The following is a 51,164-nucleotide window of genomic DNA, read 5'->3' on the forward strand; positions in this document are numbered from 1 at the left end:
GATTTTAGTGGCTACTAGATATGTTGGAACTAAATCAATGTGATGGTGATACTACTATGTGGGATTAGATTACCCATTTGTTAACAAAATATTGATGCATGATCTGATGTGATATTATTCATGTAAATGTGACTATTAAGCCATGATTAAATTAAAATGAGTTTGTTGATGTATATGTAACTAGTGAGTCATGATTATTAAGGCACTTAAAACTTTAATGAGCTTATTGACAAATGAAACTCAATAAATGTGATTGTTACTATGTTGAGCATATGGAAAGATAGAAACATCATGATCTCATCATGGAATTATGTTCCATCCGAGGAATGAATTCCGAACGTTGATTTAATTTGAGGTTAAGTGAATCATGTTACACTGTAATTATATGCGTGCATGCAGGAATGGTGGTAAACAAGGGTTATGGTTTAGTCTCGCTTGTGATTCCCATTTGTAGTGCTGTAATGCCATTCTTTGGGAGATTACTCCGGATGATGCCATCGACAAGAGATTACTTCGGGTGATGTCGATCGTCCAAAGATTACTCTGATCGATGATATGATTTTTCGTTAGTTGTTTCAGCGTTATTCTTGATTTGATTTTTCGTTGGTTGCTGTGCGTAATTTGTTATTTGCTAGTAGCTTTGTCCAATGCGTGATTTGGTTCTCCGTTGGCTGGTCATCGTGTGTGATTTGACTATGTCTAAGGAAAATCACTCGCTAATTTGGTATGATGTGTGATGATGTTTGAAGAAGTTGGGTGTCACGACCCAAATTTTGGGCCATGACAGGCGCATGGGCCCAATGGACGTAGTTCATTAAGCCCAAGTAAGCCTACTATTTATCCTGCTCATTACTCCATCAAATATTGCTAAGTCACATTTTAGAACTTTGGATCAAAATGGTGATAGACATTGCCAACTCGTACTGGCGCTACTCGTTTAAAATATACATACATTGTCTACAGTATGTATTATAATAATTAACATCAGATTTGTCTATACATGTCAAAATGAGACTCGATGTCCAACGAAAAAACTCGACGAACATATAGCTACTAAATAACGAGACACCTACCAATAATTGAGTCTGCAAAGGCACCTCGACCTAGTTACCAACTGCCTCATAATTTGAAAACATGAAGTTGAAAATGGTAAGTATAAACCCAGTGAGTGAACAAGGAAGGGAACAAGCAATTTATAAGGAAGAATTTGGAAATCATGATGCACTTGTTTTGAAAACAATGCAATTTCGTATAATTTCTTTCCCAAACCCCTTTGTTTTGGTCATTAATTAGTGGACTCTTAGTATTGCAAAGACCCATGCTCAATCATGAAGATAAGGGAGTAGAGGAAATTATATCAAAACCCGAGCAAGGTAGCAACGTGACAATACGTTTCTCACTGCAGAAAAAGGCATTCTCGGTTTGTATATGGTTCTGTTTTTCAAGCATATCTTCCACTACATGGGTCCAATTGATATGCTTGTTGGGTCGTTAGAAAGATAAGAGGCAGGACTACGACTTTACTGTTTACCACTTTACCTAGTTCTAATCGAAAGGTAGTCAAAATCACTGTCAAAATGATAGTACTGTACCACCATTGAAAATTTTTGATGGCAACGAGAATCCATTTTGCTGCAACCAAATTCCTTGTTGCAATGAACACCAATTTGACAATACTTAGCAACTTTCAATGTTCAACATGCAAGATTCACATATGCAAAACCATATACCATACTCATGAACTTTGATTTCATAAACATAGATGTATATATATAAATGCATAGATAAACACCAATATCAGTATAATCACACCGGGCTCATGTACATCCCCCCACATCGTGCACATAGCTAGCGCCATCATGTGCATCCCCCCATATTGTGCACAATCAGTGCCATCGTGTACATTCCCCCACATCATGCACACGAGCACTATCATTATCCATCTCTCACACCGCCATCATCACAGGCATGTGCATCCCCCCACATCGTGCACACACACGGTTATAGTCATCATACACAATGTCAATTATCATGCACAATACACACACACACACATTGTCCTAACGTGCGAGTCTGGGAACCTGACCGACAGACGCGGTGTGAAAATTCTAAAACTATGTTAAAATTAGGAGTCGCCACCAATCTTTTTTTTTTCTGGGTGCGATTGGCTACCTATTGACTCAATTCTAATCAATGAAGCCTTAAATTAATTTTAAACCCACCGAAAAAAATCTTCAACTGGTCTACGATTTTCTAGATCTAGGCTCGGGAGTACGGTTACGCTCGGGGAAGGATTAGCACCCCCGAAACGCCCGTTCCATGAACGGTACCATTTTTATATTATCCTATTACGCTTTAATTTTTAATTTCACTATACTTCCTTAGTTATTATTCACTTATTTTTATCTCCTATTCAACCTAAAATGGAATGCAAATGTGAGGCAATATGAAATGCATGGCGTGAGATAAAAAATACCAGACGAATAACTTTTTTATCAAGGATATTTTCTCAAATCCGCCCATCATACTGGTGGGACTCGAGGTATTCTCTCACCTAAGGAATTATTCGAGAAATTCGCCTTCGCAAATTTGACGAATAATTCCCATCATCGGAGTTATCGTACGTTTTTCTTTAAAAATAATGTTTTCGTGCATAATGAACCTAATTCGGGCAAAAGCCTTTTATTAAAGATTTTTCTCGAACCCTCCCATCATGCTGGTGGGATTCGGGGACACCTTTTTACCTAGGGAACTATCCGAGAAATATTCGTCTTCGCAAGATCCTCGGAAGATCCCATCATCGGGGCTTAAACTCGAAAATAAAAATATTTATATGCAATGATATGATGCAATATATATATGCTATGCTAATACAATTATCTATTTTTTGGTCATTTATTAATATTTAATTATATTTATTTATTTATTTATTTATTATTTTTATTATTTTTTTATTTTATTTCTAATTATTATTTTTTTATACTTTATATTTTTTATTTTAAGTTACTCTTATATTTTCTTTTTATGATTAGATAAATTGTTTATGATTCCATGTTACTTTAGTGACAACAATTTTATATTTTTTTATTTTATTTTATATTTTTATATTTTGTATATATATATATTTTATATTTTTATTTATTTCACGTCATGTATATTTCATTTTTACAAATTAATTATTTACTATATATTCTAATTTTTATTTTTATTATTTATTTTATCTATTGTTATTTATTTATTATTTTTATTGAGTAATTTTCGTATAGTCAAATTCTTTATTTATTAAAAATTTCGGGATCTTGAAATCGAGGCCCTCCCATCGTATTGGTGGAGCCTTGATTCGAATTCCGAGCCTAGGGAACATAAGCTCGAGATTACGACTTCTCGCGTCCCGACCGATCATCCCATCATCGGCATATTACACTTGTAGTTAATACCATAGTATTTTGTATTTTTTCTTTATTTATTTTTTCTTTATATATATATTTTTAAGATTTAATTTTTCAATATTGATTCCCATATCTATTTATTATAATTATTTTAATACTTAATCAAATAATTTCCAAATTTTTAGTTAATCTATATGTAAATCTTTACCCTACCCTTTATTTCCTTCATTTATATGTTATTTTCTCTTTTTATATTTATTATTCATCTCCATAACTCCATCATTGTAAACATATTCCACTTAACAATCTATATTTTTTTTTTGCACATGAACTTCATTTACCTAAGTTTAAATACTTTTAATAAGTATTCTCTACATTTAAAATTTCCTTAATTAAATATACAAGTTTTTATTTTTATATTATATATATTTATATATATATTTGCATACCATTTATGTATTATTCTCTTTATCCGAAAAATAACATCTAAAAATCTTTAAACATTATATTAAAATAATCCAATCCTAACCCTAAATAATTAAATAACAAATATGAAAACTAACAAAATGAGCAAGCCCAAATCACTGCAGATTTTAATAGCATGACCAAGAATTTACCTTTATGGGCCAAATACCCACTCAGCTTAATCCACCTGCTTCTCCACGGCCCGAATCCTATCGAAGGTCCATTGGGATCAAACCCACAATCACTAAAGCCCACAAGAAGAATTGGGTCCGTGTTGGTCTAAGAATCCAGCAACAACGGCCCAAACCTTCTTCCACCTATGTGTAACTTCACCAAACGTAACATGTGGTGTGCTACACCGAATTCCTCTCCTTATAATACCAAAACGACGCCGTTTCGTGTCCACTAACCTAGGTATAAAAACTTATTTTTCACCATTTTTCTCCATTTTTTTTCTTTCATTTTCTCTCTCTACCGCCAGACTCTCTCCCTTCTCTCTACCACTGGCCAACTCCCTCTCTATCCTGCGTTGGCGTCATTTCTTCCTTCTTTACCTTCTCTACCGTCGGCCAACTCCCTCTCTATCCTGAGCCTGCGTCATTTCTTCCCTCTCTACCTTCTCTACCGCCGGCCAACTCCCTATCTATCCTGCGCTGACGTCTTTCTTTTCCTTCTCTACCACTGGTCGGCTCTCCCTTCAGCGCTAGCGTTCTTATCTTTTCCCTCTCATACCGGTAACCAAACGTGCCACCAGATCTGGCCCTCTTAACATCGCTCGGTCCGATCTTCAAATCTCTCTTAATCACCAATCGGTCGGCTCTCTCTCTTTCCCTAGGATCGACGACCGTTCAGATCTCCCCTAAACAGCCTTCTTCTATACCCACCAGTAACCCGAATCTCACACACTCTCTCTCTACCGATCGGCTTTCCCCTCTTCCTATTACGCATTTCTTTTGATTTTTTTTTGTATCTCTTTTCTGATTTTTTTGATTGTGGATTGTTGTGGCTGCTAGAAACTTAGGAATTTTTTGTTGTGCTGGTTTTCTTTTGCTTGCAGGATCTTTAGGAATTTTTTACAGGTTGTGGTTCCTCTCTCGGTTGGGTGCTACAGTGCCCCTTTATACTGGGTTGAAGGGGGCACGCTCCCACTACCCTGCCAAACGCGAATTTTTTGCGTCTGGCAGGGTGAGGGAGGTGCCTGGCAGGGTGCGTCTGCACCCTTCTAGTCGTACATTTCTCTACCCTTTTTTTTTTCATTCATCATCATTCATTTTTTCTTTTTTTTTTAAATCTTTTATTTTTATTTTTTGTTTCTCATTTTGTTATAATTTTAGTGTCTACACACACACACGCACACACACACACACACACATATATATATATCATCATAATGAAATAATGCATGAATCCATAACAACCACATTTCATAACTTAAAACCATTTAGCAAAAACTTGTTCCCAAGGCACTTGTTTTAAGAAAAAAGTTTTATAAAATCATTAAAGTTCTTTGTACAAAACAGTTACGATCCCAAAATGATTTTGAGATACAGTTCACTCACCGGTAGTAGTTAAGCCTTTAGCTAGCCCTAACCTCCTTAATGATCCATTTGGGATAATGGGGCTTCATTGGAACCTACCATCAAATTAACATCATCATAATGTCAATTCATACTTATAAACCCTAAAAGCTACCCATTAGCTAGCTTTCAATTGCCATTTTAAATGGCTATCTATTCCCACTATCCTAGTCACAATAGAGTCAACACACAATCTCAACAATAAACCCACAATTCAATCACTAAACATTATCAACACTTAAAACCCAATGCTAATTTACTACTCACTTTGATAGTTTAGTAACTTTGAATTTCTTTCAAACAATTCCCAAGCTATTATAGGGCTTTTTTTATTTCTTTCTCTCTCTAAACACCTAGCTGGTGAGAGAAAGTATGGAAACAAAATTTTTCAAGGATTTTAAAGAGACAGAGTGGAAGAGCATAAAGATTTATGAAAGGGTGCACCAAAAGCATAAAAATTGGAGCTAGAGAGAGAAAGTTATGAAGTTTTCATACCATGCTTCCATGGAGGAGAAACCAACGTGAGATGAGAGGAGAAGAATAAGATAAGCTGCTGGAAATTCAAGAAGTTGCAGGAAGAATAAGAGATTTATAGCTAAACTTATCCAATTATCTTTGAAATTACGAAAATACTCTTTAGCAAGTTAACTTGTTCTTCTCAAATCCTTTGTGCAATCTTTTTATTCTTTTGACACTGGGATAAGGTCCACGATGGTCTAAACTACTCGGGTTTACGAAAACTTAAAATTTTGACTCGGGGTGCAAAATGACCATTTTGCTTCTGTTGTTTTTTTCTATTTTAATTTAGTTTTCTCAACACTCATTTAACTCTAATTTCCTTTTATTACCTTCTTCTACACATGTACAAACAAAGTATGAAGTTTGTACTCTAACGCGATGTTCTCATAATATTTAAAATATTTATTTATCTGCGCTATTTTTACTTAATAAAGACACGAGACCCCATTAACGTCGTTTTTCTCCAAAATTCTTTCATTCTTCTTCTCCCCCACTTAGATTGACCATATACTCCTTCTTCATGAAAATTTTTGACACTAAATAAAATATTAATATTTTAATATTATTTTATTAAAAAATTATTTTATTCTAAAAATTTTCTTTTGTCTCCTTGGCACCCAAAATATCTTATTATGCCTACTTAGACTTTAAAATACCATAAAACCTTCTTCAGTGAGCTTTTTAGAAGAAATAACGAAACTATCCCTGACTTGTGTTATTACATTTATACTTAATTATGAGCCGATAGGGGTTGAGGTCTCACATTGGGAATGATGATATGCCCCAATATGAGAGATTTAGGGATAATAATATGCCTCATACTTGAAGATGTTTGCTAGATTATGTTGATGCACTGGGAGTGCAACATTTATTATAAGTTCAATGTATGTATATAATTATGATTATGTGCACCACTCACTCACTCATTTTGTATCATGTGCAGATAAATAGGCCACTGGACAGAGCGTGGTAAGAGTCGTATATTGATAGACCAATTTTTGCATCTGGTTGGTCCTCTATTTTGGTCACTCTGCTGAGTCAGGTTCACATTAGCTTTCGCACTCGAATTTTAAGTTTAGAAAGTAATGTATTCTAGATACTGTAAGCACTGAGTGTCATGTAATATTGTGTACTAATGGTTGTTATGTACAAACCCATCTTGAATAGTTAATGTATGACCTTATGATAATTGTATGAATTATATGTCAAGGATGGTGTAATATGTTGAACTTGAATTTTATTTATGAATATGACATATGAAATCTCTTGACTATGTGTTATTTGTTTTTAAACTTTAAAACTTGTTCAGATTTAGTGAACTTGTCTACTAAACTCGTACGTGGACCACAAACCCCGAATTTGGGTCCTGATACTTTCCATTGACATTCTTGCTTGCATGTGCCAAAAGAGTAATTAAATTTAATTGAGCTTACTTGCTTATGCCTTAGTTGACAATTAAAATACTTTATGAATATAGATAATCACATCAAACATATATGACTCAAGCAAGTTATGCTAGCGCATAAGAATGTACTAATGTGTATTATTATAGAATCATTCTACCACATAATTCGCATATTCTTATTATTTTTTTTCTTTTTGGAATGGTGCTTGTTCTTTTAGTTTTAGTAATTGGTTAAACTAAATTAATGTGTATAAGCTTATTTGGTTAAAGGGAAATACTATATTTAACATACTAATTTGTACACTTACAAAAGTCAGCCGAATAGATTTGTTAATGGTAGATATTGCATTCTAATGATGTAAAGTAAGTTTATTTACATATGAAAATGTCCAAAAGATTTTGGTTTTCAAGTTAATTGGTTAGTCTTAATTAATTGTTGCGGTAAACTCGCCAACATAATCCTTTTCCTTTTGGTTAATGGTATGCTAAACTACCTTCATATAACTTTTTTTTCCCCATAAGAAACTTTATAGAATTTATATGTTGTAATTATCAATTTAGTAGTATTAAAAAGTTAAAATTAGAAGTTTGAGATTAAATTAATAGTAGCATTGTTTTATAAGATGAGGTTAAATTAATACTAAAACCATCAAATTTAACACATACTGCACTGTAAACATTATACTAAGGAATTTAAGAAATTCTTCCTAAAGAACTCGACCTAATTTTCTTATATATAATAATACATGAATCTTAATTATATGTAATCTAAAAAATAAAAAAGTTGGTCTAGGGATGAGGATAGGCAGTGTGTCGAGTATTCGACATTATATGACTTATTTAAATAAGATTAAAGTACTTTACAAATGAGTTTAGGTAGATTACGGATAATAACTTTAAAGTATCAATTACTAGATCTCAATTATAAATATTATAAATAATGAATTATTATAGTTTCTATATTAGTTTGAATATATTTATTACTTATAATAGATAAATTATTTATTTTATTTATAAATTATCTAAATATAAAATTCATTCTAATTTTATTAATTTAATTTTGACTAATAAAATATATAAAAATAATGAAATTTTATTTATTATTATTAAATTCAAGTTAAGTCGAGTTTTGTAGTAGATATCTACAATATTTTAAATTAAATGAGTTTGAACTTTAATTGGATTTTAATAGTGTAATTATCAATCGGGTGTGGATAAATATGAGTATTAAATTTTATAATCAGATTTAGATACAAATACCCTATTAATTATTATTGTGGATTGTTATTTAATGACTCTATATAAGATGGAAGATAGAGTTGTTTTAATGGCTCTTTTATCTTGTAGGATGTCAATTATGTTATCTTAACATCCTTTTTTTACTTCCAAGTTAAGTTTCCATTTTAAATTGATATAAATAAATAGCATTTATCAGTAGCAATTAATTAAATAAGATTAAAAAAATAAATCATTTTCCATTTCTTTACTCCAACAACTTTAGACGCCAATATCCACAGGCAAACTTTTTTTTAAAGGAAAAAGGTACAGTACAAAGTATTACCATACTCAATCTCAAGATTAAAAGAGAGACAAAGATTCACTGCCGGTACAAATTTTATCTTACAGCTGCCACCCATCTCTGCCGCTGTCAAACTGTAAAAAATCACAGTCACGGAAGTTCAATAGACAGAACTCTGCTCCACAATCTAGTAATTTACGGTCCAAAGTACAATCCACGAACCTGTAAGGAAAAAAACAGGTCCAACACTTTAAAAGTCTGCACACACACACACGAAATCAAAAAAGACAATAAATTTGGGGGCAAAAATACAAATAAAAGTAAATATAGGGGAACAAAACAAAAAAAGGGGAAAGAAAACCGTTCTTTATTTTTCTTTCGGGCTTTTAACTCTGTTCTCGTTCTCCTCTCTCTCTCTCTCTCTCTCTCTGTGGTTCGGAGTGAGTAGGGCATTTGATTTCTAATCCGCGCGGCTCACGTTAGCTTCCGCCGTCTCTATCCTACGCCCCGGAGGTAAGGCCTTATCCTACACTCCATTTTCTTCCGAATATTTTTTCTTTCTAAAAATGAAAATAAAAATTAACATCTAAATAGAAACCCTAGTTAGAAACTAAAATAACACACTCTCTCGAGCTATTTTTCTTTTCCTTCTTGTTTTGTAGCGCCACTAATTAATAAAAAAACTTATAGATTGATCTAGTTTATTAATATATTAAAATTTTGGGGTTTTTTAAATTTATTTGGATCAGGGAGTTGTGAGGGTTTTGATTGATTTATTATCTGATCATCAATTTTGCTACGAGAGATCTGTTGAGGGAAGTAAAATCTAGGGTTAGGGTTTTGATGCCTTGGCGGGGATCATCGGAATCCGTCAAAGGGGTTAAAAGTTCGGGTTGGACCCTCAGATGGCAAATCCCGGAGTGGGAAATAAGTTTGTTTCAGTCAATCTGAACAAGTCCTATGGCCAACAATCATCTAAATATCACTACCACTCACATCATCCGGGTTCTTATGGGTCAAATCGGGCACGACCCGGTGCTAGCGGTGGAGGAGGGGGAGGAATGGTGGTCCTGTCGCGGCCTCGTAGCTCCCAAAAGGCTGGGCCCAAGTTATCGGTTCCACCCCCCTTGAATTTGCCATCCTTGCGAAAGGAGCATGAGCGGTTTGATTCGTTGGGCCCCGGTGGTGTGCCTGCCAGTGGAGGTATTCCTGGTAGTGGGCCAAGGCCGTCTTCGTCCGGCATGGGATGGACAAAGCCCGGTACAGTTGCTTTGCAGGAGAAAGAAGGGTTGGTTGGTGGTGGTGATCATGTGGATGATGGGGTCGATCAGGGTTTGAATACTGGTGATGGGGTTAGTAGGGGAAGTAGTGGTGTTTATATGCCGCCTTCGGCTAGGCCAGGTGTGGGAGGGTCGACTTCTTCGATGTCTGTTTCAGCACAAGGTTTTCCACCTTTGGATAAAGCTACAGTGCTGAGGGGAGAGGATTTTCCTTCGTTGCAGGCAGCTTTGCCTATTGTATCGGGGAATGAAAAGAAACAGAAGGATGGTTTGAATCAGAAACAGAAGCAATTAGCAGTTGAGGAGTTGTCTAATGAGAATCGGGATGGTTCTCGATTGAGTTCAGTTATTGATATGCGTCCTCAATTGCAACCGGGAAGAATTGCTGTTGGCAATGAATTGAGTGAGAATGGCAGCGAAGGTTACGGTGTAAGCGGTTCTCGTTTAGTAGAGCAAGACAGGAAGCAGGATGAATACTTCCCTGGGCCACTTCCATTGGTGCGCTTGAACCCAAGATCTGATTGGGCTGATGATGAACGCGATACAGGTCAGGGTTTTACAGACCGTGGGAGGGATCATGGGTATTCAAAAAGTGAAGCTTACCGGGATAGAGATTTGGAAATGCCAAGGGCTGGTGGGCCGCTACACAAACCAGCTCATAGTCTTTTTGACAGGTGGGGACAGCGTGACAATGAAACTAGACGAACTCCTTCCAGTGAAGTCCTTAAATTGGACCCTTATGGCAGAGATGCAAAAACACCAAGTAGAGAAGGGCGGGAAGGGAATGGATGGAGAGCTTCTTCCCCTCTTCCTAAAGAGGGAGCTGGTGCTCAAGAGATTGCAAGTGACAGAAATGGTTTTGGTACAAGGCCTTCAAGTATGAACAGAGAAAAGGAGAATAAGTACATTCCATCGCCTTTCCGGGACAATGCTCAGGATGATATTAGGAGGGATGTGGGTTATGGACATGGAGGAAGACAAGCTTGGAACAGCACAACAGATTCATTTAGCAGTAGAGGGTCTGAGAGGAATACAAGAGAGCGTTATGGCAATGACCAATACAATAGATACAAAGGTGATGCTTTCCAGAATAGCTCCTTATCAAAGTCATCTTTTTCTTTGGGTGGTAAAGGACTTCCTGTTAATGATCCAATACTAAATTTTGGTAGAGAGAAGCGTCCATTGTCTAAGAATGAAAAACCTTATATAGAAGACCCTTTCATGAAGGACTTTGTGGCTGCTGGGTTTGATGGACGGGATTCTTTTCCTGGAAATCTTGTTGGGGTGGTCAAGAGGAAGAAAGATATGTTTAAACAAACTGATTTTCATGACCCTGTCAGGGAATCTTTTGAGGCTGAACTTGAGAGAGTGCAGAAGTTGCAAGAACAGGAGCGGCGGCGGATTATTGAAGAACAGGAAAGAGCTTTGGAGCAAGCCCGTAGAGAAGAAGAGGAGAGATTGCGGTTGGCAAGGGAACAAGAGGAGCAGCTGAGAAGGTTAGAAGAAGAAGCTAGGGAAGCTGCATGGAGAGCTGAACAAGAGCGATTGGAAGCCTTGCAAAGGGCAGAAGAACAGAGGATAGCTAGAGAGGAGGAAAAATGCAGGATTCTTATGGAGGAGGAAAGGAGGAAACAGGCTGCTAAACAAAAACTCTTAGAGTTGGAGGAAAGGATTGCCAAGAGGCAGGCTGAAGCAGCAAAGGGTGGTAGTCATTTTTCTGCTGGAGTGGATGAGAAAATTTCAGGGATGGTGAAAGAAAGAGATGTATCAAAAGCAACAGATGTGGGTGATTGGGAAGATGGTGAAAGGATGGTGGAAAGAATCACAACTTCAGCTTCTTCTGATTCTTCTGGTCTAAATAGACCCTTTGAGATGACTTCTAGGCCTCACTTCTCTAATGCTTCTTCTGCATTTTCAGATAGAGGTAAGCCCTTTAATTCATGGAGGAGAGATGTATTTGAGAATGGAAACAGCTCAGCCTTCACTGGGCAAGAGACAGAGAATGGTCACCATAGCCCCAGGCGAGATGGATCTGTTGGGGTAAGACCATTTCCAAAGAAAGAGTCATATGGAGGTGCTGCATACGTGTCTTCCAGGCCTTACTATAGAGCAGAGGTTCCAGAACCCCACATGGATGATTTTGGTCAGCCAAAGGGTCAGAGGTGGAATGTTTCTAGGGATGGTGATCAGTATGGCAGAAATGCTGAGATTGAATCTGAATATCATGAGAATCTAGCTGAGAATTATGGTGATGTCACATGGGGGCAGCAATCTCGTGGTAATATTTATCCTCCTTACCCTGAAAGATTCTATCACAACCCTGAGGGTGATGGGCTTTATTCCCTTGGGAGGTCAAGATATTCTGTGAGGCAGCCTCGTGTTTTACCTCCTCCATCTTTGTCTTCAATGCAAAAAACCTCATATAGAGGTGAGCCGGAGCATCCTGGTCCCTCAACATTCTTAGAAAATGCGATACAGTACAATCATGCCACAAGAGGTGGATCTGCCATGGAGAGAGTTTATGATAGTGGTCATCAAGACGATCTTGTACAGCATGGAATTATAGATACTCAGCCTGAGAATACTGAGAATGAGGTGCAGAAAGTGGATGGGAATGCAGCGGGGTGTGACTCACAGTCATCCCTCTCAGTTTCAAGCCCCCCAGATTCTCCGGTTCATCTTTCTCATGATGACTTGGATGAGTCTGGAGATTCTGCAGTGTTATTAGCTGAAGAGGGTAAAGAGGTTGACCTGCCAAGGCAGGGATTTGAACCCCTTGTCTTACCTACTGAAGCTGGGAAAGAGAATGTTCGGACTGCCTCAAGTTCTATTTCAGCTAGTAATGATGAGGAATGGACTGTTGATAACAATGAACAGTTGCAGGAGCAAGAAGAATATGATGAGGATGAAGATGCATTCCAGGAAGAAGATGAAGTGCATGAAGGAGATGATGGCAATATTGACCTGGCTCAAGAGTTTGATGAAATGCGTCTAGAGGTTAAGGAGTCACCTGACATGATGGACAACTTGGTCTTAGGCTTCAATGAGGGGGTTGAGGTTGGCATGCCTAATGATGAGTTTGAAAGAAGTTCAAGGAATGAGGACTCTACTTATGCAATAAAACAGATACCTGTAGAAGAAACCATATCTTTTGATGCGATGCATGGTGATAGAAATACCCTTCAGTCTATGGATGCTCCGTCCCAAGGGAGTTTAGATAGTTCTTCTAGAATCTTCCAGGAAACTGAGAAGGCAATGCAAGATCTGGTTGTTCAGCCTAATACTGCTCCTCAAGCGTTGATAGCATCTGATTTAATGGATCATCTTAATGCTACTGGAAGCACTGGTGTGTTGGCTGAAAATTCTCTCCCCTCTTCTGTCAGCATGTCTTCCCATTCATCTTCTGGTCAGAGTGGCATGCCTTCTGCTGCTTCTGTTCCTAGTCAGGCTGAAATACCTCTTAAGCTTCAATTTGGGCTGTTTTCAGGTCCTTCTTTAATACCATCTCCAGTTCCAGCCATACAGATTGGTTCTATACAGATGCCTCTTCATCTGCATCCTCAGGTTGGCCCATCCCTCACCCAAATGCACCCGTCACAGCCCCCTATCTTTCAATTTGGCCAGCTAAGGTATACATCTCCTATTTCCCAGGGAGTGCTGCCATTGGCTCCTCAAGCTGTGTCTTTTGTCCAGCCAAATGTTCCAGTCAACTTCTCCTTGAACCAGAACCCTGGAGTCTGTCTGCCTGTTCAGCCCAGTCAAGACACCTCTGCAAATAGTCTGATGAAAAACGAAGTTTCATCTCTTTTGGATAACCAGTCAGGTCTTCCAAGGTCATTGGATTTATCACAGGGGAATGTGTTGAAAGAGGAAATTTCCATACCAGCCAGGAAAAATGTTATGAAACAGCATGGTCATGTGGAGAGATCAAATATTGGTGATAACACAGCTAGGTCCGGGTCAGGTTTCCCTTCAGAAGACCAAGGGCAACAGAATTCAGTTTGTAGAAACTTCAAAGGGCTGTCTAGTAAACAATTAGAAGGTGAAGTTCAAACTGTTCTCACATCGTCCCAGTCAGTTTCAAAAGAGAGAGAGTTAAGTGGATTAAGGGGCCAAACTTATAGTAATAGGGGGAAAAAGTATGTCTTTACAGTTAAAGGATCTAACCCAAGATCAGCTTCTCTTGCTTCTGAGGCCTCTCGTCAAGAGTCTAGTGGATATCAAAGGAGGGCTCGACGTCCTCGAACAGAGTTTAGAATTAGGGAAAATTCTGATAAGAAGCAGTCTACTGGAATGGTTTCTTCAAACCACCCCAATGAACTAGGGCTGGATGAAAAATCAAATGCCAATGGAAGGAGTACTGGATTTTCCACAAGAAATGGGGTGAGGAAAGTTGTTGTGGTGAATAAATCAAAACAGACAATTGAATCAGAATGCTCCAATTCAGCTCTGGGCAGTTCCCAGGAGATAGATTCTGGGAACAGGAATGAAAAGGGATTGGGAAAAGAATCATTGATGAGGAGTCAGAATATCTCACGCTTTGAGGAAGGTAATCTTAAGAGGAATATTGAAGAGGATGTAGATGCTCCTTTGCAAAGCGGCATTGTGCGTGTTTTTGAGCAACCTGGAATAGAAGCTCCCAGTGATGAAGATGACTTCATCGAGGTCAGATCAAAGAGGCAAATGCTTAATGACAGACGTGAGCAGAGAGAAAAAGAATTCAAAGCAAAGTCTCGGGTTGCAAAGGTTCTAATGCACTTTGAACTAAAACTATTTTTGTCACTTACTTTACAATAAGATGTTTTCTCCCGTTCTTTTTGCTGGTTCCGTGCAATAAGTCCATGCTGATTAACATCATTTACTTAATTTTTAATGACAGCCACCACGAAAACCTCGTGCAACCCCACAAAGTACCACGGTCTCAGCCAGCTCAAATAGAAATTCTTCTTCAGCAAGTGGAGTAGTTAACAATGTGCGCTCTGATTTTGTATCAGCAGGATTTGGGGCAACTGTAGTGTCCCAACCCTTGGCTCCAATTGGTACTCCTGCCATTAAAACTGATGCACAGGCGGATCTAAGAACGCAGGGAGTGAAGTATATACACTCTCCAAACGAATTTAATGTACATCTAAAAAATATGCATACAGATTGCTAATGTGATGATTTTCTACAGGTCGCTCCAGACAACCTCTCTTCCAGCCACCTCAGGTGGTGGACCAAACCTAGTATCAGGCTTCATGTTTGAGAGCAAGAGTAAGGTTCTTGATAATGTTCAGACATCTTTGGGTTCGTGGGGTAATTCACGCATTAATCAACAGGTATGAATAATTGCATTTACTGACTTACTAACTTTGATAGCAGTTTAACACTGTGCTCTGTTTCTAATATATCTGCAAGACTCATGGAATTCTGATGATTACTCAATTTGCCTTTTGTGCATCTTTTCATGGGTTTCATGGAATTCTTTTCTCTCCCCTTGTTTTATATTCTGACTGATCTGACTATGTAGCTCCTAGCACCTGTGTTATTTTTGTCGCTACTTTGGAATCTGATAATTTATATACATGCCTATCAGCATGCTCAGGCCTTACTTTCTGGGTTGCTTTCTTCTGGACTTTTCTTCAACATCTTCAAGTTGGGTTGGGGTTCAGTATGTGTAATGCATTCATTCGTCCTCTTATACAATTTTTGTGCACATCTGCATGCACTTGTGTCTGTGCATTTCTGCACTTTGTTGTGTTGTGTTTCCAGGATGCCTTTAGTCATACTTTAGACTATGGTACTGCAAACTTTAATCCGTTGCTGACTTTTGTTGTACCGTTTTTCCTTATAACTTCAGGCTGGTATATTCTGCATTCTTATTATGAGTGAACTTGTCATGTGAAGGTTGATTAACTGTCATGTATTTTCAGGTTATTTTTTTATGCATTTAGTCTGAGTTTATTCTAGATTATTAAGCTTGTACATGCTGGTATTCTCTCTTCTAATTATTTGGACTATACGTTGGAGGAAGTCTGGAACTTATTTGGTTTTTATTTCCTAGGTAATGACACTGACACAGACCCAACTTGATGATGCTATGAAGCCTGTTCAATTTGATACTCGTGCATCTATTGGAGATCGCACTAGCTCAGTTACTGAGCCCAGCATGCCATCCTCATCCATCGTATTGAAGGACAAGTCATTTTCTTCTGCTGCCAGTCCAATAAATTCTTTGCTTGCTGGGGAGAAAATACAATTTGGTGAGTGTATTCTTTCTTTCTGATATTATATAGATTCTTGGGTTTACTGTTGCCCCGTATCTGAAGGATATCATTACTTTATACAGGAGCAGTTACATCTCCAACAGTTCTCACTCCTAGCAACCGTGCTGTTTCACATGGGATTGGCCCTCCAGGTCCATCTCGATCAGAAATTCAGATCTCCCGCAATCTTTCTGCAGCCGAGAATGATTGCACCCTTTTCTTTGAAAAAGAGAAGCACTCAAATGAATCTTGTGTTGATTTGGAAGACTGTGAAGCTGAAGCTGAAGCAGCTGCTTCAGCTGTTGCTGTTGCAGCGATAACTAGTGATGAGATTGTTGGGAATGGGATGGGTACCTGCACCGTTTCTGCTTCTGATAATAAAAGTTTTGGGGGTGCAGACATTGAAGTTATCACTACAGGTGGGTAACAAAATAGTCTGCAGTCACGGCAGGAGCCTTGTATGTTTTTGCTTGTATGGATGCTAATATCCAAGTTGGCTTTTCTTTTTTTTGTCCATTTTGCAGGTGATGGTGATCAGCAATTAGCAAGTCAATCAAAGGCTGAAGAGTCTCTAAGTGTTTCTCTTCCTGCAGATCTTTCTGTTGAGAACCCACCAATTTCTTTATGGCCACCTTTACCTAGTCCACAAAATTCTTCAAGCCAGATGATTTCACATTTTCCAGGAGGCCCTCCTTCGCATTTCCCCTTCTATGAAATGAATCCCATGTTGGGGGGTCCAATCTTTGCCTTTGGACCACATGAGGAATCTTCATCTACGCAATCACAGTCCCAGAAGAGTAGCACACCAGCTTCAGGTCCCTTGGGGACCTGGCAACAATGCCATTCTGGAGTAGATTCATTCTATGGTCCTCCAGCGGGGTTCACTGGCCATTTTATCAGCCCACCTGGAGGCATCCCTGGGGTTCAAGGCCCACCGCATATGGTTGTGTACAATCATTTTGCTCCAGTTGGACAGTTTGGACTAAGTTTCATGGGTACAACCTACATCCCATCGGGAAAGCAACCTGACTGGAAGCACAACCCTGCTTCTTCTGCAATGGGTGGTGGTGAAGGGGATTTGAACAATATGAATATGGCATCTTCTCAGCGTAATTCTACCAACATACCTGCTCAAATCCAGCATCTTGCCCCTGGCCCTGGGTCGCCTCTTCTGCCCATGGCATCTCCACTTGCTATGTTTGATGTTTCTCCTTTCCAGGTACAAGTTTTAGCAAACCTCAAGCTATTAAACTGTCAGCATCACTAATGGTCATCTGGGTTGCTTTTTTTTTGAGTCTTAGTCTCCATTTTTTCAAATTAATTTGTATCTAGAACATTAATTTTTTGTTTTGTTATCAACAAATTAAGTACGGAAAGAGTTCTTTCTTTCTCATTTTCTTTTTCTTAAGATTCTTAATTATATTGCAATTCAAAAGTTAGAGGTCTATATGGATGTTCTAGATGTAGTCATCAATGATTTTAAGCTAGATTTTATTGAATAGGTGCACTTATAATGCTGGATGATTAGAATTATTGAAGATCTTGTTTGACATGTGTTATTTGATCTGATCTGACTAATGCTTATTTTAAAACTTCTACTTCAGTCCACTCCAGACATGTCGGTCCAAGCACGGTGGTCTCATCATGTTCCTGCTTCACCTCTTCAGTCTGTTCCACCATCAATGCCATTACAACAACAGGCAGAAGGTGTACTAGCTTCTCAGTTCAGCCAGGGGCCTCCTGTTGACCAGTCATTGACTAGCAACAGGTTCCCTGAGTCTAGAACATCAACACCGTCTGATAGCAGTCGGAAATTCCCTGTGGCAACAGATGCAACTGTCACACAGTTACCTGATGAACTAGGGTTGGTGGAACCATCTAGCTCCAGCATTGCTGTAACTTCAGGTCAGAATGTTGCTAAGAGCTTGGCAATTACCACAGTTGCAGATGCTGGCAAGACTGATATTCAAAATAGTGGTGGTATTAAAAGTAGTGGCCAGAGCACAAATTCTGCATATAAGGCTCAGTCTTCCCAGCAAAAGAATATATCTTCCCAGCATTACAGTAACTCCTCGGGGTATAGTCATCAGAGAGGAAGTGGGTTTTCACAAAAGAACGGCTCTGGTGAATGGATCCATCGCAGAATGGGTTTCCATGGAAGAAACCAATCCATGGGTGGAGACAAGAACTTTCCCACTTCAAAGATGAAGCAGATTTATGTGGCTAAACAGACCACTAATGGCACGACAACATCATCATGATAATAGGAACATAAGCTTCTTGGACTGGGTCGAAAAGAACTAATGGCATTTCTTTTCACCAGATGTGTACCTTTTTGTGATTTTTTGCCAAAACCACTTGGGTTAGTACGGGACTGATGAGTGATGAGTTTTGGATTTTGACCAGAATCTATAAAATAGCTAAGCTGGTTTTTCTGATGAAAATTTGCACTACTTGTTGGTAAAGAGCAGTTTTGATTTTGGTGTTTGGAGTTTTTTTAAGAGAGAGAGATGGGCATTTGGCCTATTGGGTAGTGTGTTAGTTGCACTTGGCCTTGTAGACGCTATGTAGTGTTCTGTGCAAAGGAGCTGGCTCGATGGTTGGTTGCTAATGTCTTGGGTTTTGCTCATGTATTAAAATTGTTAGGGATCTCGCTGATATTTTTTTTCATCTGATTAGTAATGAATATAAATATGGGCTTTGGGGATATATCTCCCCTACTCATTTCCATTCATCTTCTTTGGTTCTCTTCTTTACCAAATCAAAGCTGTCAATGCAGGACTAGAGCTAATGAAGATTGGTCAAAATAACCCAGAGGTTTCTATTTTGTTAAATTTAACTTCTGTACTTAAATTGAAACAATCTAATTTTTTAATTTTGAAGATTGTTTTAATTTAATTTTTTTTATATTTAATTTAAGACATCAAAAATAATGTGATATTGACGTGATATATTTTTACTGAAGTAATAGTTAGTATAAATGGTATGTTAACATATCTACTTGACATGTTAATGTGGTGATATAACATCACTTATTACGTCATTATTAAAGTTCGAGTTATTATCGTGATAATATGGCATCAGTATTAGTATATCATAATGACGTGATATGTTAGAAGATTATGATATGACATATTAAGATATTATTATGTCAATTTTTTTAAAGAAATAAGAGATGATTTCAAGATAATTTAATTTTTTAAAAAATAATAATAAATTATTAAAAATAAAAATTTAGATACAATGATAAATTTTTTGGTCTAATTACTCGAGGTGCCATCTACTTTTAATTGTTAGTATCATGTCATCTTTTTTAACAGCTAAATTAGATTCATTAGAGAGAAATTAAATTAGGATAATTTTTAAAATTAAAAAACTAAATTACTTTTCTTGTTTTCATCGCTAAAACATAAAACCTTGTTTATTTTCCACTGTTTTCTCATCAGCCAAACATCTCGCATTTTCCAGGAAAGAAAAAACCTCATTTATCCACCAAAAAAATATATTAGAGTTATAAATGGTACAAACGAAACAACAACAATCTCAATGGAAACAAGAAATGCCGTACGGAGACATTAAGAAAAATCCTTTATCAAACATCATAATAATAATTAAATAAAATGATACAATAATTAAACAATTAAAACATTCTTATCCATAAACAACAAATTAAACAGATAAAATAATTTTAAAAAATGAAATAATCCAAATCCGGATCCCAAATACCGAAACTCAAAACCAGTCGAGGCTAAAAGAAACTCAAAAACAATTCCTTTTTCTTTGTGTTGGTTTAGGTTCGGGTCGGATGATCCGAAAATCGAAATGGAGTGCATTCTTCTTGTGTGGGACTTCCAGTGTGGGATCGAACAAAGGAGAGGAAATCTGTGGAAAAAGTAAAGAGAAGGAGGGAGCGAAGAGGAGAGGCTTCTCTGAGGCTTCTACCACAGAGAAGTGAGAGAGAGAGAGAGAGAGAGAAGGAAAAAACTAGATTTCTTTTAATTGAAGTATAATAACTAAATTGAATAAAATACATTAGGATAGACACGTCCGGGTATTTTGACCAACGACTCAAAGCTGTAGACGAGCTTTGCGTTTTGAACCACACTCACCTTATCCGTACATCATTTCCTTCATCTGACAAGTGTGAGAATCCCGGTCAGTAAAGCCCCAGGGAATCCAAATCCTGCCTCCAATTCGTGCCTCACCTTTCACAAGATGTCAAGTGTCTATTTTTAATTGTTAATTAATATTTATTTTATTTTAATTTTTTTCTTTCTCTTTCCCTCTCACAAATCAATTTCAGGTAGTATTTGGGTTTTATCTTCTCTTTATTTTCCTTCTCTCTGTTACTGATCTCGTAGCAAAATCTAATCCCTTTGACTTGAAAGATCACTTCCTTATTCTCCCTGTTATTTTTCTTTGTGTTTTTTGCTTGGTTTCTTCAGCTTCTGTTTGGGTTTCTTTGTTCTTTTTTTTCTGAGAGAAAGTCAAAAGAAAATTTAATCTTGCATCAATGAGGATCGGGAAAAAAAAACAGGTTCCACCATTCTCTTCTATTTCACCAGTACCACTTCCAGCAGATCCCAACTTTAATTGGTCTCCGGTGGTGCAACTCCTTCTACAGCAGCAGCCTTCTCTACCCACTCCTTGCTTTGATCCTCACCTTTCATCTGATTGTGCTAATCACCCGATCGGACAACTACCAATCCTAGGTCATGATTTATTTGCTTTTCTTGCTAGAACAACAACAAGCATTAGAAGAAAGAAGATTTATCAACAATCTGATAATAGAGAAAGATGGGAAAAGATACGAGAGAAAAAAAATTAAAATCAAAATATGAGAGAGAAAGAAAAAACATTAAAACAAAATAAGTAATAATTAGTCATTAAAAGTAGACACATGGCATCTTGTGAGAGCTGGCATAAAGTGTGCTCAAAGCAAACAAAAAGTAATATAGATTGAGATTGAAACATGGTCGTTTGATAACCCATAAAAGAGAATTGTGTCCTCCATGTTTCCAAGGATTTGTTGTGATTTGGAAGAAGTTGGGATATGGCTGCACGATGCAGCCTCTGTCACAGGCAAGGAACAATAGAGATGAACAAAAATGCTTAGTAAGGAACTAAAGTTCATTCAATTTATTACTAGTTGTTGAAGTTATTTAAGTACAATAAATTCATACGTGGATAATAGCCTACAACACTTGGTCACAAGCATAAGACAAGTGTTAAAATACATTAAGAACTAAGCATGCATGACAACACATAAATACAAGAGTTGAGAGGAGTAATAGCTATTAAGGACTTAAGTTGAGTTTGGACAAGTGTTAAACTGCTACTTCAAGTTGCATGCAAGTATTAGCTTCAATACTCCTTAATACTTGTGTGCAAAACATCAGCTCATTCCTCTGAAGCTGAAACTTTGGCTTTGGTCATAGCCATGAACAAATGCTCTTCCTCTGCATGAGCCTTCTTTTCTATTTGAGCTAGCTTTTCTTATGTCTTAAGTTTATTCTTGTAAACCTTTTCCACATGTTCAAACTTATTGCATGTCTTTTTTTGTTCAAAGATTTTCCAAATTGCAAAGCACCCTTGTCTTTGAACTTGGCCATCAAATCATTTTCTGTGTTGTTGTTCATGCACATTGCTTTCCTTTGCTTTGTAGCTTGGAGAGGAGTCACGACTTCAGTAAGTGTCAGTTTGGAGAGATTCTTTACTCATCTAATGAAGATATTTTAGCTTCGAATCTCTGGACACATTGAACAAATTTTCTCCCAACTATCTCACTTGATTTGTCTTGCTTGACCTTATCTCTGCAGGCCTTCATAGTTTTGTTGTCCTTCATCTTTAGGACCTCAAACTCCTTTAATGGATTCAAAACTTGCACTAGTCTTGTTCTATATTCAACCATATCTCAATGGTTGTAGGCCCTCATGTAGGCTCTCAAGTTTACAGACCAAATGGAGTAGTTGGCTCCATTAAGGGTTGGTGGTATTTGATGAGAGAATGTACTACTATTTGCCATGCTCAAAGGACAAGTTTTTTTTTTTTGGAGGATTTTGTAGTGATATTCAGAGTTTCGGTCCCTTAAGACCTTAAATTATGCTCTGATACCATGTTGTGATTTGGAAGAAGTTGGGATATGGTTGCATGATGCAGCCTCTGTTACAGGCAAGGAAAAACAGGGATGAACAAAAATGCTTAGCGAGAAACTAAAGTTCATCCAATTCATTATTAGTTGCTGAAGCTATTTAAGTACAATAGACTCATACGTGAATAATAGCCTACAACACTTGGTCACAAGTATAAAACAAGTGTTAAAATACATTAAGAACTAAGCATGTATGACAACACGTAAATACAAGAGCTGAGAGGAGTAATAGCTGTTAAGGACTTAAGTTGAGTTTGAACAAGTGTTAAACTGCCATTGCAGGTTGCATGCAAGTATTAGCTTCAACAGGATTCTCATTATCTAACTTATAAAAGTTGACCTTAAACGCATTTATATAGAAACACGTGATTAATAAAACTAAACCAGTGTGCCATCCTCTTCCCTGCCTAACAAAAGCGAGCCAGCCATTAATCCATCATCATTAGCTCCCTAAACTCTTCATCTGAAAATATTTGCCATTCTTCATCATCCTTTTCTTTACTGTTCTGTCCTTTTTCTTCATGGCTGTTATCTTTCTCTTCTGGAATTTCTTTCTTCTTTTCTTCTTCTTCTTCTTCTTCTTCTCGTTCCTTTTTGTAATCTGACAGTGGGAAATTGACCTTTGCTTTATCTCCACGGAACCCGACAGCCGCCCTGTCATAAGCCCTGGCAGCAGCTTCCTCCGTGTCGAACGTCCCCAGCCAAACCCGAACAGCCCGTTTCGGGTCTCGAATCTCCGCCGCCCATTTCCCCCACGGCCTCTGCCGTACTCCCCTGTAATGCGTCCTCTTGTTTCTCCTGTTTGACTGCGCCCTGGGTGGCAGTTGTTGCTGCTGATGTCTTTGTTGGCTTGGCGGGAAAATGCTGTTGAAATACTCATTATTACCGTTGAGTTGCATAGCAACACACGTGTCGCTGCAATTAAACACATTGTCGGTCCGACTACTTGAAGCAAACACTGACGTGGAAGGTCGTTCGCCGTTGATTACCTGCATGAGGGTGGAGACCATGATTTCATGTTCCTGGGCACGAGTCAAAGCTCGCAGGTGGCCTGCGTTGTAATTTTCCATGACGTGAAGGGTGTTTTGGGAAGGTACTAGTTGAGTTGGATTTGCGAATTGTGACAAACGTCCCCTTTTTTTTGGAAAGGAAAGGGTTTATATAGGGAGGAATTTGACAGCTGTGAGGTATTCGCACGCGGGATGGAGTCTGGTCAGATATTTTCTTCTTTTGTGTTTTATTGGATTTGGATTAGTGGGGTCCGTTGCTCCTTTTAAGCGGCTTCGCAGGGTAAATTCTGTCAGTAGCTCTACTTATGCTTTCCAGCGCAGCCTTAGCCGATTAACTGCAATCCCAATATCTAATATGTAAATTTAATAATTCACATTTTTATATTTTAAATATGTCAAATATTATTAAACACAAAATACATTAAAAATAAATATAAATACGATATAAATATTATTCATATCTTAAATTTAAAAATATATATATATATTTAATAATCATATAATACGATACGATACGTTTGTTAAACATGTCAATAATACGATTAATAACACGATTAATGTATTTAACATAGTTAAATAAAAATATTTATAATTAAATATAATTTTATTATTTAAATTTAAAATCAATAATTATAAGAACAATTATAATAAAACAAAATAACAAGAACATCAAATCTAACAAAACAAAATTTAAAATTATTTAAATAAGGCTAAAACAGTTTTTGACTATTAATTTTTAATAAGTTATAAGCGTGTCATGTATACACGTTTAAACACGATTAATTAAACGTATTTAAACGTGTTACTCGTACTTGATAAGTTAAAACACGAAAATTTTCGTATCTTAAACGTATTAGACACAATTAGATAAGAAGCACGTTAAGAGTAAATCCAAACCTGTTTAACCCCGTGTCTTTTCATATCGTATTAACGTGTTGTGTATAAAATTGTCAAGTTTACTAATATGTTTAGATAAAATACCTCATTTTTTAAGTTTTAATTAAAATTTTAAATAAATATATTAATTTTTAAAATAGATATTTTATTTTAAAAAAATATTTTTTATTGAATACATAGGTTCAGCTGTTAGTCAATCGTTAATGTTTGTATTAATTTAATGACATGATAATATTAAAAAATAATTTTATTTTTTATTAATTTTAAAAATTACTATTATATAACTTTTATTAATTTTAAAAGCACCTCTCTTGAGTGCTTTTTAATTTTTTTTTAAAAATTATATAATAATAATTTTTAAAATTAATAAAGAAGAAAAAATATTTTAATCTTTTTATATTTTTTATTAACAATGTTTATGTTTTTGGGATGAAATGCTTATTTCGAAAACTAATAGACTCGTGTAAAATTATGATTAAAAATTAAATGTGAGAGTACTTTACTGAAAATATTTTTATTTTTTGTTAAAAATTAACGAAAGCATAATAAAAAAATCAATAATATTAAAATACTCAATATTGAGTTAATAATTTAAAAGACAAATTTCACCTTAATCCCATCTAATTACTAATAAAATACTCTTGAATGAAGTAGATTCATACTCCTATAATTTAATAAATTTTGAATTTGAATCTTTTAATACTTTGACTTGAGTAATGTACTAGCTTAATCAAATATTTGAGATAGGAACAAAATTTGATGAATGATTATTGATTAATTCTAACTTAATGATAATCGAAGTAAATTCATGTTCCAATCATGTTGAATTTGGGTAATATAATTGAGTCCAATTAAAGTTTTTTATTGCAACTTATTTCATATGTTTTCCGTTGAACATAAAATAAGTTTACTTATATAAAACTTTGTATTTCTTTTGACAACATTTTCAAAAGTTATACAAAGGTTGAAAAAGAATTAAACAAATAATTGTGCATTGTCACTTTAATAACAAAGGGAATTAAATGCTACTAAAGAGTACCATTTTGGGGTTATTAACTGTGGAAGTGTGTCTGTGGAACTTTCCCAAACAAAATGGAGAGAGCTTGGAGTTGTCATTATAGGCATGGACCCAACTTACCAACGTTTGAACTTTTCTTGGTTTTGTACTATTTTGTCATGTGAAAGTCGTGCCTGCTGTCAAAACTCAGGGTGAAGAACAAAAGTGCACCATTCATTATCAAATCAGAAGAAAAAAACAAACAAAAGGTGTCCCCCCACACCCAGAGGTGGGGGGGGGGGGGGGGGTTGGCAAGGACTAGTTTGATACCTAGTCCGACTTGTGTATTCATTCTTCGCCAATAATATCTTTTTCTCCGGCCTAAACCATCCCGTGTGAAACGAAGATTCTTCCATCTTTTCTTATCCACCGCCCACTTTTCGTCCGACTTGCCTCAGTTGCCTGAACCATTTGCTGTCTCTGGGTTCAGGCTGCTTTTGTGCTCACTGCATCAGCATTTACGTTCGCCGCTTCACCTTCAGCTGTCGTTTCCTACTGTGGGGTTCTGACTTTTCAGTTTCAGAAAATCATGGGTCGACCCTAAATTTGTTCTTGACTTAGTCAAAGTGGATTGTGGTTAAAGCTCCAGATTAACACATTTCTTAGCTCTCTAAATGTGTGGATTTGCATTAAACGAGTCCCCATGCTGCATAGGTCAATCTTGTAAACAGTGGAAGAACGAAGTGTTCTTTGGACCAGTTCCTCGGCTAGCACTTAGTGCACATGACGCTCGGTGGAGATCACATCCGACGCGGCTTGTATTGACATTAATTTGCTGTTGGCATACTTCAGATAACTGCTGATCCTGGTGTTTCTCCGCTACCATTAGTTCACACGGATCTTGTGGATCGCCTCCATCACGACTTTGTCTACCTGAATCGAACTTCATCTACTTGCAGCATACGTTAAAGAACTGCTTCCCCGGCTGCTATTTGTTCACATAGAGCTCAGCGGATCACCTACGACAGGTCTTTGTCTACTGGTATTTACATTCAGTTACTGTTAGCATAAACGCTTCAGACAACTTGCTGAACATTCATGTCGACATTCATTTACTGTTAGCACACCTCAGAGAACGGCTAATTGTGATGTTAATCTCCAACTAGAAGACTAAAACCAGGATGTTTTCTTAGTAGTCTTCGTTCTATGTTAGACCGAACTCTATTAGCATCTCCCCACTTTCCTGCTGCTGCATAAATATTGTGAAGCATGACATAGGATTCTGAATTTTGTGGATACATTTCAGAGAGCATCTGAAAAATTCTCTCTCCAAGTTCAACGTCCCCATAGATTTTACAAGAACCCAACAAAGATTCAAGCATGCCTACAGAAGGTTTATATGGCAGTCTACTAACTATATCATAGGCTTCATGCAAGTGACCGGTTCGCCCAAGAAGGTCAACCATACAAGCATAATGCTCTGTTCTTGGAGATACCCCATTTTCAACCATATAGTTGAACACCCTCTGGCCTTTCTCAACGAAACCAGCATGGCTACAAGCTGATAAAAGACTTAAATAAGTAATGTCATCAGGGCTCACCCCTGAAAGTTGCATCCTTGAAAAAATTTCGATGGCACCTCTAGCATCTCCATGCAATTTGTATCCATTAATCATCACACTCCAAGAGATAGCATCCTTTTCAAGCAAGTAGTCAAACAGCAATCTTGCATCCACAATGTTTCCACATCTTGCATATAGATCTATGAGGGCATTAGTAACTACCACATCTTTGTCAAAGCCCTTGTGTATCACATAGGCCATCACAGAATCTGCTAGATGTAGGCTATTTACTAAAATACATGCAGATATTAAACTTAAAATTGTTATATTGTCAGGTTCCAAACATATCTGGAGCAATTCACGAAAAAAAGCAACTGCTCTTTGGGCATTTTTGGTATCAACATGCACAGACATTATAGCATTCCACAAAGAAATATGCCTCCTTCTCCCCATTTGAAAAAGTAAAAGGCACAAATTTATCTTTCCAAATCTAGCATACATGAAGATAAGAGATGTAAGAAGAGTGGTTTCTTCTATTATTCCTGTTCTGAGAGCAAAAGCATGGATGGACTTACCCTGTGACAGTGTGTGGCATACAGGGCATAAGTTTAGCAAACTTACTTGATTTGGTCTCTGATCCTCCTTTATCATTTGACCAAACAAGTTTAAAACGTTATTTGATAAGTTGTAATGCCGGAAGGCAGTCATTAATGAATTCCAAGAAACCACACTTCTCTCAGGCATGACATCAAACAATGATGTTCCAGCATCAATCTCTCCACAGTTACAACACATACTAATTAGTGCATTTGTTAAAGAAACATCAGAGTCACACCCAGTTTTGATGGCATAACCATGAAGCATTGTTCCTTGCCTGAAATTTTCGCTCTCAGTGTAAGAAGAAAGAATACTTAGCAAACTTACAGAATCCAACTTCTCTCCCTCTTTCTGCATCTGGTGAAGAATCATGTTTGCCTTCTCCTTTTGTCCACTGTGTACATACCCAGATATCAAAGTATTCCATGATACAGTATTTTTATTTGCCATTTTTTGAAATAGCTTAAAACAAGTGGAGAGTAGACAACAATCAGAGTAAAATCCCAGTAGTGCATTTGAAACATTAATATTTGTTTCAAAACTTCTTCTAACTACAAATGCATGGGCCGATTTACCAAGTAAAATGCCACCAAGGTTGGAGCAGGCAGAAAGGATGCTAACAATTGAGACTGCATCAGGACTGAATCCTTCCAAATGCATTTCCTGAAATGCGACCAAACTTTCAATCCATAGCCCATTATTTACATAACCAGAAATCATCACATTCCAGGACAGCAGCTTTTTGTTAGGCATCTGATTAAACAAAAATTCAGCTAAATTTATTTCCCCAAGCTTAGCATACATCGATACGAGAGCTGTCAATACAGAAACCTGGTTTCCTAAGCCATGTTTAATACCAAAACCATGGAGAGATCCACCGTACCAAATATTAAAATTGTTCTCACATGAAGGAATTGTGCACACAAATGTGACTGAATTAGGCCGCACATCAGCTCGAAGCATTTCCCGAAACATCTCAAAACCTTCAAAAAACCTCTCGTTCCGCATATACCCATGGATCATAGCATTCCAAACACAAACATTCCTTTCCACAGCAAAGTCAAACAATTTCCTAGCACTGGATAAATCCACTTCACTTTTATACATCGAGATAAAAGCAGGCACCAAAAAATCATCCAAGAAATATCCACATTTAACAGCAAAACCATGAAGAGATCTACCAAGAGCAGAATACTCCAACCGAGTACATACCGGAATTATACTTGCCAAAGTACTCACATTAGGCTTTATGTACATTCCCTGAATTTCCATGAAAACCCTCAGTGCTTCTTTATCAAGTCCATTAAAACAATAACCAGAAAGCAAAGCATTCCACGCAACCAGGTCTGGTTCAGAAATTCCATCAATCAGTTTCCGAGCAATGCTTGGAGCGGCATTTTTCGCATAAAAACCAATTAAAGAAGTCATTATAACAACATTTCTTTCATACCCTTTGCGCAAAACAATGCAATGAATCTGTTTTCCAATCCCAAAAGCACCTAAAGCTGAACAAGCCTTAATCACAAAAGGAAACGTAAAATCATCAGATGGGCAATTCAAGACCCGGCATTTTAGATAGACAGATAAAAGATCTTCATATAAACCATGGTTAGAAAGACCCTTTAGCATTAAGTTTTGGAATAATAAGTTTGGGTTTTGAATTTTGTGAAATGCGGAGAGAGCTAAATTTGGAGCACCCAGATTAAAGCAAGATTTGAGAAATTGTCCTAGCAATAAGTTGCTTTTACTGAAACCGTGTACAATGAGAAGGGATTTAAGAGGCTTAAAGCGTTTCAAAAGATCTGAGAAACTTGGAAAGGAACGCCGAGGAAGATTTAAAACCATGGCTGCCGTTTCCGTTTCGAGCTATGGGTTTCCCGCTGTCAGTTATTGTTCATCATTTGGAGTTTCGACTTCATACAAGCCTTCACGATTTATGAGGGCTTTCTTCTTCTTCTTCTTTCATTGTTTTTTTGGGGGAGGGAGGGGGTGTGGTGTGTGGGAGTTAGTATATATGTAAAAGGAGCAGAGATAACTTATAATCTTAGTATAATTATTATTAATTTTATAAAAACAAAGAGGGTAGTCTGATATATTAAGGCAGATCAAGTGCAGTAACCAGCATAGATAGTGCAATTAAATCAGATATGGCAGAGATAGAATATCATATCATCATCATCATCACTGACCAAACAAAGCCAACACATAATAATAGAGATCAGCTACATCTTAAAACATTATGATGAAACATACAATAGATCATCCGAAACATAATTCTCTTTTGAGTTTATTTATACAACTATTCTACAGCTATAGCATGACTGCAATCAACCCTTCCTTCAGCATTAAGTGAAACTTCTAGTAGCCGTAAGTAGTTCTCTGCATCATCCTCATGAACTCATCAATACTCACCTCACCATCATCTGCATTCAGAATTGAAAGTGAGTAATATGCTTGCTTGAACATAGATGAGAAAGAGTTTTTAACAAATTAAGTAAAGAAAAGAAGGCTTGCACTAATTTATGTTCAATTGCCACATTGAATTTATGTTCTTTTCATGTAGCACCAAAAATACCCTGGCTGACGCTCAAGATTATCAGGAGAACCAAAAACAGTTTGAGAAAGTAAATGTGAATGACCTCCAAATATACCATCACCTGAAACAAAATTGCAAGTAAAACATCATAGAGTACTGTATCAAGATTCAAGAAGAAAGGTTAGCTTACGATCACGGTCTGCTTCTTCAATCATGTCTTGAATCTCTTTTTCTGAGAAGTGTTCGCCAAGCTCCTTTGCAATGCGTTTAATGTCTTGGGGAGATATCTTTCCCTGAATTCAAATGAAGGAAGAATCAATCATCCACAAATAGCTAAAAACATCATGTTCTTAATAAACAGAAAAGCACATATTTACATTGTTATCTTGATCAATGATTTGGAATGCTTTCATAAGCTCTTCTTTAGTGTCCCTCTCGCCAATCTTGGCAGTCATCATGTGCTCAAATTCATCAAAATCAATGGCACCACTGCCATCCTTGTCCACATCTGCAATCATTTGATTGATTTGCTGTTGTGACACAGAAGATCAAAACTTAAGGCTCGCAAGAAAATCAAAGCAACATTCTATCTGTTACAGGATAAAAACAGGATAGTAAACATTTCAACACATATCCTTGGTTACAAAAATTACCTCTTCTGTCATTTCAAAACCAAGAGCCCTGTAATGCTGTAACTTTTAGTCCCAATGTTCTAATATCAACTAAAAATATATTAACAAATATTAGTTACATCAAACACAAATATTCATACCTCATGGCAACATTCAGCTCTTTTGCATCAATGGTACCTGGCCATCAAATTCAAACAATAATTTAATGAAATGCTAACCAGTAAGCACATGTAGCATAGATAACCTTGCAATAACAATTCATTTCATACCTGAGCCATCAGTATCAAATAGTTCAAATGCTTCCTTAATCTCTTGCCTCTTCTGTTGGCTTAACCCATGATGCCTCCCTCTAGGCTTGTCTTTCCTCGATGCCCCTCTATAAAGAGTCGCCTAACAGAGTGATCAAGCGCTCATTAAAATGCAGTAATTCTGGTTCTACCAAAGCTTTAAAACACTACCCCAATTATATTGCAATGTTAATAACAGTAAACCATAAATTAACAAACCAAAATTAAAGTTAAAAGATCTTCTATTTATCATAATCTCCCAAGCTATGTTATAAATCTGGGTTTAATTCATAATTTGCTTCAATTTCCTGAGGCATTATTGACAATATTCTGTACTTTAATTTCCTGCTAATATCACCATATACTCATCCATTTTTATTTATAAAACCCCAAAATTTATATGTAATCCCAAATAAAATCCAACGCTACCAGGCAGTAAACTAAACCCGAATTCTCTTCTAGTCAATAAGGGCCACGGAGATTCAAACGATACTAAAAACATAATCTTCAAGAAATTAAAAGAAAAAGGAGAAATTATTATAATTATTAAAACAAGGAAAAGTGAATCTGGGGTTTAAGAGGGAAGACCATACCATGGCTAATTTGGATGAGATCGCAACGCGTTCGTGGAAAGTCCCCCAACCAAAGGAATTCAAAAAGACGATTTGAAGATTTAATTTAAATAAAAAGTAGTATACAAAGGCGATCTTTATTTTCTTAGCTTGGGAGATATAAGCGGATTTTTATTTTTATTTTTTAATAAAAAAACTACAGAAAGGGAGGGCCAGGGCCTGCTTCAAAACTAAGTAAAAGCTTGAGCCCAATACTGTTGATTGGGCTTGTCAAAATACAAGCTATCCGATAATAGAAGCTTTAGACTTTACATTTTATTGATACAATTAGATAGAAATTACATATTTTTTTAATAATTAATTAATTTAAAATATATTTAATGAGATACAGTGTTCAGTTTTTAATCCTGTATGTGAATTTTAAAATTTATTGTTTATGTAAATAATTTTTCTTTTTAAACCGTAAAAAAAGAATATTTCAATACCTTTTGTCGTTTTTTGCTATTAAAACTTTAAACAACGAACTCTGTCGACAAAACGGATTCACGCACGAAGATATATATTGGTAAGCTAAGACTTTGTCTAATCATTGTTTATAATCACTCATTGTTATGAAGCAAGCAGACAACTAGAATCATATTTCCTTGCAAACAAAAAAACAATTACAAGAAATGGTAATAATAAGAGTTATATTTATTCTTGCTATAAATATAAAGAAAAGTAATCTACAAAAAGTAATCAAGGGTGAGCAAAATCAAATCAGACCAATATCTCACCCAAACTAAGTGTGATTTGAGTAAAACAGTTCAGTCTAATTAGTTCATTTGATCAATTGATCTAAAATGTTTGATCCGATTGGTTTTTTGATCAGTTTTTTATTTTAAAATTTTTAGACCAATCCACCCAAAATGTCAAACTAATTTTTTATATATATTAAATAGATATAATATTTTTATATATATTAAGAAGAATTAATAATAAATTTAATTATAATATATTTAAAATATATTAATTTATTATATGTATGTATGCAACTCATAATCATAACAATTTAATTTTAATTATATATATTTATTTATTTATAAATATGTTATAGTTATTACACCTTAGTAATGTTTCGTAATATAAAATGGTATGAATATATATAATTGTATAAACATTATATATATATATATATATATATATATATATATTTAATTTATACATAAATATTATTATAACTTATAATTTATATGATTACATTTAATAACTTTATTAATTGTCACCCAAGTTTTTATAACATATTGTTTATAATTAGTTATTATTTATATAAACTTTGATATAAAAATTAAAATATTATATCATATAAGTTATTTCATTAATTTCATTTATAATAAAGTAATATATTATATATATACATTTATTTAATCTATCCATAATTTGTATATATATATTTTCTAATTATGGTTGAAGTTTATAAATTTTAATATTATAATTTGTTAAAAAAGTGATAAAATTTTGATTTATTGATCAAAAATCAAACCTATCAAACCAATTTTAAGTTTGATTAATTTGATCTTCTTTTATATTTGATCGATTTTGATAGATCTTTTAAAAATGTTTGATCCATTTGGTCTTTAGATATGATAGACTAAACCACCCAATCCACCTATTTGCTCACCCTACAAATAATCCCATAGAGTAATTTTTTTTAAAAAATAATAATAAAGAGTGCAGCTAAGGAGTAGAGTTAAAGTACAGCAAGAGCATAAATTTAGCACTCCCTCACCCATTATACACCTCCCTTATTACCCCAAGTATACGATTCGCTATATCGGGCCCAAATAACCTTGGAAAGTTTGAGCCGAGATCAATCTCAATGGTCTTGTTCTTAATCAATCCATCCCTCTTTTCCAAATATGCCTTTTCTGCCTCATCTACATTTCTCTGTCCACAAGCACATTGATCCAACCATATTCCCAATGCTGCTTTTGCTACAGGATCCACATGATCCTTTACAATCTCCTCCATGCGTCCTGGTCCAGCTCCCTTCGTGTCAACACGGATCATAATTGATGTGGGAGAGGTGACACATCGAATGTAAAGCGCTGAAGAGTAGTAAGTTTGAACTTCTGGGAGTTTCTCAAGCGTTTGTCTAAGTGAGTCCAACCTGGTGTTTTCGTAGAACGTTTGAAGGTACTCCGGATATAGGACTAGGTCCTTCCGAGGAGGCAAATCCAGAATGACAACTAGTGATGTAGGGCTACTCTGTATGAGCTCAATAAGGAAATTTGGTGCATCTGTGGAAACATTCAGGTATGCGGAAAGGCTTGTTATGTTCAGTGCTCCACCTGTTGGCAGCTCACAGTGTAACCAACTTCCTAGTATGAAATCAACCTGGAACATCCAAAATTCCACATATTCAGAAATCCCGAAAAGGGAACATTAAACATTAAGTTGTAGATCAGGCTCATTGTCAAAATCCAAAAACATAAAACAATTGTAAGTACCCAATTAATATCCTGTACAACATGACATTACCAGATTCCCTGTTTATTGTTTGCAGCTTTTATGCACAGCTAATTTATCTAAAATAAAATGAAATTAACCTCCAAAGAGACAGCACCTAGAAGTTAGAAGCACAGTAGTAATCTTGCAAGTTAGCAAAAAGGATATCAGCTGACCAATCTCAGATGATATGTGAATGACTACAGTAGAAACAAAATGAAAACAGCAGTGCCTGGTGCTGAATTGTAGCAATGGTACTGCAATGCCACTAAGGAAGAACTTATGCACCTTCACAATTTAAGTTGAATATTACCTTACCATTGATGATCAATATTAAGAGGAAATAGATCAAAGTTCAAACACATTAGTTGTCCAAATTATAACTGTTGAATAAGAAAATATTTTAACAGCCTCACATTTAGAAGAGATTCTTAGGCCCTGGCCAAGACAGCCAACAATTCAAATACAAAACAACATACGTTGCTGTTTGGATTCCATTGTTCAGTTTATAAGCCATACAGAATATCCTTGGATCACATCACCTCTACACTTTCGTGTCAACAAATAACTTGGGGAAATTTAAGCCTCTAAACTGGTGTTTGGGGCCTGAGGATTTTAGTTGAAGCATTCTTATAGAAAAGAGCAATCTTAAATTTTAGTCAGAACAGAAGAACAGGTGCAGCATATATACACACAGGTTGGAACTAGAATGAGCATAAAAACACATGAAATAATTTCCAAAACAGAAGAAGGGTCAAACATTAACTTAGGCACGCTTGTATGTGCGTGTGAATCAGGGAATAGGGTCTTCAGAAAGTAAGGTAGGCTGGATTAAACCATGAATTATATGAGGAATATTGGTAGGTCGAATCAAACAGCTGTTAGCTCAGGCTTAGAATCTGCCATTTCAAAATTAGCACCTTTTGAAATTTTATTTTCTCATGCCTAGGATTAGCTGTTTAGCTGCCACCAATCCTCAAACCTCTACACGTCTAGTCTGAATGGACGAACAATATAAAAGTCCAATACATCCACAAGCAATCATGCAGCTTATGCATCCAAAACCGTTTCACTTCAACTCCACTGTACTAGCGTCTACTAAATATATTATCATGAACGATTTTACCTTTTCTTTATCATTCTCCTGACTTGACTTACGGCAATTGTGGAAAGCTTTCGAACACGTCTCACGACCAATAAACCATTTCACATACGGTTTCTGGGGTTGAAAATTTTGGCATAAAATCATTTAAGAACTGGAATATCCTAACGGCAAAACATTCAATACCAAAAGTTTCATTAATCAACATGCTACCCTTGGAATAACAACTTGTTCAGTAGTTAATCAATTTGTTTCGGACGGTGAAGTAATTAATCATTAAAGAGACATATCTTCCATATCAACCGCATTTCAGTTTGAGCTCACTCTACAGAGTCATTTTTTTCTTCTATAACAGAGTTTACTTTAGAAGTAGTCAGCTCAGGAGGGCTTAATTTAGTTAAATAAGCAAGAAATTGATCAAGTCAAGAGTGGGAATGGTCAAGTTCAAAGATTTCAAGACAACCCCGGACACTAAGTCTTAATTATCTTTCTTTTTTCATTAGTAATTCTAATGATAACTTAATTGCCAAACTTCCTAGCTTTTACACTAGGGTGGTTACATGCACTACTAGTTTAAGAGACTAACAATAAATTAAACAACCAACTAAAAAAATGAAGTAGAAAACTTTGGAAAGGGAGCTATACCTGGGACGAGCTATGGCCTGATCTGATATGAAGTGAGCCCTGGGAGGCCCCACTTTGATTGCAGTAATGTTGTACATCAGGAGGCAGAGTGCAGGGTTTGAGCTGAGACTCGAGGCGATTCTCCACCGTTGATACGAGATCAATCATCAAGTTCCTATGTGGGGTAGTGACAAATGGGAAGTCCATGAACTTTCTGGGGTTGGTGTCCATGGGAGATGATGCTGGCGAAGCTGATGCAAAAATTTGAGGTCTGGGTGAAGGTGGACTGATAGAAGAGAGAAGACAAAGAGAAGAAGAAGATGGCGATGAGAGTGAAGGAAGTGGGGAGTTCAGAAAATTTCGGAAGACGACAGCCATTAGTTCCAAGTAAAACTCGCTGGCAGTACATCTTTTTATGGTTGTGGAGCTTGTAAAAAGGAATATTCCGTTGCCGGGACTTGAACCCGGGTCTCTCGGGTGAGAGCCGAGTATCCTAACCAACTAGACTACAACGGATTGTTAAACAAGCTGCATGTTTAAATTTTTTTTTCTTTTTCATACTTGTTTAAATGTTTAATTATGCATTAATGGCTTCTAAATGAAATTCTTCAGATAATTTTAACAAATATCTTTAAAGTATTATTAAGTGCAAAGACTCTTACTTTAAATTTGCTTTATTCACTGTTAATGCATGGATCACTTAAGTTTTAATGGTCTTTAATAAACCCTTTGAAGCAAGTAGTTGATAATGGTAAGTACCCTATACATCAATGGACCTCATGCATATTTCTTCTCCTTATGTCATCGGAGTTTTAAATGTCTTAAATTAAAGCATTTGATCACTTCAGTAAATATAGTCTTCAAAACCCTCTTCAAGCAAAGCAGTTGATAATTCTCTATAGAGGACTCCCATCCTTTTTGCTATAAATCCATATGTGGGGGAAGGGGCGCATTGCTACGCTCAATTTATTTAAGTTATACATTGATCAAACCTAAAAAAAAAAAAAGAAATTCTAATTTTAAAGAGAGAGACAGAGAGAGCGAGAGTGAAATGAAAGAGATTCCAATGGCAAAGATGAGTTGTACAAGAAAGTCTTATTGATTAAGTCTCATTCTTGACCAGATCATCAACGTCATGGGTTTGCATTTGAAATCTACAAGCAACCAAAATTTGCATTTGACACAAAAATGTGAACGTGTAAAAATGATTTGATCTCACTAGTTTATTTAATGGCTTCAGTCAAAAGTATTATACCTAACTTTTGAAATTTATCAATAACTACTAGTAAGCAAATAAAAAATGACCTTTTTGGACACCTTTGGATCGGGACCAACTCCAATTTTCTTTTCTTTTCTGTTTCCTAGTTAATAGAATGTCAAGGATTGAGAGCTAATGATGAAAATATAAGCTGCTTTTTTGCGCTTTGCTTCACATTTTTTGTGGCAGCAGCTTCCATGCACCCTTTCTTAATTTCAGATTTTTGTGGCAGTGTTATACTATAATTTTAATTGAATCATTTGTATAATTATGTTAATAACAAGAATTATTAATTATTGCATGGGATAGAATTAGGTAGGCACTTAAGTACTATAACGAAGCTTTTCAATAAAGTGATAAAAGAAATATATAAACTAATTAAAATTAAGTACATATTCTATATTTTCAAGATAAAAACTATTTATTCGTAATATTTTTGTTATGTTATTATATTTATAATTTGATATGCAATCGAATTATTAATTGGCAAATAAAGCAAACATTTGTTTGTTTTTAACAAAAAGATTTGTATAAATAATGGATTCTGTGCAAACTACACCTAACATTTTGCTTTTGCTATTTTCTCATGTAATAATAATAATAATAATAATAATAATAATAATAATATGTGAGCAAAAAAATTAAAGCCCAAAAGAATAATATAAACACAATAAGCTAATCTTCAAAGGCCACATTCTACAAATGTGTAATTGGTATAACATTCTAGGTGGGAGGAAGACAGAGACCCATTTGCCTTTGATGTCTGCCTCCCACAATTGCTGACTAACTGACCCACCTACACTACACAATGCACAAAGAAGTCATAAAAAATACAATCCAACCTTATTTATTTCGAAATTACAAATTAGTATATAGTCTTACTGAAAATTACAAAATAAACCTTACTTATCCCTAATTTTATAGGTATATCAAACCAGCATAAGAGTTTCTTTGCTGTCGTGGCCACCGTTGCTATGGTCAGTTGCAAACCTTGCCGCTCTTCATCACCAAAGGCACGTGGCGAAAATCTACAGTCTTCATCTCCTTAGCGTGTGGCCCACCGTACACGATTTTCTCCTCGCGGGCCCTCTTTCTTTCCGCGCCTTTCAACCAAACCCCGAACAGTTTCAAACTTCCATTACCTTCTTTGCCGCCTTTTTCATCATCATCATCATCATCATCATCAACTTGATCATGATCATCGAGGTCGTCAACATCGTGGGTACGACCACGATCATCGGCATCACGGGTGGATCCAAAGCTTCCTTGCCGCATAATGCTATTGATCTGATCGGGCCCCACCTTTACGCATTCAGTTAAAAACGCGACCAGCTCGTCGCATTGCTTCTTGGCCTGCGCCAGCTCCGAGCTCAACATCTCGTTATCCTTTTTCAGTTTCTCGTTCTCGTCTGATAAATCGGCAAATTGGGTCACAGCCGCCGGCGTCGTTTCCACCGATCCCGGATTCTTCGAGTCCGGAGATGACGTGGAAGTAGACCCGAGGTCTTCTCCAGAGTTAGTCGGAGAGGAAGGTCCAACACCAGCTGTTTTGCCGTTCGCAGGCGACGATGTCACCGTTTTACGACGACGGATTTCGGACAAGAGCTCTTTTTGCCCTCGCTTGAAGTTCTCGTTCGCGAATTCCCATTTGTCGGGAACAACCTTTCGAAATCCCTATAAGACGACGGTCAACAAAAGAGAATTTACTGAAATGTTACTAAAAAGTAAAAAGACAGTAATAGCCCTCACCTAAAACCAGAAAACAATTGGAAATTTTTTTAAAAAATTTGAGTAGTTGAAGGATTAATCTCTTTAATTAGCTCACCAATCCCCATCATAATCCCTAGCTAATTATTCAATTTACAACTATCCAATGGAATTTGCTTGAAGATATAATTAAGGACCCATCATTTTCCCTCACCAAAAGAGTAGGGAAAAAACAGTAGTAATACAATTACTCTGTATTTAGAATAATTCAAAATTTGATAAACTTACGTAGGTGTTGAGCTGCCGAACGAAGCTAGAGAAGTTGTTGTGCTTGAAATAATTGGGAAGCAAATCCTTTGCAAAATCAGCAGTTTTCCAAACGACAAAGGTGGTGCCGTTTTCGTTCCATGAAATCACGTCGTCGGTGATCGGGTCATCTACCAGCTGGTACGTTTTGGTCAAAAACGGCGCCGGAACAGACCTTTGCGCCATTTCGTTTTTTGTTCTCCGATTCACCAACCCCTCCCAGAATACGTAATAAAAAAAAAAAAAAGAAAATCTAACAAAGAATTATTGTTACAAGAGAAGCAAAAGAAGAACGAACCTCGTTAATTGAGATGTTTGATTTCTTTAGACAGAACAACTAAACAGCAGAAGAGCGGTCAAGAATTCCCAACCCCAGCAATAGAACCCAGAGAGGAAGAAGCGAGAGTGAACGAGGTTGTCACAGCGTTTGCTTGTATCAGTTTCCATGAGTTAACAAAACGAACTCTCAGGTTTTTTGAATCTAAACAAGACCATAACTTTTTTACCAGAGCTCCTGAATGAGAAAAGAGAAAGAGTGCTTTTTTTTTTTTTTTTGTGAACTCTTCTATGTGGCTTCTTATAAAAGAGGGAAGGGCGACCAAGATGAAGCAAAAAGATAGCGATGTTGGGTTCTAGAAATTTTGAGAAACAGGGAAAAAATATAAGCCCTTTAAAGCTCTTCAAACCTCCCCGCTTGAGTCAGTCTTTCAAAGGGCAAAAAGAGATAAGAGAGAGGAAAGAAATAAAAAGGGTAAACTAAGAATGAGAAGAAAACTACATGCTTTTCTTCTTTCTGGAGGAAAATGATGACAGAGAGGAGAGAGAGATATTTTTCTAAAGAGAGAAATGGTGGTGGACTGGTGGCGTTTTTTCTTGGTCGTTTCTTGGAAGGAAAAGGAAGCTTCTATTACATTTCTAAAGCGTTGATTTGAGTAAGGGGGAGGGGGATTTTATATGAAGGCGTGGCTTGCACATTTTTTTACTTTTTCCAAGGAAGAAGCTTAGCGAAGCTTTATTAAAGTATATATAACTTTCTCTCCTCAGCCCCCCACCTAACGCTCTGGCCTCTGCCGTGTTACCGATTGCGTCCTTTCATCGCCATTCCTCTTATGAGCAGTATTTGTCTTTTCTGTTCTTTATTTTGACCAGAAATTTATCAATATTAATTTACCTTTTGACACTCTGCTCTTTATTTTGTATATGCTAGTACATTCTAATTAAGATTTTGGGACATTTCTAATCTTATGACCTTGACTAATGTATATTTCAATGGATTTTTTTTGGCCAGAAACTTGCCATTGGAATTTTAATTTGTTTGATGTTTAACCTTTTTCCAACTTTTTATTATGACATTTTAGAATTAAATCTCTCATAATTTTCAAAAACAATTGCAAACCCTCAAAAATAAAAAACAAAAGAAAAAATAACCTATTGATTATAGTACGTGAGGGTTTTTTTTCATTCATTTCACAAATGAAAGAATTATATACGCAATGGTGGAGGTAGAAAGGTGGCGGTGGTGTTTTTTTTATTTTTATGACTATAAAATTATAAATATTTAAGTTTGTCACTCTTATTTAATTTAAATTAATTTGTTTAACATAGTGGTAAGTCATTTATCTTAAATTTTAGAGGTTTGGGTTCAATTCCTTTGAGGTTTAAAATTTGAAATTATTTTTCCTTTTTTCTTATAGAGAAAACTCAAATTTTAAAATTATTTTTCTTATTTTTCTTTTTTCTTATAAAGTAAAAGATTCATTGCTTAACTACAAGAGTAAACTCAAAATTTGAAATTATTTTTCATAGTTTTTTTTTTTTTTATAAAGTAAAAGATGCATTGCTTTTAAAGAGTATAATTGCCTAAAAAGAATAATTTTTTATTTTGATTTTTCTTACAATCTGTTGATTCGATTTAAATACTTATACAATATATATTTTTCTTAAAAACCCTTCATTTTTTTAATGTCACTTTACTAGAATACTTTGTATTATTGTATAAAATATGTTATGGTCCTATAGAGGAAAATATGCAATGTTTAATTGCTTGAAGAGTATAATTTTTTACTTTGATTTTTCTTACAATCTGTTGATTCGATTTAAGGAATTATGCAAATATATCATACGTTAACATGAAAATGAACAAGAATATGATTAAAATATTTAAAAATTTTCAACAATCTTATCTTACTTTTTCAAATTAAATAGATATAAAGTGATTGCTATAAACATTAACATGAATTTAATTATCGATGAATTTGAAAGAATGAAAGCGCACTGAGCATAGCTTACAATACTTAATGTGAAAATCTAATATTAATCTTGCTTTCGGCTTATGTTTATTTATATTGATGAATTTGAAAATTTATATTCAAATTGTTAATGAATTTTACATTATAATTTAATTTTATTTCAAAAGTGATTAATTTTTTACTCCGAATCAAATCATTAACCCAATCTATAATTTTGTATTATTGCTCTTTAGTTACTTCTCATACAAAATCCTGGATCAGCCATTGTATATGTGTAATATTTGAACATAAACAGAAAAAAAAAAAAAAGAAGAAGAAGAAGAGAAAATATAAACAAAATATAGAGGAAAAAATGACAAAGGGATACCAAATATGATAGGGACAAATTTATAAGAGTGTATGATGAAATCTTATAACAGTATCTTGACTAAGTGGCGTGAGTTGTTTACTTCTTTTTTCTCACATATATATATTAGAAATGCAGTAGGTGTTGGATTCAAAGCTAATTTTGCTTGCAAATTTCAGGAAGAGTTTTCTTTAAAAACTTACATATAAATTCTAAGCACAAGTTTTTGGCAATGTAATTAATTTTTAATTCAAATCAAACCTTTTCTGTATTGGTTTTTTTCTTTCAATTTAGAATTCATGTATCATTCAAATTTAACTCGAAAAATCATTCGTTATTTTTTTAATAATTAATAAAAAAATATTTTCAACAAGCATTTACACGTAATATTATGACGAGATGGTATTTTGTTTCTTTTCTTAAAAAAAAAAAGAACAAAGACTACATGTATTTCTGTTCGATAATAGAGATTGAACATGAATGAAATTGGCCAAAGAACTTACTTTTAAAATATAAATACTGTATTAAATGATAAACAAGAGTCACAATCAGAAGGTCGGGTTCATCCTTCTGCCTCTATCACATTCCAAGGTAGGTCCTCTTTCTAATCAAAGCCCTTAGCTTCAACCATGTAGCTAGGTCCCCGTTTTCTTCAGCTCATATTTGCTAATCTTGTTTGATGAAGTAGATTCCATGATTAGTATAATTTAAATACGTTGAAAAAATTTTAAATTAATTTGTATATACTAATTAATATTTGCATAAATATGTAATTATATGAAGAAAAACGTGCCTCTTTTATAATAGAAGATATAAGAAGAAAAACATAAATGCTGTTTTACCAAATTCTGAGGGTATCCTTGGTCTAGTTTTTCCACCAAACTGCCTTCTTAGTCTAGGCGGCGGATCACTTGGGTTAGGTATTTTTTTTTAATTGTGGAATAAAAATTTAAATTTTACTTTTTAGATAAAGTATGATGTATCAGCCAATGAATCCAATAACTATTTAAGTTAAGTTAATTAAGCAATTTAGAGATAAAAATACTTTAAATTAAATTATGTAATCAGTATTTATATTTTATAAAAAAGGTAAATTTAGTATCAATACAATAATTTGTATAGATCAAGTATTTATTTTTTCAATTTGTTAAACACAATTCAAACTTTAATACTGCTAGATTTGTATCATTAAATATGTTAAGATGAATTTTTTAATCAAGTTAACATGATATTAATTGAGATGATGTGATATTTTTTCACTGATGTGACGTTGATTGTGTGCTGACATAATATTTTATCATGCTGGCATCGATTAATTGTTTAGGGTTAGGTTAAATAGGTAATTCCGAGACAAACATTTTTACTACATTTCTTTTCAGTATTTGTCGTTTTCCAATGGCTTGCGTTTGAGCCAACAATTATTTGGATTTCAGATAAAACAGTAAAAATTGATCATAATCTAATAAGGGCTCCTCCAGTAAAAATATCACCAACCCTTCTAGTACTTAACCAGCTCTTGAAATCATGTCTACTTCCCTGGAAATTTACGTCGCCCATAAGTTTTTCCGCAGGATATTAATTCTTGTTGCTTTCTTCATCGACAAGCCTAAGCCAGAAAGCCCATAATTATATAGCCTCTCTTTTCCCCAAACTAAAGTTGCTAGTTGTTATATCCTAATTTGTTGGTCTTGGTATTCTCGTATAAACACAAGTATATCCTTGTGGCAGACGTAAAATTGGTTTGTGGGTGGGGATTGCAGCTCGAAGCTTGTTCATTGGCCAGTGTGCTTCGAGTCGGTTTACCGAAAGCATCATGCCACGAACCGTACGATGACATGTTCACAGGCCGAAAACATAACAATGAATAGTGGCTTTCGTTTTCAGAGCTAAACATATTTTGTTGGATTTCCATGTTGTTGGATTGCGTAAAGTGGATGATCAAGTCTCTCTCACAAAAAATAAAAATAATAATAATAATAACGTGATAGCACAAATGTTGGAATTTAATCACCTATCATTTTGACTTTCTCATCCACTTCTGGTTGTCTTTCTGCCCACTGTTTTTTCTTCTTTTTCTGTTTTGTCAAACTTCGACTAGTATGGTGGAAACGTTTTGTAATAACTACGAGAGATATATATGTGGAATTTGAGATCAAATACTTAATGAAAAAGGAGGAAATCACGTCACCAAGAGGCTCTTAACCAATCGTTTTGATCATAAGCTGCTGTTTCTGATCAGTTCAAACTTCAACTTGTTCTAATACCAAAGAAAGAATTTCCATAGATACGATTTTGATGTATACAATCATTACAAAAACCATGAATCACATGGGACATGCTCGTGAAAAATGTTAACTTCTTAGTACAATTTTTACCTTTTCTTAATTCAAAAATAATTAAAAATTTCCAAACTGGAGTGACATGTTCCACAATTATCACTTTTAGACGTGGACAAACATCAGCACCCAAATTTGGAAAATTTTTGATATATACATATCTATTGCATGTATTTTTAGTCTTCTCAGTGCCATTAAATATTCTTGTGGAGTTTTAAATTGACTAAAATTTTATATTTTATTTGATTAAAATTTTTGTTTGTATGCAACATTAAGTAGTTATATGGTTTTAAATTTCTTATTCTACATCAAATCCTAATCATATTCTACTTTAGATTTTTATATTATAAGAGTGAAAGTCTAGGCTTGAAAATTACAAGTAGTACTTTGAGAGCAGGGCCGACCCTTAGGTAGAGCCACCCAAGCACGGGCTTTAAGCCCTCAATTTGGAGAGCCTTTATGAATTTATAATATATTTTATTATATTAAAAATATATAAAAATTCTAAAAATATAAAAATAATTAATAATTAATAAAATTATCTGTTTTCTCACTTCTTTAATTATGTGTATAATAAATCTCAATTTTTTATCACTTTCTAATTTCTAAAATACTATATTATTTTCAATCAACCAACGGTAATATGCATTTAATTATCTCCAATAACTATTTTTTTCTTATTTATTTTTTCTATTTTCAATCAACATATTTAATGATTTCTAACAACTATTTTTTCTTCTATATATAAAACCAATTATTTCTTTTTCAACGTGTAATATCTATTTTTAAATTCTTCTTTTCTCATTTGCTCTTTCTTCTTTCTTCATTTAACTTCAATTTTCTTCTAAAGAATACATAAGAAGTTGGTTATGTTATTATCTTTGTAAAACCGTGAACCTCATTTGTGGTTTGCAATAAACATTCAACAATTAAGTATTATTGTTATAATGTTTACAGACTTTTTTACTTCAATTTTTAATATATATTGTATTGTTATATTATTTTTATTTTATATGATAGCTAATTTATTTGAATTAAAATTTTGATTTTTGATTTCATATAAGCCATTTAAAAAATATAAAAATTTTACATCTTAAAAAGTTAGAAGAATACAAATTTAATAATTTTTTTAATTTCAATAAAAGAATGCTTCATTGAATATTTTGCTTTAGGCCTTTGAACTTATTGAGCCGCCTTGTTTGAGAGCTCTAGAGAGGAGACACCTTGTAACTCTGTCTTTTGCTCTAGGTGAAGCTAGAGTGGTTTGGGTGAGTATTTTTGGGAAGTTATTAAGAAAGAGTGTGCAAAGGATCTTGAGTTAGTTTGGGAAACCATAAAAGTTAATTTATTATACTTTAATTTCTCAATAATAAAAGAATAATTTCACTCCGTTGACGTAGATAAGAGGTCGAACCACATAAATTCTTATATTTTTCTATTTGTTTGATTTTTTTGAATTTTATTTTTATTATTTCTTGAATAATTTTTATAATACTTCCAGAGAATTATAAAGTTAGATAGCAATCATTGTCAGTTTTAGCCATTAACAACCCCTTACTCAAGCATCCATCACTATGATCTAAGCATCAAAAACAACCTTTATTTTTTTATCATTTTTTCCCATAAAACGACAATTGTGTGAAATACGAAAGCAGATAAAATATATAAATCAATGGCATGCAATTTTCTAAAGTCCAAACTTTCAATAAACCCGGTTGATAAGATTCAACCTATTCACACAGGGAATAATATTAAATACAAGTTAATATAACATAAATAAGAATTTGCTTTTTGGTGGTGAAAGGGGAGGGTGGCAAGAATAGATTTTATGAATAGTTAAGAAGGATTTCGTTAGGAAAAACAAGGGGCTTGACTTTAAGCATTTTTCACGCTTTGAAAGGCTGTTTTCCGGCTTATATATTCCACTAAAATAAAGCAAAGCCGTTTGCTTGTGAAGTCTGTCTGTGGACCAAGGTGACGGCAAAAGATTGTAGAATTCCTCTTTTGATTTTGTTCTCCTCTACCATTCTTTTCCTGTGTCTTCTTCCCCACCAATTGCTAGTTGAAGCCAGCCATCTTTGTAGGAGTTTTCTGCGAAAGTAGGAGCCATGCTTAGCCATAGACACGTCTTTGAACAACACATATAGACACAGCTTTTGGAGAGTGTTGGCACCCGGTGACTTGGATGGAATATCCAAGATTTATGTTCTATGGGGATAATTTTTTTCAAAAAAAAAAAAAAATTATTAGTCTCATAACCGTAACGTCATTTTAAGTCTCTTTTTTAAGAGGTGTTGTAATTTATCTATATATATTACATTTGGGAGATGTTGTAATTTTTTTAAAATTATCAATACTACAAAACATATTTTTCTTTGTATATGCATAATTCAACAATCATTTTCAGAATCTCCCTTCCAAACTAATAATGTTTTGTTTATAAATATTCTTCGATTATTTCTCTGCATATATATACTAAATGTTTTATCACACATAAAAAAATTAAATAGTAAATAAATATTCTGTCATAATTATAAATGATCAAAATACAAAAAAAAAAAAAATACTCATCTTGAAAGAAGAAAGTAGTCTCGTTCTGTTGTTTCCTTAATGTTTCTTTCATAAATGTTATAACTTGTTTCTGTTCTTTTCTCCCCATTAGTTCTTTCTTTACTTTTGTTATGAACATACAAGATAGAACATAACTTTTGAAACTATAAATATCTTTTATTTTTATTAATTATAAAATCTCAATTTTCATTATAACTATACTGTTATTTTTTTAACATTTATAATGATGTGATATATATATATATATATATATATTTTATATATTTTTGTGAAATCGAGTGAAGGCAAAATATAAAAAAGCTAAAATTTTTAACTATTTTTATAATATAGTCAAAAGAACATTGGAATTAGAATATCAATGGGGGCCCTTAATGCGTCCTTGCTTGACAATGTTGGGTAAATTGATTTCTCACTAAAAGGTAAAAAGAAAGTACAAGGATACTAATAATTTGGTGAATCTAAGACATCTTCAAGGATAAATCTGTAGAAATTTTCCAAAAGCATTCACGCGCAGGACAGAGATTGATGGCCACATGCATGGCCCCCTGCTCTTATCCTTTGAAATTGGTCTTTCCGTTTACCTGCTAATAGATATATATACAAGCAACATTGAGGAAGAATCGAAGTATGTCTGCGAAGTGATGAACTGGTCAGTCTTAGCATTCAATTAAAAACAACCGTCTTTTTTCTAGAGGCAGACAGATACATATCAGCAATAAACTATTCTCTGGTCAAACATTAATTTTCAGTTACTTATCAGTATCATCTTCATTTAAACGTGACTATTCTTTCCTTCTTGTACACAACTTACAATTTGGCTGATTTGAAACTTCTTGAACCCATTACTATTCTAACAATTGAATGATAAACTGAGTTTGAATGATCTTTTCATTCATATACAAAAATCTCATATTTCCTGGTATTTTGAATCGAAAAACTCTGATTGGTGTAATGTATATGAAGTTTTGTTCCGCTTTTGTATTTTTAGAACAATATAAAACTCATTCTATTCCAAACATGTTATGAAGTTACAGAGTATATTCATTGAAAGCTCACCAAAAATTTAAGCCTTCCTTCTTTTAACATCCTTATTAAGATTAACAAGAAAAGTGGCAAATGATGATCAAGATGGCAGAGGATGTCTCAAGATGTTGCAGTACTCCATAAAGCATAGCAACTCCAAATTGGCAAATTGGATTGGAACGGTTCATGAACCAAAGACGTGCATACTCATGTGTGCTATGCATATACATGAATGTTACCAAAGCCAGTACTGTTGAACCCACTAATTCATTGGGGTTTACTAACTGAAATTCACGAGTCCCCATAGCGGGCTTTCATGATTGGTCTCGTGATATTGTGGACAGAATTAAATCGAGAAAGCCCACCACTCAGGTCAGGAGCCATCCTGTTCCCCAAAGGACCAATATGTCTGAACTTTTCTTCATCCATGAGAACCATGGCCAGGCAATAGTTTAGTTAATAGTGCGAGGCACTTGAGTAATTGCTGTTTAGTTGGATCGAGCAGTGAGCACTAGCAGTATCATGTTTTGTCTGAAGCACCCTTTTTCTCACATCGATGCTGAACTTGGATGTAGACCTGTCTTTATTAGTGGTGCCTCTTTGCTGCCAATATTGCCCCCTTTCCCAGCTAAATCGCACTTTTGGGGATTAGTCATTTCGGCCGTGGGGCATAAGAAGGGAGTAATGCAAGCAAGCTCATCCATGAGCACAGTACTACTACTAATGAGGTAAACTATCAAAAGCTAGGGTCAAAATGGATCACCCACACAAAGTGTCTCAGTTATTAGTGATTGTTAGAAAAATCCTATGTTACATACATATATATGGTACCAAGAACTCGTTTGGCATTAAGTTTAAATCTCCAAAAAACTGTTTGTATAATACTAAAACAATATCAGGATTTCCAGAGTCCAAATGGATGTAGTTTTTCCAAACTAAAGTTTTTAATTCATCCCAGTACCAAATTAAAGACAAACTGAAATTCCTTTTGCTCTGAGTAGATATGACATGACATGGCACCAATATGCCAATTGAGGTACTCACTCTTTTGGGTCTGAAATCGTTTCCCTATTAATGTTTTGATCTGCTCATACAGGTAAAAAGGGTATATATTTAAATAACTATAAGTTATTGTAACAGTATTTCTTAATTATTCCTAGGTCCCCTTTCCACTCTTTTTCCTCTTTTGGCAAAGGGCAAATCTCAGTTTTGCTACTTTTGTTACCCACTATCTACCCTGCCTTCTCCTCTCCTGTGTCAACCATCAACCAATTGCAATAGCTACTGAAGGAAGTTTGAAATAAGCCCGTTTCTCAGTTCATATCAGAGGGTCCATATCAAGCACTTTGGATATGGAAGTTTATCCAGAGAGAGGCTGCAGAGCAATTTTTGAAGTGATAATGAAATTTTTCACATATGTTGTAAAATTTCTCGAATCAGAATGTAGGGCGGGAATCACTATCTCCAGCCTGAATAGTCAATGGTAAAGCTGATGATGAGAACATGCAAAGGTGGAAGCTGTCAAAAAAGTCTTATTCTGTCTGGCATTAAGGAATAAGCATAGAACTTTTTTTACTCCAAAATGCCTTTCCTTTCACGAAAGAAAATGATTAATTTGTCTGCCCATGAAAGAAAGCAAGCTGTATTCCGTCAAGAAGAAGGATTCTCCTTTCAAGGGAAAAAAAAAAACCATTATTAAGAGAGAGAAAGGCCTTTAAAGTAGAAGAAATATGTAAAAACCCAGCTGCAAACATCTTTCGACCTTTTCACATCATAGTTCAGACAGAAGCTATGTACCTTGAAATGTAAGATTGGAAAGGTAAAAAAATAAAAATCAAACTCTGGCAGTAATATCAAATTGCCTGATTAAGTAAGAAAAGTCAATCTAGTAGCGGCTGGTTTGTTTTTTTTGTCTTTTTCCATTTAATGTGGGGATTTTTCACATTGCTTTTCTTTAATTTCTAACCAAACAAAAGTCGGTGGGTGTGGGGAATCATATCAAACAAGTTGATGTTGTTGTTGTTGATGTTTGGTTATTCTGATAACAACTCTGAATTTTGTTTTGATCTCTCCGTAGTTAACCCTGAATATCATCATATCGAGCCATGCGACGCATCCATCATCCTCATCATGAACTTTGCCTCACGGAACAAGCAACCACCTGCGCCCATTGCCTCAGCCTTGTCTTCACCGTCTGTGGATTATCACCTTCACCAAATCACAAAAGAATAAAATCATAATCAATTGAATCCCAAGCATTTATCTTATTGACTAATGCATAATCCCCTACTTAAAAGAGCATGATCGAATCCCCTCCCTAATTATAAAAAAAAAAAAAAAATCAATTGAAAAAAAAAAGAAGAAATTCCAACAAAATCAATACCATCTGAATTCATTACTTACCAGGGCCAAAGATGGTGTGGGGGCTGCCTATAGGGGAAGGAATACTATCACAATCCGATGCAGCCGAAGGAGAGGACGTGGACTTTGATACGGTGTCGATGTAGTTCTTGGTAACAGCATAATAAAGACCAAGAGCAGGCAAAGTATCAGACAAACGTTGATCCACCTCGGGGGAGTCAAACCCGAACCCCAACTCAATACAAGCCTTGAGTTCATCAAGGTCTTCTTCCGTCACGCTCTTGCTTCTCCTGTTCTTGCTGTTTCCCTTCCTCCTAAGCCATGCCTCGTCACGGAAAATGTCTGGCGACCACGATCGCTGCTTGTAAAGCGGAAGCAGAGGCGACATCATCAGCGGAGCCGGCGCCGGCGGCTGTGGTGATTCAAGCACTGCTTGCAGTTTGTCAGGCGGTGGCGGCATGGGAGGAGGTAGGGGTGGAGGCGCGTCAAGATGGGACATGGACACAGCCCCGAGGAGGTCCGGGGTGTGCAGAGGTCGGGAGACCTCGCCCGCGCGGGTGGGGAGCTCTATGGCTGACGTGTTTTTCTTTGGGATATGTTTTCAGAAGTGAAGAGGGGAGGTTAATGGGAGAAAGAGTTATATGGTGGTGGGTGTGGGACAGGGCTGAGGCAGATGGCCCTGGGATTGGTTGGTCTGACTCAGGATGACCTGTCTTCTCTCCTTATTTATCTGGTTTTTGAAGAAGGGGTGAAGTGTTTCTTTGAAGATTTGTAATAGTAATTAATCTTTGCTTGTTCATATAATATACCATTCAAAGCAAGCTCTAAACAAGAAAAATATGTATTATTGTCTTCCCATATTTGTCCTCTATTTTTTACTTTCAGATAGTAAATTGTCTATTATTTGTCTTAAAGTACATATAATGTACTTTAAGCTATGTTATATATGCACATCAAGCATGTGAATTACCATGTTTTAACTATATTTTCTTATTCATTGTACTGTGTTTCAAGTTGATTTAAGCATGTGAATTACTTTGTTTTAATTTCCTATTTCTTGTGTAAAATATTGCAATGGAAAAAATGAATAGTATCTATTGGACTAGATGGCAAGCCCTATCCAAATGCCATTTATGGTGGTATGGTTGATGTAG

At 35.3% G+C, this 51,164-nt stretch overlaps 7 protein-coding genes and 1 non-coding gene across 9 annotated transcripts; 1 reads left to right on the forward strand and 7 right to left on the reverse strand.

The window, feature by feature from the left end:
- The first annotated feature begins 9,228 nt into the window (after window positions 1-9,228).
- Window positions 9,229-19,133, forward strand: LOC18611117 (uncharacterized). Its single transcript, XM_007047178.3, has 8 exons — window positions 9,229-9,387; window positions 9,624-14,900; window positions 15,034-15,248; window positions 15,328-15,472; window positions 16,198-16,396; window positions 16,483-16,818; window positions 16,924-17,618; window positions 18,004-19,133. Exons 2-8 carry the CDS (start codon window positions 9,780-9,782, stop codon window positions 18,658-18,660), a joined length of 7,368 nt encoding a protein of 2,455 aa, XP_007047240.3. The 5' UTR covers window positions 9,229-9,387; window positions 9,624-9,779; the 3' UTR covers window positions 18,661-19,133.
- A 3,467-nt stretch (window positions 19,134-22,600) lies between these two features.
- On the reverse strand, window positions 22,601-23,667 carry LOC18611118 (ethylene-responsive transcription factor ERF114-like). The gene has a single exon (XM_018124861.2). It carries the CDS (start codon window positions 23,618-23,620, stop codon window positions 22,979-22,981), a length of 642 nt encoding a protein of 213 aa, XP_017980350.2. The 5' UTR covers window positions 23,621-23,667; the 3' UTR covers window positions 22,601-22,978.
- A 1,772-nt stretch (window positions 23,668-25,439) lies between these two features.
- LOC18611119 (pentatricopeptide repeat-containing protein At5g39350-like) lies at window positions 25,440-29,546 on the reverse strand. 2 transcript variants are annotated; one of them, XM_088803148.1, is made up of 2 exons: window positions 28,826-29,546; window positions 25,441-28,276 (listed from the first exon to the last, which is right to left on the reverse strand). In XM_088803148.1, exons 1-2 carry the CDS (start codon window positions 29,456-29,458, stop codon window positions 26,606-26,608), a joined length of 2,304 nt encoding a protein of 767 aa, XP_088659274.1. In that variant the 5' UTR covers window positions 29,459-29,546; the 3' UTR covers window positions 25,441-26,605. The 2 variants fall into 2 exon arrangements, with proteins under 2 accessions (XP_007047244.3, XP_088659274.1); XM_007047182.3 differs by having other exon boundaries at window positions 25,440-29,546.
- Window positions 29,547-29,749: 203 nt separating this feature from the next.
- On the reverse strand, window positions 29,750-31,809 carry LOC18611120 (caltractin). Its single transcript, XM_088808863.1, has 7 exons — window positions 31,662-31,809; window positions 31,051-31,171; window positions 30,922-30,958; window positions 30,803-30,830; window positions 30,527-30,679; window positions 30,340-30,442; window positions 29,750-30,036 (listed from the first exon to the last, which is right to left on the reverse strand). Exons 1-7 carry the CDS (start codon window positions 31,662-31,664, stop codon window positions 29,972-29,974), a joined length of 510 nt encoding a protein of 169 aa, XP_088664989.1. The 5' UTR covers window positions 31,665-31,809; the 3' UTR covers window positions 29,750-29,971.
- Window positions 31,810-33,308: 1,499 nt separating this feature from the next.
- Window positions 33,309-36,275, reverse strand: ACD2 (accelerated cell death 2 (ACD2)). Its single transcript, XM_088808861.1, has 2 exons — window positions 35,875-36,275; window positions 33,309-34,016 (listed from the first exon to the last, which is right to left on the reverse strand). The coding sequence occupies exons 1-2, from the start codon at window positions 36,229-36,231 to the stop codon at window positions 33,405-33,407; spliced, it is 969 nt and encodes a 322-aa protein (XP_088664987.1). The 5' UTR covers window positions 36,232-36,275; the 3' UTR covers window positions 33,309-33,404.
- Window positions 36,276-36,296: 21 nt separating this feature from the next.
- Window positions 36,297-36,369, reverse strand: TRNAE-CUC (transfer RNA glutamic acid (anticodon CUC)). The gene has a single exon. It is a non-coding gene; the product is annotated as a tRNA-Glu (tRNA).
- Window positions 36,370-37,932: 1,563 nt separating this feature from the next.
- On the reverse strand, window positions 37,933-39,452 carry HSF4 (heat shock factor 4). Its single transcript, XM_018114363.2, has 2 exons — window positions 39,107-39,452; window positions 37,933-38,785 (listed from the first exon to the last, which is right to left on the reverse strand). The coding sequence occupies exons 1-2, from the start codon at window positions 39,308-39,310 to the stop codon at window positions 38,090-38,092; spliced, it is 900 nt and encodes a 299-aa protein (XP_017969852.2). The 5' UTR covers window positions 39,311-39,452; the 3' UTR covers window positions 37,933-38,089.
- A 9,910-nt stretch (window positions 39,453-49,362) lies between these two features.
- Window positions 49,363-50,627, reverse strand: LOC18611124 (uncharacterized). The gene is made up of 2 exons (XM_007047190.3): window positions 50,053-50,627; window positions 49,363-49,857 (listed from the first exon to the last, which is right to left on the reverse strand). Exons 1-2 carry the CDS (start codon window positions 50,507-50,509, stop codon window positions 49,778-49,780), a joined length of 537 nt encoding a protein of 178 aa, XP_007047252.3. The 5' UTR covers window positions 50,510-50,627; the 3' UTR covers window positions 49,363-49,777.
- Between the last annotated feature and the right edge of the window lie 537 nt (window positions 50,628-51,164).

Source organism: Theobroma cacao, chromosome 1 (assembly GCF_053813885.1).
Source record: "Theobroma cacao isolate CCN51 chromosome 1, ASM5381388v1, whole genome shotgun sequence".
Taxonomy (NCBI): Eukaryota; Viridiplantae; Streptophyta; class Magnoliopsida; order Malvales; family Malvaceae; genus Theobroma; species Theobroma cacao.

Bases quoted from the DNA above. Each gene is read 5' to 3' on its own strand.
- LOC18611117 (XM_007047178.3), top strand. From the start codon at position 9,780: ATGGCAAATCCCGGAGTGGGAAATAAGTTTGTTTCAGTCAATCTGAAC. The intron at 14,901-15,033 runs GTTCTAATGCAC...TTTTAATGACAG, and splicing joins CAAAGTCTCGGGTTGCAAAG to CCACCACGAAAACCTCGTGC. The intron at 17,619-18,003 runs GTACAAGTTTTA...CTTCTACTTCAG, and splicing joins TTGATGTTTCTCCTTTCCAG to TCCACTCCAGACATGTCGGT.
- LOC18611118 (XM_018124861.2), bottom strand. From the start codon at position 23,620: ATGGAAAATTACAACGCAGGCCACCTGCGAGCTTTGACTCGTGCCCAG.
- LOC18611119 (XM_007047182.3), bottom strand. From the start codon at position 29,458: ATGGTTTTAAATCTTCCTCGGCGTTCCTTTCCAAGTTTCTCAGATCTT.
- LOC18611120 (XM_088808863.1), bottom strand. The intron at 30,831-30,921 runs GTATGAATATTT...ACAGCATTACAG, and splicing joins GAGCTGAATGTTGCCATGAG to GGCTCTTGGTTTTGAAATGA. The intron at 30,037-30,339 runs GTAAGCTAACCT...TTCTGAATGCAG, and splicing joins TGAAGAAGCAGACCGTGATC to ATGATGGTGAGGTGAGTATT.
- ACD2 (XM_088808861.1), bottom strand. From the start codon at position 36,231: ATGGCTGTCGTCTTCCGAAATTTTCTGAACTCCCCACTTCCTTCACTC. The intron at 34,017-35,874 runs GTATAGCTCCCT...TGGATGTTCCAG, and splicing joins CAGGCCATAGCTCGTCCCAG to GTTGATTTCATACTAGGAAG.
- HSF4 (XM_018114363.2), bottom strand. From the start codon at position 39,310: ATGGCGCAAAGGTCTGTTCCGGCGCCGTTTTTGACCAAAACGTACCAG. The intron at 38,786-39,106 runs GTAAGTTTATCA...GTCGTCTTATAG, and splicing joins TTCGGCAGCTCAACACCTAC to GGATTTCGAAAGGTTGTTCC.
- LOC18611124 (XM_007047190.3), bottom strand. From the start codon at position 50,509: ATGTCCCATCTTGACGCGCCTCCACCCCTACCTCCTCCCATGCCGCCA. The intron at 49,858-50,052 runs GTAAGTAATGAA...GATTTGGTGAAG, and splicing joins CCACACCATCTTTGGCCCTG to GTGATAATCCACAGACGGTG.